The sequence below is a fragment of the Indicator indicator genome, chromosome 3 (genome assembly GCF_027791375.1).
Source record: "Indicator indicator isolate 239-I01 chromosome 3, UM_Iind_1.1, whole genome shotgun sequence".
NCBI lineage: Eukaryota > Metazoa > Chordata > Aves > Piciformes > Indicatoridae > Indicator > Indicator indicator.
The window spans coordinates 4,234,282-4,306,370 of record NC_072012.1 but is presented as its reverse complement, the minus strand read 5'-3'; positions in this window follow the sequence as shown (position 1 = coordinate 4,306,370).

Genomic DNA, 72,089 nt, shown 5'->3' with positions numbered 1-72,089 from the left:
CACAGGATGTTAGGGGGTTTCCAAAGGTGTCATTCTCCTTAAGCAAAATAAGCACTGAAGCTCATCTCAACAAATTGCAATTGCACTCAGCAATTCAAGGCTGATTGTCATGAGATTGAGGTAGTTACCTTTCAGTGGGGAAATAATTTTCTAGTACTCTTATCATAGGATCACACAGGATGTTACGGGTTGAAAGGAACCTTTGAAGATCATCAAGTCCAACCCCCCTGCCAGAGCAGGATCATAGGATCTAGCACAGGTCACACAGGAACACATCCAGATGGGGCTGGAAAGTCTCCAGAGAAGGAGACTCCACAACCTCCCTGGGCAGCCTGTTCCAGTGCTCTGTGCTCCTCCCAGTGAAGAAGTTCCTCCTCATGTTGAGCTGGAACCTGCTGTGCTGTAGTTTATGTCCATTACCCCTTGTCCTATCACAGAGTGCAAGTGAGCAGAGCCTCTCCCCTCCCTCTTGACACTCAGCCCTCAGATATTTATAAACATCTGTTAAATTCCCTCTCAGTCTTCTCTTCTCCAGATTAAAGAGCTCCAGGGCTCTCAGCCACTCCTCAGAGGGCACATGCTCCAGTCCATCCCTCTGGTAGCTCTCTGTTGGACTCTCTCCAGCAGATCCCTGTCCCTTTTGAACCGGGGAGCCCAGAACTGGATGCAATATTCCAGGTGAGGTTTCACCAGGGCAGAGTAGAGGGGGAGGAGAACCTCCCAGAATCTGCTGGACTCACTCCTCCTGATGCACCCCAGGATCCCACTGGCTTTTTTGGCCACAGGGGCACATTGCAGTCCCTTTGGGAACTTGTTATCCACCAGGACTCCCAGGTCCTTCTCCACAGGGCTGCTCTCCAGAGCAGACAGAGGGAGCTTGGGCACATAAAGTGGAGTAGGTGACAGTTTGATCCAAATAAAGGACTTTTTACTCATTTGTTTCCTGGAAGGCCCAAACACGTCCTGGACCAAACCCTGCAAAGGCACTGGGTGGCTGCAGAAAACTGGACTTCCCTTCCTTGTACATGAACCACCAGGTGGTATTTAGTAGCTTCTGAGTCAAACTGTCCTCAGAGGAAAGGAGCCCTTGCACGGTGGGGGTACCATGCAGAAAGATGCCATTGGGTCCCAGGAGTGTCCCTTCCTGCTTCAGCAGGTCCTGTGCCACCGCCATGCCCTCTGCCAGCTGCTCCACAGTAGAAATCTGGAAGTAAAGACAAGACAACTGGCCTTGAATAACAGCCCAAAGAAGAAACAACTCCATTGAGTCCACCAGGTGTTCAGTGTCGAGCTGAATTTCACCCTTTGTCCCCCATTCTTGAGACACAAACAGGCTTTTCTTGCACACCCACGTTTTCTTACACCACTGAGCTACAAATATGCTTATTGTGGGCAGTGGTAAGGAAACAAGCTGCCATTTATAAGCAGATTTCCTCCTATCCTCTTTGCTTGTAACAGCCTAAGGTATTCATGGGCTGAGAGATGTACAGTTGCGTGGTCCTTACACCTTTGTTCTCACAAGGCAGCAGAGTCCACCCCACAGCTGGAAGGACTTGTGCTATGTTGTGCCAGTAGTTGTGCCTCTCCCACTGTCCCCCAGCAACTGAAAGGGCTGAGCACAACAATGGCTTGTCATTCACTTCTCTGTTATTAAGTGTGTTAGACAAGAAGCTCCTCTTCTCTGGTAGAAGGGGGTGGAGAGGCATGATGTCTGTGTTCCGTAACAGAGGGGCTATACACACATGTGCTTGAGATGGGGGAGGGCTGGCTGAAAGAGAAAGAAAATGTAACTGGGGTGTAGGTAGAAGTCTGAATGGGGGGGTGAAAAGCAGAAGTTATTTAACTGATGTTTAAGAAGAGGAGATTATCAAGAGAAGAGAAAAGTCCAATTCAGTTATATAAATATTTCACAGTAGTGTATTTCACAGAATTAACCAGGTTGGAAAAGCCCTTCAAGATCATCAAGTCCAAGCTATCACCCAACACCATCTAATCAACTAAACCATGGCACTAAGTGCCTCATCCAGTCTGTTCTTAAACACTTCCAGGGATGGTGACTCCACCACCTCCCTGGGAAGCACATTCCAATGGCCAATCTCTCTTTCAGGGAAGAATTTCTTCCTCACATCCAGCCTAAACCTCCCCTGGTGCAGCTTGAGACTGTGTCCTCTTGTCCTGTCACTGGTTGCCTGGGAGAAGAGCCCAGCCCCCACCTGGCTACAACCTCCCTTCAGGGAGTTGTAGACAGCAATGAGGTCTGCCCTGAGCCTCCTCTTCTCCAGGCTAAACACCCCCAGCTCCCTCAGCCTCTCCTCACAGGGCTTGTAAATACTTTGTCCTTGTGGAGAAAAAAAGGATACCCTACTTTGCACACAGCTTTTTAGCTTTCAGTTTGTTAGTTTAATCTGTGATTGTATTTTTTAACCTTCCTAGAGAATATAAAATCTGAAATTTGAAGCAAACCACCCCATTCTTTCTGACAGGCAGCAGGCAATACTTTAACCTTGCTTTTGCTGATTTTCCACTGCATGTTTAGCTCTAATGAGGTTCACAGCTCACATTAATATTGTGGTACCAACTGCTCAGGAGCCACAGCAATATTTCTCAAGCTTTCAGGCTGAAAACTGTTCATAATTCAGTGCTACACATCGATTTTTAAACCTGATGACATTTGAGTTGCTGAGAAAATGAATGGGGTTCATTTTGGGTCACGTCCTTAATTCCTACATGTAACTGATGTCTGGCTTCTGTAGCTCCTTCCCTCAACTGAGAACAACCCACAGGGAAACTTAATATTACCTAACTGCTCCTGCAGCCCAGGGAACCAGAGAATAGCACATATATGTCCTTAAAGGAGTTCTTATACAGACATGCTCTGTAAAATCTTGACTTGCATATGATGTACTGGGAAACAAGAGTAGAGAAGTGGAGAAAGTTTCTGGAGGTGTTATGTTTGCTAACTGAATTAAGAAAGCTTGCTTGCTATATCCCCTCACTTCACATGGGCTACAGTCAAGAAACATGGAGGCACAGCTGGGGGGTATCATGGAATCACAGAATTAACCAGGTTGGAAAAGACCTCAGAGATCATCAAGTCCAACCTATCACCCAACACCATCTGATCAACTAAACCATGGCACTAAGTGCCTCATCCAGGCTTGTTTTAAACACTTCCAGGGATGACAACTCCACCACCTCCCTGGGCAGCACATTCCAAGGGACAATCTCCCTTTCTGGGAAGAATTTCTTCCTCACATCCAGCCTAAACCTCCCCGGTGCAGCTTGAGACTGTGTCCTCTTGTTCTGTTGCTGGCTGCCTGGGAGAAGAGACCAACCCCCACCTGGCTACAACCTCCCTTCAGGGAGTTGTAGACAGCAATGAGGTCTCCCCTGAGCCTCCTCTTCTCCAGGCTAAACACCCCCAGCTCCCTCAGCCTCTCCTCACAGGGCTGTGCTCCAGACCCCTCCCCAGCCTTGTTGCCCTTCTCTGGACACCTTCAAGCAGTAGTTTGATCATCCCCCTGTACTCAGCACTGGTAAGGTCACACCTTGAGTACTGTGCTTGGTTCTGGGTCCCTCACTGCAAGAAGGACATTGAGGTGCTGGAACATGTCCAGAGGAGGGCAACAAGGCTGGAGAAGGGCCTGGAGCACATGGCTTATGAGGAGCATCTGAGGGAGCTTGGAGAAGAAGAGGCTGAGGAGAGTTCTTAGTGCTCTCTGCAACTACCTGAAGGAAGGCTGGAGTGAGGAGGGGGCAGCCTCTTCTCCTCAGTGTCAGCAAGAGGACTACAGGAAATGGTTTCAAGCTGCACCAGGGAAGGTTTAGGGTGGATGCTAGGAAATCCTTCTTCACAGAGAGGGCTCTCAAACACTGGAATGGTCTGCCCAGGGCAGCGCTGGAGTCACTGTCCCTGGAGCTGTTTAAGCAGCTATGGACCTGGTGCTTTGGGACATGGTTTAGTACTGACCTTTCAGTGCTGAGTCAAGAGTTGGACTGGATGAGCTTGGAGGTTTCTTCCAAGCAGATGTATTCTGAGATGCTGTGATTCTCATTGCTACCAGGCAGCCCTACATGAAGAAGCAGCAGGAGAAGGGGCTCTCCCTGCTCTCAACCCCTGTGTGCTCCTTGCAGAGGGGAGCTAGGTTTGAACCTGTTACATGGTCACACCACTTTGCTGCTGCTGGTCAGTGATGGTGGATTTCAGTTTGATGCTGCAGAGGGATGCCAAAAAAAAAAAAAAAAAGTTTTCAACTCACAAAAGCCAAAAGCACTTGCAAATAAGAAATGCTACACTTACAGATACAAAGGAAAAAGCAAATTGAGGCTGGCACGTGTTCCACAAACAGGCTGTGTACACAGCTTTAGCTTTGTTTATAAGTGTCTAAACAAATACTTAATGGCACATTTCCTCAGTTCAAGAAGAAGGGTGAGAAATCCAATGTAACTGTGTAAATATGGAGGGAGAGATGGTGTCTGGAGAAGCAAGCCAGTTCTGATACAAGCATTTATACACAGCTTTGAGCAATGACTGATTTCCATGTTATGCAAACCTGATCTTCCACATATTACTCTCTGGTTATGTCTGTGATTAAATTTAATGCCAAAACTTAAATGTATTCCCAAAGCTTCTGGTCAGACAGGTGCTTACATGGCTGTTTATTATTCTTATAACTATACTGCTTGCTTTCAATATGCTGGCTAGAGAGAAAAATATTTCTGGGTGCCTAAAATGTTTTAGAATTCCTATTTCCAATGGTACAGCAATAAAAAAAAAAAAAAAAAGGAATGGATGTGGTAGACTCATGCTAATAATGAACAATACAGCTTTCACCTCTTGAATTGTGTCCCATGGTATGCAAAATTGTTCAAAATGAGACAACACCTGGAAATGGCACTTTGTGCAAAGTGCTTGCCCAGAGCCATTCATGGTGGGAAACTGGTGCTCAGCAATGGGACTTAGCCTTTTTTCTAAGAGTATCAGTGTGATTTTTATTTTGTACTTTATTTGGCTGCATAAAAAAGGCTCCTCTCTGATTTTGGACCTGGGAATGCTGGTGCCACTATTGCCTCTGAGATGGGCTTTGAGTTTCAGGGGTGTCTGAATAAAACAGAGGTGACTTTTCTTCTAGGGATTTGGGGAAACACCAGGACACAGTCTCAAGCTGAGCAGGGGGAAGTTTAGGCTTGATCATAGAAAGAAATTATTCCCAGAAAGAGAGATTGGCCATTGGGATGGGCTGCCCAGGGAGGGGATAGGGTCAATGTCCCTGGGGGTGTTTAAGAAAAGCCTGGATGAGGCACTCAGCACCATGGTCTGGTTGATTAGTTAGGGTTGGGTGATCAGTTGAACTTGATGATCTTGGAGGTCTCTTCCAACATGGTTGGTTCTGTGATTCTTTGAACATGAGCTCCCTGTGCTGATCACCTGCACTCTGTTCAGAAAGCTTTGGTTGTCAGGACAAATAAAGCCCTGTGACATTGGCAAGTCTGCGTTTAGTACTCTGTCAAATCTGCCACACAGAAACAATCATCTAATTTTAGCAGATGGGGCAATGGGTGGAAGTTGAGGCATAGGAAGTTCCATGGAAACAGGAGGAAGAATTATTTCCCTGTGAAGATGACAGAACACTGGAAGAGGCTGCCCAGGGGGGTTGTGGAGTCTCCCTCTCTGGAGATATTCAAGAGCTGCCTGGATGTGTTCCTGTGTGATCTGCTCTAGGTGCTCCTGCTCTGGCAGTGGGGTTGGACTGGATGATCTCTGGAGGTCCTTTCCAGCTCCTAACATTCTGTGATTCTGTGATTCTGTTTCATTTCTTGGAAATTTTACATGCAGGAAAAAGTGAGCAAATGCCTAACTTCTAGCAAAACTAGTGATGCTGCAAAATTAGAAGGTTAAGAAGGCAGAGGAATAATAAATGAGCCTTCCAAATATTTGTTATGATGCAGAATGTAAAAAGGTTTCAAAAATAGCTCAACACATGGAACAAAAAAAGGCAAAACTGTGGCAAATGGCAAGTGTATGAGGAAGTGGTCTGAAGTATTTATAAACAACTAAAAAGCTCCCTCTGCCTGATGAGTTATGTCCTCATTTCTCCTCTAGTCGCGATAGTCATGATTGCCCTCAGCATGTCTGATGTGGCTCTCTGCAAACAAGAAGAGCAAAAGGCACACTTCAGTCTTTCAGCATAAGCAACTAGGATGACCTCTAGCTTTGAAAGCAAACAACAATTAGCATGTGGCTCAGGAAATATTCATCAGGAAAGGCACAATCTCAACCCGCAGCGTGTTTGCATGGTCTAAATGTTCTTCAAAAGAACACGCAGGTGCTGTACATGTAGATACTGTGATACTGTGAACAAGAGGACACAGTCTCAAGCTGTGCCAGGGGAAGTTTAGGCTGGAGGTGAGGAGAAAGTTCTTCCCAGAAAGAGTAATTGGCCCTTGGAATGTGCTGCCCAGGGAGGTGGTAGAGTCTCCATCCCTGGAGGTGTTCACCAAAAGCTTGGCTGTGACACTTGGAGCCATGGTTTAGTTGTCAGGAGGTGTTAGGTGTTAGGCAATAGGTTGGACTTGATGATCTCTGAGGTTTTTTCCAACCTGGTTGATTCTGTGATTCAAAAGGAAGCTTTCTGAGCAGCCAGCAAGCTCTGTGAAGGAGCTGTTTGTGCAGCCAGCCTTTAATCCTGATGCTGTTGAACCAACAGCAGGGTGAGCTCTGTGCACCTCAGCAAGCTTTTGTGCAAAACCCTGCACACAGAGAGCTGCTTCAGGTTCTCTGAGCTTTGAATTGCCTAAGTGTTTGAAGAAAGAGAATATTCCTCTAGTATAAAATTGAAGTAAAATCAGTTGATGTTTTTCTTTATTTTTTTTTTAAGCACCAAAAATGAAACTCAGGGTGCTTCAGGGCTCTGTGCTGCAGCACATCATTAAGGTGTGCTCCCTCCAGCCTCACTGCATTTTTGAATCATTCATTAAAATATGCCTTCTTCATCTGCAGATGTGGAAGAGGATGTATTCTCAACTATCCTTGTGGCAGAGAGAATGCATGAAGCAGTTAGAATATTGGTTGGCACACACAAAACCTGTTCCAGAGGCCATGAGTCAGCCCTATGAGGAGAGGCTGAGGGAGCTGGGGGTGTTTAGCCTGGAGAAGAGGAGGCTCAGGGGAGACCTCATTGCTCTCTACAACTCCCTGAAGGGAGGTTGTAGCCAGGTGGGGGTTGGTCTCTTCTCCCAGGCACCCAATGACAGAAGGAGAGGACACAGTCTCAAGCTGCACCAGGGGAAGTTTAGGCTGGAGGTGAGGAGAAAATTCTTCCCAGAAAGAGTAATTGTCCCTTGGAATGTGCTGCCCAGGGAGGTGGTAGAGTCACCATCCCTGGAGGTGTTCAACAAAAGCTTGGCTGTGGCACTTGGAGCCATGGTTTAGTTGTCAGGAGGTGTTAGGTATGAGGTAACAGATAGGACTTGATGATCTCTGAGGTCTTTTCCAACCTCAGAGGTCTTTTCCAACCTGGTTGGAAGGCTGCCCATTTGATGGAGTTAGCCCCTGAGATTAGAAATGGGTATTTAACATCAGACACTGACTGCCAAGCATGCCAGGGTGATGTGAATGCATCTGAAAACAGAGAATTTTTGTATTTCAGTCTTTCAGACTGGGTTTGAAAATGTTCTTCATTCTCTCATACCTCCTTGTGTCTTATCAAACTCAGTGAGGGGGGTTGCTCTCTCACTCAAGATGCTGCTGGTGTGTGGAGAGCGAGCTGTATCTTAACACGTTATGAAATCCATACCCCTGCAGCAGAGGGACCACTGTCTTCATCAAATATTTATTTCCCTGGCTCTGAAACCATGCTTTCTCCTAGCCTTCCCAGACCTGCCCTGCAGAGCCCCCCCCTCTGTGTTCAATATCTTTAATTCAGGCACTTGCCTTTCACGAATCCATTATTCTCTCTCTCTCTCTCTCATACGCATGCAAACTGACAAGGAAAAAGAAAAGGTTGAAAGAAGCATTGCAAAGGCACTAGAGATGATTTATGTCAGGCTGGGTGTATCACAAGAACTCACTGGAGCAAAAAGTCTCTGTATTGGGAAGAGGTCAGCCTGCTGTTTCCAGTGCAGTCATTAATCCTGGGGACACATTGTGGCTGGTGACACCCATGAAGTGCACTCATCCGTGAACCACCTTCTGCAGCAGAACCAGAAGCAGCTAGGTCCTTAATTCCACCTAAACTGAAGTGGGATTTGGGCACCTAACCCTCTTAAGTCCTTCTGTAAACCTCACTGCAAAATGTCTTTGATGCAAAAGAAAAAGAAACCCAAAAATCTCCCCTGTCAATAGAGCACATCTGTACCAGCACTAAGACTGTGCCTGTTCTGTGAAACTGAACACACCTAAGTAACATCCACTGCCTCCTCCCTCAGACCTTGGTGCTGTATGCCTGCCTCTGTGTGTCTGAGGGAAAGGAAGGCTGAGTGAAAACATGTCTTGAATTTTTTTCTATAGGTGCAAAAAAAAAAAAAAAAAAAAGTGAAGAGATAATTTTTTTTCCCTGTCACTGGCATTTAGAATCATAGAATCGTTAGGGTTGGAAGGGACCTCAAGGACCATCTAGTTCCAACCTCCCTGCTATGATTAGGGACACCATCAGGTTGCCCACAGCCACATCCAGCCTGGCCTTAAAAACCTCCAGGGATGAGGCTTCCACCACCTCCCTGGGCAACCTCTTCCAGTGTCTCACCACCCTCATGGGGAAGAATTTCTTCCTAACATCCAATCTGGATCTCACTTCTAGTTTTGTTCCATTCCCCCCATTCCTATCATTACCTGACACCCTAAAAAGTCCCTCCCTAACTTTCTTGTAGACCCCCTTCAAATACTCCTCAGAGCCTTCTCCTCAGAGCCTTCTCTTCACCTGACTGAACAGCCACAACTCTGTCAGAAACCCACTATAAAAAATAAGAACACAGAATTGAGAGTGTACTAAGTCCAACACAGTAAAGGTATTTGTGCATCCTCTACCTCCTCCTTTCATTATGCTTTTATGCATATATGACACAGAGGCAATATTGCTTTATAATTCTGGAGTAAGCCACTTTGGATATAGGACAACAAGCAAGCAGGGAACTGTTGTCAGAGCTGAGAAAAGATTTCTCTTTCCCCTGGAAGCAGGGCTGCTCAGGAAAACCATCACCAACCTTTTCATGTGTCTCAAAAATCAGTTTTTTTTGTTTTTCAAGCTCCCACCCCTTATTAACCCTCCCTGGAAGAATAAAGAGAGCTTTCTGTCACTTGAAGTCACAGGTTCATTTTGTTCTGTGCCCATCACGAGACACAATGATCGCCTGCAAGGGGCAGAAAATCATCCTGCTAGAACAAAGGAAGGAAAGCAAACATTTCCCTGCATGGCCTCGAAGCCAGCAGCTAAGTGAACCGTGAGCCCTGAATCAGATGAATGAGTACAGCAGTGATGGTGTTCTTAGAGGTGCCTTGATCTACCTTGAGCTACAGCAGTCACCATTAGCAACCACTGTGGTAAAGGCTGTAAATCACCAGTGAGGGAGGAAAATGGTGGTGGTGGTGGTGGTGGGGAAATGCTTGCTGATTTGAAGTAGTTAACAAGTCCAAGTGCCAGGTTCTGCACTTGGGCCACAACAACTCCATGCAGTGCTACAGGCTGGGGACAGAGTGGCTGGAGAGCAGCCAGGCAGGTGCCCATTCTCTATCAGGCACCAGAAGTGGAGCAAGTTAGAATCATAGAATCAGTCAGGGTTGGAAGGGACCACGAGGATCATCCAGTTCCAACCCCCCTGCCATGGGCAGGGACACCTCACACTACAGCAGGCTGGCCAGAGCCTCATCCAGCCTGGCCTTAAACACCTCCAGGGATGGAGCCTCAACCACCTCCCTGGACAACCCATTCCAGTGTTTCACCACCCTCATGATGAAGAACTTCTTCCTCACATCCAGCCTGAATCTCCCCACTTCCAGCTTTGTTCTGTTCCCCCATGTCCTATCATTACTTGATATCCTAAAAAGTCCCAAGCTGAAAAAGAAGTCAGTCTCTGAGGCACATACACAGGATTATTCCAATACATGAGCAGGACTTGACACTTTCCCTTGTTGGAAAAGTAACTTTTGCATACAGAACCCCAGACATTTACCACTTTGTTCACAAGATATACTTCAGCTCTGTTTCTATATGTCACCAGCAGAGTCATTTTCCCCAGCAATATCCTGAATCATATGCTGGGCTGGAATTATTTTTGCCTCTCCCAAGCCTGCATTTGGCTCTGTGTGGTTCCTCCTCATGATGAATGCAAACAACACACATCCCTGCATTGACAAGATCTGCATTGTTGAGAGGGTGGCAAAGAGTATAACTGTACCCCCAAAAATGAGATTAAAAACAAAACAGGGGGATTAGGAAACAGCTGTTGGGGGCGTGGTGATGATGAGGCGGAAAGAGGACACTCCCAAGGCAAATATCCTCCTGCTTCATGGTTCAAACCAAAATAAACCAAACTAAAAATAGAGGGAACTAAAGGGATAGTCACTGGATATGAAGTGTGAGTCAGACTGTACTGAAGAACAGGACAGGTGGTGCAGCACACTGGACAAAAGGCTATTTACCTTGTGTGGAGAGCAGCTCTGAGGGCTCTGATGGGCCCCAGAAGAGCTTCTCACCTACATTCCTGGAAAACATCTCTATGTGTCAACCCAGGGTGCAGTGTGGGCTAGGAGGGGCCGTTTGCATCTCTGCTTTCCTCAGATCACAACAAGGGTGAAGAAACATGACCGACATAAGACTTTTGCATGCTACTCACCCATTCCAATACAGCTCTTTCCTCCTCCCCTCTGCACCTTGACACCTTTGCCTGCCTGCTGCTGGCTTTTCTGTTTTCTGGGGGCTACTGCTGAGCTCCTCCCAGCCACAGGGCAATAGCCAGAACTGGGTTAGCTGGAGAGGCCACCACCAACACCATGCAGTCATGGTCTTGTCCATCCTGGTCCAGACCCTGTAGGGCCCCTCAGGCCAAGAAATCTATACTTTTAGCTACAGATGAGGTGAGGAGATAGATGAACTACTGGGAAAAGTGATGCCTAAGAAGAACCTGTGACCAGGCATGACATAGAGAACAGAGCTCAAAAATGGCAAGCACACCTAAAAATGGATTCAAATAAATTAGAATCAATCCCTGTAAAAGCAAAGGTGAAGCAAAAGAGAAAGAGAAAGGTGTTCCTGCCCATGGCAGGGGGATTGGAACTAGATGATCCTTAAGGTCCTTTCCAACCCTGACAATTCTATGATTCTATGATTTCAATTGCTTATCCCATCAATCAACACCACCTATAGCTGAGCCCCCCCATCTCTTCCCTAGGCAGAAGAAATGAATGACCTTGTCCTCTGCTGTCTTGTGTTCACTGAAGAACTAACCTTAGCAGAGCCTGTATCCCCCAGTCTGAGACAGCAGCCAGTGAATGTCATGGCAGAGCTCTGCAGAGGTATCCTGGCAGGCTGGATAGATGGGGGGAGACCAACAGGATGGCATTCAACAAGTCCAAGTGCCGGGTTCTACACTTTGTCCACAACAACCCCATGCAGTGCTACAGGCTGGGGACAGAGTGGCTGGAGAGCAGCCAGGCAGAGAGGGACCTGGGGGTGCTGGGTGACAGCAGCTGGACATGAGCCAGCAGTGTGCCCAGGTGGCCAAGAGAGCCAATGGCATCCTGGCCTGGATCAGGAATAGTGTGGCCAGCAGGAGCAGGGAAGTCATTCTGCCCTGTGCTCAGCACTGGTTAGACCACACCTTGAGTGCTGTGTCCAGTTCTGGGCTCCTCAGATTAAGAAGGACATTGAGACACTTGAATGTGTCCAGAGAAGGGCAACAAGGCTGGGGAGGGGTCTGGAGCACAGCCCTGTGAGGAGAGGCTGAGGGAGCTGGGGGTGTTTAGCCTGGAGAAGAGGAGGCTCAGGGGAGACCTCATTGCTGTCTACAACCACCTGAAGGGAGGTTGTAGCCAGGTGGGGGTTGGTCTCTTCTCCCAGACACCCAGTGACAGAACAAGAGGACACAGTCTCAAGCTGTGCAGGGGAGGTTTAGGCAGTTTAGGAAGTTTAGGTTCTTCCCAGAAAGATTAATTTGCCCTTGGAATGTGCTGCCCAGGGAGGTGGTGGAGTCAGTATCCCTGGAGGTGTTCAAGAAAAACTTGGATGTAGCACTTGGAGCTATTTGTCATGGTTTAGTTGTCAGGAGGTGTTAGGTATGAGGTAACAGATAGGACTTGATGATCTCTGAGGTCTTTTCCAACCTGGTTGATTCTGTGATTCTAATACAAACAGATTCTGAGGAATCTAATACAAACAAACTTCTGAGGAAAAGTTGTAATTTATATGGAAAGGGAAAAGTCAGAACAAAACTACGTAACAGAGGCTGTTAAAGTGGAACTGGTGACTGTGTAAAGCATCAGACAGGGCTGTCACAAGCTGGGCACTATCCCTCCACCAGAGTGTAAGGAAGCTGGTGCAAACGTTGTGCTGCTCAGGGCATTTCACATCAGTAGTTCTGCTCTGTGAGTGGCCTCTGGGCACTCACCCTAAGGGCTATTGCTGCTGGTGGGGTTGCACTGAAAGGAAGCTGGTTCCACCTCAAACTCTCTGAAAAAAAACCTAATGCAACCTCCTGGCTTCTAGTGTTAATTTCATTATTTGATTTCATTACATGCTTGATGACTTTACTGGCTGAATAATTGGAACCCCCTGATTTATAGATTCTGGCTTAATGATAACCTTAATGTTATCTTTGTGTCGTTCCATTTTCAATTAGCTCAGTAAGACTGCAGTGAAGGAGCCAAATAGTCAGGTTTCTGTGTTTATTTGCCTGTTTGCACTTAGCAAAAAAAAAAAAAAAAAACACCAAAAAAACCAAACAAAAACCAAACAAACAAGAAACCCAAACAAATAAAAAAGGCAGGAAAGAAAAAAGGGTTAGTAGCTATTTAGAATTCCAATCATTGGGAAGGAAACCCACAGGAGATGCTGGCTGTTTTGGGCTTTCCCTCCCTAACTCACTCACAGAGTGCAGAGGATATCATCTCTCCACACAGATAATTCCAGAATCAGAGAACACCAGTTTGGAAGGGACCCCAAGAACCATCTGGTCCAACCTTTCTAGCTGATAATGTAATTTAAATGAAGTATCTCAGCACCCTGTCAAGCCGAGGCATAGCAGCATAGGGGAATCCACTCCCTCTCTTGGGAGATGATTCCAATGTCTAACTGTCCTCACGCTGAACATTTTTCTTCTGGATTCCAACTGGAACCTCCTCAGGAGTAACTTGTGCCCATTACCCCTTGCCTTTTCCATGTGACTCCTTGTTAAAAGGGAGTCTCCATCATCCTGGTTGGCACACTTTAAGTACTGGTATGTGGCAATGAGGTCTGCCCTAAGCCTTTTCTTCTCAAGAGTGAGAGCCACACTGACCACAGGATCAAAGGAAAAACTATTGACAAGCCACTACAACTCCACTTTTCGAAGGGGCACTGATTTTCCTAGGTTAAGAAACAAAACCAAAACCAGGGGAGGTGAAGAAGAAGAATTGTCAGGAGAAAATATTCTCAGGCAAAAAGGGAACAAACCAGTGCACTTTCAGAGGAACACTATTAATTAATTTCAGAGGAATAATATTAAATATATGTACATAAATTATATATATTCATATATATATATAAAATTATATCTATATATAATATAGATATATAAAAATATATGTTACATATAAAATTAATACATATATTTTTAAAAAGGACAACAGTTCTTGAGACTTTTCAGAGATTTTTCTTTACTTCAGGTCTTGAGAAAGGAGGGGAGGATCTGAGCAGAGAAAGGGGGCACAAGGTAAGGGATTGCAGCAGAACTATTTTAAATATGCTGCTGGGTTATGAGGTCCCTGAGCCATGATTGGCACTTGCTCACATCAGGGAGGGCGTTCCATTTACCCTGACAGTGCACAGAAGGCCATATCCTCCAACCTTCTGCCTTTGTGCCATTTATTGCTGGCTGCTTTTGTTTGCTATCATGCCAGTGACAACTGCTTCAGCTTGCTCTGCTGCCATTTGTGCAGGTCTCAGAGGATGCTGGGGCCCTCCTCCAGCTGTTGTCACAGGCACAAAAAATCAGAAAGTGAATGCCTCATATATTCCATGAACTGGGAAGTTCAGGGCACTGCTTTTCATTATTCCACAGAGCCATTGCCTGACTATTCAACCCCTGGCTGACAGCTTAGCTCTCTAGGAAGAGGGATTTTAATGCACTGAATGTCCATAACACAATCAGAACACTGACTCTGGACAAGGTGAGGGAAAAATAATGAAATGCCATAATTAACAAAATATATTGGCCATTAAACTATGATGCCTCCTTCTTTTGACAGAGACACTAACAAGAAATAATGACCTTATTAAAAGCCTTCCTGTTGGTGTAAATCAGAGGCACAGCTTTTATGGTGCTGCCGGTCACAGGTTCTAGCCAGCAAAACCTTTGAGAGATGCTGCCTGCAGTGCTCCACAACCCTGTGAAGCTCTGAGTGGGAGTGTCACACTGAATTAGAGCTGGGAGACATTGCTGAAAGGGCTGCTCCAGCAGTCATCTTTGCTTTAAATCCACAGCCCTCTGAATGTAAGCACCAGGGTACGGCTAAAAGGAGCCCTGTATGTGCACTGCAGCGAGGAGCACTCGTAGAAACTGAATGTAGCTGAAGAAAATAGTACATCAGCTAGAAATAGCCAATAATAAGCTGCATTATCTAGTAGATCTCAGGGCACAGGGTTTGGGTTTCTCTGTCTAAATGTATGGCAGAGTGTTTCCACTCTTAATACTTTCATTATTCATTCTTTCTAAGTGCAGAAGAGGGAATTCACTACTCATTCCCAGCACTATTTGAATTCTAGAGAAGGGCAATGCTAGGCAGTTTGTTGTTCTTAGTGCTAGCTTCTGGTACTTTGGCCTAAAAACTGAAAGCCCCATTAGAGGGTGTAACAAATCTACAGCTACAAATGAATCTTTCAGGTTTGAAAAATATTTCTTTGGATACAGGGGAAAAAAAAAAGTAAAAAAAAAAAAAAAAAGCTTCTGTAACATTAGGAGGAGGTTTAACTAATTGGAACTGCTTAATGCATGCTCAGCAACAGCTGGAGTAACAGAAAGCTGTGTCTGATTAGGAGCAGCAGATGTTATGGATTTCATCTGGACAGATCCGATGGCTGATGGGGAGGTCCTGCTCCACATCTGTGAAATAGTTACCAGATTCCACATGCCAGCTTTCTGGGGTGGGCATTGCAGAGGGTTTAGACACAGAGCACCACATTTTCTCCAGAACTGCTGACAACAGAATATGGAGCTCCAAGGCAGCCTTCAGAGCGGGAGGAAAAAAAAGAGTGTGCAGGAACACTTTATAAATAGCAGTGGCACATACCAACATGTTTAAAACTGGGACTTGTGCTCCAAACAACACCACATGCGATTTTAAAGTCAGAGATCAGGCAATATTAGAATTTGAAACTAGTACAGGATTTTTTATTACAGTAATTACACCACCACAGCTTCTGGCATGGATGACATTAATTATACTCTGTAAAAATGTATCTTACGTGTTCAGGAAAGGCAAAGCTAGGTGGGCACAAGCCCACTGGTTTTATCAAAGCCATATGGATAAATAAGGACAGGATTCAGAGAGCACTTGTGTGTGGGTGAAGTGGGTTACAGGTATCTGAGTGCCCCTGCAGCCTGCAAAAAGCCCTCAACAAGTGTCTGTGCCCAAGACATCACAAGAGCTCCTGGTCTTCCTCCAGGCAAACAATGGGCAGGAGGAGTCGTGGCCAAGTTTCGCACAGCATCCTGGTGGAGAGGGACTCTGGGCAAGGAGCAGGAAGCCTGAGGTCAGGTTCTCCCCCAGGCACTGCTGCACAGCCCTCCAGTGCTGAGGCTGGGTGTATGTCACCTCCAAGCTTCTGCTGTGTTTGGGCTGCCAAGCAGAGGAAATACAGACTGACATGGGTGAGTGCAAGGATGGAAGGAGGAGAAGGAAAGTCTTGCCCCTGCAGCCATGTGCTGCAAAGAGAAATGGGGAGGCCTGGCTCTAATATCTTTTTGCATGCTGTGTGTGTAGGAGGGAAAACTCCCTTCTTTATTTTTCTCCATGAACTGATTAAATGCATTTCCATCGACTATAACCAACAATATCCATCTGACATTCATCCACTACAGCCTGGGTTTGGTTTCCAATAGGTCTTTCCCCAGTGTGCTGCCCTTTACACTTCAGAGGTGGTTTTGCTCCTGCAGGAAGAGGGCTAGGAGGTGAATGAAATGCAGCCAGGGTCAGAGAGCTAACATAAGCCAGGCTTCTGAAATCTGGCCTGAGCAACAAGCAGAACTCCACTCTTCCATTGTTTGCCAGTTCATTGCAATCATGAACATTTATTCCTGCCCTCAGCTGTGTTTCTGTGAGGACCATTGACTCTGGTTTTAGATCCAGGGGTATATCAGTCCTCTATACTCTTTTCACATGGGAAAACTGAGGAAAGCCTCTTTCAAACAATTTTATGATGAAAAAGTAAACAGAATTTGGCAAGCCAGGCCTTGTGCTCCATTTTTGCTGAGTGAAACACATGTAGAAGAAGCAGTTTGGTCATTCCCAAGTTGGCTAGAATCAGATCTTGATTTTTAACACAGTGCATTTCTTGTTTTCCAGATATTCCTCTTCTGTTTCTGCTTTTCCATTCTTGCTAGCTGCACACGAGGAAGGACACTGCACCTGCCAACAACCAGCTTGTTTCAGCAAGAAGGTTGCCTTATACTAGGTTAAATGGCTCAGTGACTTTCAGCCTCAGTCATTGTAAGCATTAAACCACTGAGTAGCACCTTGTAGACATTTCAGATGAGCTGGATTTGGTGTTGCCTACAGTGATCCTCTGTGTTTTTTAGCTTTTCCTACCTCTTTCTTTGCTTTGGCTCCATGACTGACCCTCTGCCATTAGCATCCAGGGCCTTCTACCCTTTTCCTCCTTCACAATAGCAGAAAACCTGGTGTATGGGTGCCAAAAATCCTTTATTCTTACAAGAAGACAAGCCAGGCACTGGTGTGGACAAAAGATCCTTTTATGTGCATCTCATTATCACACTACATGCATAAGAAGCCTTCAGAGGCTTGAAGACACTCAAAGCATCTGAAGCTCTGCAGGCTCCACACCCCTCTTCCTACCTGAGCTGTGCTTTAATACCACTCTGTCCTTCTCCTTCCAGTCTGGAGAAAAAAAAAAAAAAGAGTGAAAAACAACCAACTTGCTTAAAGAAAGATGCTGACACATAAAGGATCCTGGTAAGCAAGCCTCACATGCATGGCTTCATGATTCTCATGAAATAACCCTAATTTTTTTTTTTTGTCTTTTTTTTTTTTTTTTTGTCCCTAGCAATTGAACAAAGCTTCCTTCTCACATTCAAGAGTGATTTTTGTACACTTTAGAAGTATTGCTGCAATCACTTATCTTTCACATATTTCTTAACCTGACTCTTCAGTGCTTTTCTTTGTTTTTTTTTTTCCCTCTGCCCTGTCTCTCTCAGGTCTGGCTGGTGGGCTTGATTCTTCACTCTTTGGTATCCTGCCTTGTAGCACGAGCTCAGGCCTCTTTACATCCACTTTTCTGAAGTGGATTCCAATCACCTTGGAAAAAAAAAAACAACATTAAAAAGAATAAAAAGGAATAACCATCGCGGTTGGGGCACAAGTGAAAAATGGAAGAGAGAAAAGTTTTGTGAGGGGCCTGGCTGTCAAATGCAGTCAAAATGCCATGCTAAATAAAAGCAAAGCACACGAGAATCACCCACAGATATTATAACAGCATATAGAGCCATCTACTTGCTAAAGAAACATAGCACATGCCACAAGTGGCTGGCATGCTTGCACCCGCTAAATATTTTTTGGCACTGGTGTGGCCTGCCAGCTTGAGGCCAGTTTGACAAATGTATTTATGGAGCCACATCTCTGCCTTTGATTCTGTGGATAATTCCTCATGTCCATGCTGTAATTACAGAGAAGCAGAGGAATTTGACAGATTCATGGTTTATTGACACAATGTGAGAAGAGCAAAAAAAAGCTTTCACAGGAGAACAGACACTAGGCACTGATGCTCTACATGGATTAAAAAGAGTCCAACCCCAACACAGAATCACAGAATCATAGAATTAACCAGGTTGGACAAGACCTCAGAGATCATCAAGTCCAAACTATCACCCAACACCATCTAAGCAACTAAACCATGGCACCAAGCACCTCATCCAGTCTTTTCTTAAACACTTCCAAGGACACTGACTCCACCACTTCCCTGGGCAGCACATTCCAAGGGACAATCTCTCTGTCTTGGAGGAATTTCTTCCTCACATCCAGCCTAAACCTCCCCTGGCACAGCTTGAGACTGTGTCCTCTTGCCTGGGAGAAGAGACCAACCCCCACCTGGCTACAACCTCCCTTCAGGGAGTTGTAGACAGCAATGAGGTCTCCCCTGAGCCTCCTCTTCTCCAGGCTAAACACCCCCAGCTCCCTCAGCCTCTCCTCACAGGGCTGTGCTCCAGACCCCTCCCCAGATTTTTTGCCCTTCTCTGCACACATTCAAGTATCTCAATGTCCTTCTTAAACTGAGGAGCCCAGAACTGGACACAGCACTCAAGGTGTGGTCTGTCCAATACTGAGCACAGGGCAGAATGACTTCCCTGCTCCTGCTGGCCACACTATTCCTGATGCAGGCCAGGATGCCATTGGCCTTCTTGGCCACCTGGGCACACTGCTGGCTCCTGTTCAGCTGCTGTCAACCAGTACCCCCAGGTCCCTTTCTGCCTGGTTGCTCTCCAGCCACTCTGTCCCCAGCCTGTAGCACTGCTTGGGGTTGTTGTGGCCAATGTGTAGAACCCGGCACTCAGATATGTTCAATCTCATGCCCTTGGACTCCCCCCATCTATCCAGCCTGGCAAAGTCCCTCTGCAGAGCTCTCCTACCCTCTAAGAGATTGAGTCCTGCTCCCAGCTTGGTGTCATCTGCAAACTCACTGATGATGGACTCAATCCCCTGGTCCAGATCACCAAGTCATCCTCTGCAACAGGTTGTTGCTTTAGCTGAAAATAGCAGGTTACGACTTAGCAGATAGCTGTGTCCACTGTATTGCCAGCCCCCAAGAATTCACTCTGGATCAATCTGAAGGAAAACCTTTTGTCTATCTGAATCCAGGTCTTCTCTGCACTAGAGAGGAGGTGGCTGCATCACTGAGAGCTGGAGAGACACAGGGCATTGAGGATGCAGCAGGATCAGAGCCAGCAGAGTCTGTAAGCTTCTTGTGCAGATTAGCCCAAATTGCTGCTCAACTCAGTTACAGATGACTTCATCTCCAGTTCCGAATGCTAAATACCTCCTCAATTTGTTGCTAGGTCCCAAATCAGCAAAGTTGGTGGAAATGCCAGCCTAAATGCCAGGCTAATAGTAGCAAGGGCACAGAGAAAAGGGGAAATGCAAGCTGAAACAGTTTGGCATTAAGAGACATTAAGAAAAATCAAAAGAAAATCACCCATGCTTGGCAAATTAAGAATATGGAATAGAATCTAACACCTTGTCCTGTGACACAGGATTCCTACATCAGCACAGGCATGCAAAGAGTGAGCTGCATAAATGCAAGTGGATAGCAGGATGGTTGTCTGGAGGCTTTCATGGTATGTATGTTCTGAAGGGGAAGACAACGAAGGTGGTTGAAGTCTCTGCTTTTCACAGCACCATCTCTACTGCAGTCTGCACATAGCTGTGGCCATTCTGTTACACAGCTCACCTTGCTTCTCCCTTCCCCCTTTTTTCCATTCATAAGCACAGCTGAATCTGTCCCTAATGAGGAGACTCAGATCCCTCCTGTTGAGTATGGGATGTTTAATGTTGAGCAACACAATTATTCCGTCAGGCGAATGAAACAGAGATTCACTGATAGCCAAACTCTCCCTGTTGGCTGTCAGTGCACTTGAAAATGTCTGCACTGAGAGGAGAAGATGCACTTTATTTAGACTGAATCCACAGCCTAGAAAGAAACAGTAAGCTTTTCAGATCAGTGCTGTTCTTTAATAGCTTCTTTTTTGCTAGTGTTACAAAAAAAAAGGACTTCTTCCACAAAAGGAAATTTTTCTAAATTAATTCTCCAGCTGGTAGTACTTCTCTGTCCTCATAAAGATGCTGCTTACACTGAGGGAAGAGAGATTAGAACAACCCTCCCTCAGCCCCACCCCTAGAGCTGCTTTTATTTTGCTTGAAGAGATGATGAAATTATCCTGAAGAAGTTGAGCCCTGTGATGAAGAGGGGGCTGCACTGCCTGCCTAGCGCTCTGCCAACAAGCCTCCAAAGCCAGCAGGAGTGCATGGACAGCACTCAGGAGCAGCTGTTTAACCACTTTGAGCTGAAAATGCAGGCTGCAGGCTGGAGTGAATCACTCCTTCTGGCAGCTAGGGAGGGACGTGGGAGTGGGGCAGGACGGGGATCTAAGTTTTGGCAAAGAGTGGAGCAACCAGTACGAAGAGCTGCTCCAGCTGGAAAACTGCAATTTTCTGACAATTATTCCAGGAACTTGGTCATGTGTGGTGGCTCACCATGAAGTGGGTGAGATCAGAGATTCCTAGAATATAGGGTTGAAAAGGCCTCGTTATTAAAAGCTGCCAGGGATTAAAGATCCTTAATCTCTTGAAGTACTCTGTTGCTCTGCTGCCCTTGCAACATCTCTGCTGTATTTCCTCTGCTGGAGTCTCATCTTCTTGCTCCTTGTTCACCTAAGGCAGAATATGGGTGGGGGGAGGAAACCAACCACCACCTTATGGTTGTCTTTTGTATATTTGAAGACTGCAGCCTATGTTTCTGTGGTGGGTTGAAAATTCTCCCCCAACATTAACTTTGCCAGGCCAGCTCAGGTGGAAGCAAATGGAAGCTGTAAAAACTACAATCTACAATGGAATGCAATGAATATGTACAAAATATACAATATTTACAATATTTACAGGGATTTACAACCAATAAACAGCACAAGGACCCCCCTGGACAGAGACCATGGGAGATGCAACAGCTTCTCTCCCCCTGCCTCCCCCCTTACCCCCCTGTACAGAAGGGACAAGAGACAGAAGCAGAGAAGTTCATACCAGCCAAAACAATGCAGCCAAGGGCAAGCAGAAGCCAGCAGAAGCACAAAGTTAGGATCTCCCAGCCTGAAGCAAGAAGAGAGAGAGATTGTTTTGGGAACCAAATCTTATGGTAGATATGGTTTAGCCTGGAGAAGAGGAGGCTCAGGGGAGACCTTCTTGCTCTCTACAGCTACCTGAAAGGAGGTTGTAGCCAGGTGCGGGTTGGTCAGGAGGTGACAGGTATTAGGTAATAGGTTGGACTTGATGATCTCTGAGGTCTTTTCTAACCTGGATGATTCTGTGATTCTGGTTTCAGGTTGGCCCACAAGCAAAGGCAGATGAAGCAAGGACAATGAAAGTATTCCTGAAGGTTTCAGCAGAGATGAAAGGGACATGAATCAGCTCCTAAGCAGCTGCAGTTTACAGAATGGCTTAACAGTGTGACCCCAGGTCACTGGCAGTTTCCCATAACATGCTGAGCTGCAGGCTCTGGTGGTTTTGGAGCTGACTCATGAGTCTTCCCGTCACCCCTACCTTGGGGACATGACTCCCTGAGGAAAGATGGGACAAACACTAAAGTTCTCCGCCCTGGTGGGGCCTCATCTGGAGTACTGTGTCCAGTTCTGGGCCCCTCAGTTCACGAGGGACCTCAGGGAACTGCTTGGAAGAGTCCAGCGCAGAGCCATGAAAAGGATGAAGGCAGTGGAACATCTTCCTTGTGAGGAGAGGCTGAGGGAGCTGAGGGCTCTGTAGCTGGGAGAGGAGGAGCCTGAGAGGTGACCTCATTCATGATGATGAAGACGTGCAGGGGGAGTGCCCAGAGGCTGGAGCCAGGCTCTGCTGGGTGATGCCCAATGCCAGCACAAGGGACAGTGGTGGAAGGTGAGGCATAGGAAGTTCCATGGAAACAGGAGGAAGAATTATTTCCCTGTGAGGGTGAGAGAACACTGGAAGAGGCTGCCCAGGGGGGTTGTGGACTCTCCCTCTCTGGAGCTATTTAAGCCCTGCCTGGATGTGCTCCTGTGTGACCTGCTCTAAGTGATGCTGCTCTGGCAGGGGGGCTTGGACTGGATGATCTCTGGAGGTCCCCTCCAGCCCCTGACATTCTGTGATCCTGTGATCAATCTTGCTGCCATGGTGTGACACTATATCTGAATCCTCCAGCATACTGCACTTGCACTGACCAAAAAACACTTCTGCTCCAGGAGGATGACTTTATCCACACATTTACCAGGGATAGGGCACTCGGCACCCTTCAGGATTTGTCCAACCATAGCACAGGAAGCATTTGCCAGGAGACCCATGCCAAGCTTTGGTGTGCATTTCTGGTGGGAGGACTTCTGGGACCAAAGGGGCACTGGTCTTACCAAAGCAGCTGAGGGTGGCCAGTCTGCAGTCCTGGTGAAGAGCCTGGGCTCTGTCCCAGAGTAGGCAAAATTCTCCAGGGCTGCATAGAATCATAGAATGGTTTTGATTGGAAGGGACCTTCAAAGGCTGAGGGAGCTGGGGGTGTTTAGCCTGGAGAAGAGGAGGCTCAGGGGAGACCTCATTGCTCTCTACAACTCCCTGAAGGGAGGTTGTAGCCAGGTGGGGGTTGGTCTCTTCTCCCAGGCAACCAGCACCAGCACCAGAACAAGAGGACACAGTCTCAAGCTGTGCCAGGGGAGGTCTAGGCTGGATGTTAGCAGAAAGTTCTTCACAGAGAGAGAGATTGGCCATTGGGATGTGCTGCCCAGGGAGGTGGTGGAGTCAGTGTCCCTGGAGATGTTCAAGAGAAGCCTGGATGAGGCACTTAGTGCCATGGTCTGGTTGATTGGATAGGGCTGGGTAATGGGTTGGACTGGATGATCTCTGAGGTCTCTTCCAACCTGGTTGATTCTATGATAGTCCAATCCCCCTGCACTGAGAAGGCACATCCCCAATCAGACCAACCTGACTTGGAACATCCCCAGGGACAGGGCCTCCACCACCCCTCCAGGCAACCTGGGCCAGTGTTCCACCACCCTCAGTATGAAAAATATCTTCTCTATACCTAGTCTGCATCTAGTCCCTTATAATCCAAGCCCATCATCCCCTGTCCCATCACCACACTCCCTGATAAAGAGCATCAGCTCATCTTTCTTGTAGGACCCCTTTAAGACCTCCTTTAAGGCAGGAGGACTTCAGGATAACTGGCCTCCTGAGCTGGTTGATGGGGTCAAGGAGCAGTGTTGTACTCCTGAAATCCATGTGGAATTAGTTCGAGACTTGTTGAGTCACTTGGATATTCACAAGTCCATGGGACCTGATGGGATTCATCCTAGGGTGCTGAAAGAGCTGGCAGATGAGCTGGCCAAGCCTCTCTCCATCATTTTCCACCAGTCCTGGCTCACTGGAGAGGTCCCAGAAGACTGGAAACTGGCCAGTGTGACACCCATCCACAAGAAGGGACGGACAGAAGAACCTGGGAACTCCAGGCCTGTCAGCCTGACCTCAGTGCCAGGGAAAATCATGGAGCAGATTGTCTTGGGGGCAATCACTGCATACCTGAAGGATAGCCAAGGAATCAGGCCCAGCCAACATGGATTTAGGAAAGGCAGGTCCTGCCTCACCAACCTGATCTCCTTCTATCATCAGGTGACAGCCTGGTGGACGTGGGAAAGGCTGTGGATGTAGTCTACCTGGACTTCAGCAAGGCCTTTGACACTGTCCCCCACAGCAAACTCCTGGCCAAGCTGGCAGCCTGTGCCTTGGACAGCAGCACTCTGCACTGGGTTAGGAACTGGCTGGAGGGCAGAGCCCAGAGAGTGGTAGTGAATGGTGCCACATCCAGCTGGCAGCCAGGCACTAGTGGTGTCCCCCAGGGATCAGTGCTGGGCCCCATCCTGTTCAATCTCTTTATTGATGATCTGGATGAGGGGATTGAGTCCATCATCAGTAAATTTGCAGATGACACCAAGCTGGGAGCAAGTGTTGATCTGTTAGAAGGTAGAAGGGCTCTGCAGAGGGACCTTGCCAGGCTGGACAGATGGGCAGAGTCCAACAGGATGGCATTCAACAAGTCCAAGTGCCGGGTGCTGCACTTTGGCCACACCAACCCCATGCAGTGCTACAGGCTGGGGTCAGAGTGGCTGGAGAGCAGGCAGGTGGAAAGGGACCTGGGGGTACTGGTTGACAGCAGCTGAACATGAGCCAGCAGGGTGCCCAGGTGGCCAAGAAGGCCAATGGCATCCTGGCCTGCATCAAGAATAGTGTGGCCAGCAGGAGCAGGGAGGTCATTGTACCCCTGTACACAGCACTGGTTAGGCCACACCTTGAGTCCTGTGTCCAGTTCTGGGCCCCTCAGTTTAGGAAAGATGTTGAATTGCTGGAGCATGTCCAGAGAAGGGCAACGAGGCTGGGGAGAGGCCTTGAGCACAAGCCCTGTGAGGAGAGGCTGAGGGAGCTGGGGGTGTTTAGCCTGGAGAAGAGGAGGCTCAGGGCAGACCTCATTGCTGTCTACAACTACCTGAAGGGAGGTTGTAGCCAGGAGGGGGTTGGTCTCTTCTCCCAGGCAACCAGCACCAGAACAAGAGTACACAGTCTCAAACTGCACCAGGGGAGGTTTAGGCTGGAGGTGAGGAGAAAGTTCTTCCCAGAGAGAGTGGTTGGCCATTGGAATGTGCTGCCCAGGGAGGTGGTGGAGTCACCATCCCTGGAGGTGTTCAAGAGGGGATTGGACGTGGCACTTGGTGCCATGGTTTAGATAGGCATGAGGTGTAGGGTGACAGGTTGGACTCGATGATCCTTGAGGTCTCTTCCAACCTTCTTGATTCTATTCTATTCTATTCTACTAAAAGCTCACAATAAGTTCTCCCTGGAGCCTTGTCTTCTCCAGGCTGAACAACCCCAACTCTCTCAGCCTGTCCAACCCCAACTCTCTCAGCCTGTCCTCACAGCAGAGGAGTTCTAACTGCCATGTAAGTTGATACAGAATTACTGTTATACTCACACTGGCCTTAATGTCATGCAGGTTGAATATCCATGTTCAAAATTTTAGTAACTGAGTGATGCTTGCCTGTCCTGGGCCACTGCTGCAGAGCTTACACCTGCCAGCTCTCCGGGCAGTGGCATGTCACAAGTGTAAAAACACATCTAGTATTCAGTTTTTAAAAGCAACCTAGCCTCACTAGCTATGTGTTGGAAGCCAAAAACTCTTTCTATAAATTCCTGCAAAGGCACAGCTAAGCCAGGGGGATCACCCAACATCCTGATGCCTGCAGCCCTTTCTTCTGTTTCCATCCCTTTCCTTGTTTGCTGTTGCAGTCACTTTTGTGTGGTGGAAAGGGGGAGACTGAAAAGATCATCCTGGGATGCTGAGTTCAGTCTGTCCCAGACGTGGTTCAAAAATGTCCATGCTACAGCTATGACCTCACAGACATGTGGCAAGGCACAAAAACAGGAGTAGAAAAGGGCCAGACTCCAGGGGATTCCCAGAAAAAAAGCAGGACTGAATCATAGAATCAGAGAGGTTAGAAGAGACCTCCAAGGTCATCCAGTCCAACCTATCACCCAGCCCTAGCCAATCAACCAGACCATGGCACCAAGTGCCTCATCCAGGCTTTTCTTGAACATCTCCAGGGACAGTGACCCTACCACCTCCCTGGGAAGCACATTCCAATGGCAAATCTCTCTCTGTGAAGAGCTTCCTCCTAATATCCATCCTAGACCTCCCAACATCCAGCCTATACCTCCCCTGGCACAACTTGAGACTGTGTCCTCTTGTTCTGCTGCTGGTTGCCTGGGAGAAGAGACCAACCCCCACGTGGCTACAACCTCCCTTCAGGTAGGTGCAGACAGCAATGAGGTCTCCCCTGAGCTTCCTCTTCTCCAGACTAAACACCCCCAGCTCCCTCAGCCTCTCCTCACAGGGCTTGAGTAATGCTCCAGCTCCCATGGGACTCATCCAACAATATCTCCCTGTCTTGCCAGCTGACTGAGGAATGCTAACCAAAAAACTATGTAGGAGAATAGTGCCTTTAAAGGTAGTCACTTATTATCTGAGTTCAAGCAGCACACAATTGCTCCAGCCTGAGGGATAAGTGCCCAGCTATTTGCCAATTCCCAGTTTCAGACCTTTTATGTGAAGAACAGTTTGCATCAAGGCAGTGCTACAAAGACTTCCTCCTACTGGGAGGTTGGTGTGGGGAGGAAAGGCTAGCAAAGATTTATTGAGTCATCCTGGCTCCAGGTTGTGGCAAAAGGTTGCTCTGAATCAAAGAGAGGGATAGGGTGAGGAAGGCAATTTTCACATGTGGTGGGTTGAAAATTCCCCCCCAATATTAAATTGCCAGACCAGCTCAATTGGAAGCAAATGAAGTTGTATTTACAAGCAAAACCACAGTCTATAATGGAATGCAATTAATCTGTACAAAATATATAATATTTACAGTATTTACAGGTATTTACAATTGATAAACAGCACAAGAACCCCCCTGGATAAAAACAGGGGGTTAATAATAGCTTTCCCACTCTCTGCTCCCTTTCCTCTACCCACCCCCATACACAAGGGACAAGAGAAAGAGCAGAGAGTTGTTTGTTAGTACTTAGCCACAACAAAGAACACAGCCAAGACCAGCAGAGCCAGGAGAAGCACCAGTCAGAGCAGAGGAAGCAAAAAAAGACAGATTTAGTTTACCTATCTAAGTTTTATGGCAGATAGCTCTCCAATGGGATTGTTTAGAACTTATCATTATTTCCCTTTTTACATCCAAGGGTGATTTATTTACAATCTACTACTTTCTGTTCAAGATCTGTGGAAAACTTTCTAGGCACAGCCTAAAACTACCACATTGCAGGGAAGAAATGATATTTGAGTCCTTAGCTGGTCCTATTTATTTGTTTGTTTGTTTTTCTTTCTTTCTAAATATATCCAATAGAAGCAGAAATTTATCTGGTCCTATTTATTTATTTGTTTGTTTGTTTGTTTTTCTTTCTTTCTAAATATATCCAATAGAAGCAGAAATTTGTCTACTGTCTCAAGGGTCTTTTCCAACCTGGCTAATTCTGTGATTCCCTGCTACTGTCATTATTATTCTGCAGGATAGTGGATTCTCAGGCAGTGCCAGGAGGATTTGGTCAGGCTGAAGACTCTGCCAGTTTTTAAGAGAGTGATTTGGATGCAAGTCTACAGAATGATGATGACACAGAACAGTGATGGATAGTAATTTCCAGCTTCCTTGCTTCTCACTCAGGATTGTATTAATCAGAATAATTACATGAATTTAACAAGTCCAGCTTTGCTGTTGAAGAAAGGGATGCTGTATGCCTTTGGAATAGGTTTTGCAGGATTTCCATGCTTGGCAAGGTAAGGAGTGCCCTATTGAGCTCAACCCAGCACTTAGCAAAGGTCCAATTACAAACCTCCTGCATGATCATCTTACATTTGTAGTCTTCTGTGACATGAAATAATGAAGGAAAATCATTCAAAAAACTGAATAGCTACCATGGTCTTTGCATAAAACCGGGTGGGAAAACCTAAATCTCTTCTCTCACATAGTATGACTTAGGTAAGCTTACAAAGAAATGAAAAGCAATGTATCCAGTGTCCTCAGCAAGTCTTTTCAGGGGGACACCTTTCATTAGCAAGCCTTCTCCCCACACAAACTGCCCTTCTTCTCCCTTACATGCTTCCTGCCTCCTCAACAACTGTTGTTTTCAAGGTTAGGATAATGGAGGGCACATCCCCAAGGAACCAGCAAAGTGAAGTGTTTTTCTTGCCAGGGAAGAGTGAGCTCAGCTCAGCAAGGCTGTTTGCACAGGCAGACCTCCCTAAATACTCATGGTCTGCATTAGGTTTACCTGCAGTCTACAGGTTTGGCTGATCATACAAGTGATTTCCTCTTACTGTAACACACTGCCTTAACAGGACATCTCTGCTGAAGATCTCTTCTGAGAGTGTGCATTGGTGGGGGTTAGACCACACCTTGAGTCCTGTGTCCAGTTCTGGGCCCCTGAGTTTAAGAACGATGTTGAGTCGCTGGAACGTGTCCAGAGAAGGGCAACAAGGCTGGGGAGGGGTCTGGAGCACAGCCCTGTGAGGAGAGGCTGAGGGAGCTGGGGGTGTTTAGCCTGGAGAAGAGGAGGCTCAGGGCAGACCTCATTGCTCTCTACACCTACCTGAAGGGAGGTTGTAGCCAGGTGGGGGTTGGTCTCTTCTCCCAGGCAACAGTGACAGAAGGAGAGGACACAGTCTCAAGCTGTGCCAAGGGGAGGTTTGGGCTGGAGGTGAGGAAAAAATTCTTCCCAGACAGAGATTGGCCATTGGAATGTGCTGCCCAGGGAGGTGGTGGAGTCACCATCCCTGGAAGCGTTTAAGAAAAGCCTGGATGAGGTGCTTGGTGCCATGGGTTAGTTGCTTAGATGGTGTTGGGTGATAGGTTGGACTTGATGACCTCTGAGGGGTTTTCCAACCTGGTTAATTCTGTGATTCCACAAGAAACAACCAGTCACAATGTCAGTGGTGGTCAGCAAAGATGACATTTCCATGCTGCCCCAGTTTTAAAGAGCAGAGGACTATTTTCAAGATGAATCAGCTCATTTCATGCCAAGAACAGCTGGCAGCAGTGCTACTGAAGCATGTATGTTACCACATTGTGTTCAGGCTTTTTTTTTTATGCTGCTGTCTGTGATGGGTTGAAATTTCACACCCCCCGCAACATCAAATTTGCCAGACCAGCTCAGTTGGAAGCAGATGAGAGATGTATTTACAAGCAAAACTACAATCTGCAATGCAATGCAATGAATCTGGACAGAAGATACAATATTTACAGGTATACAATTCATGAACAGCACCCCCCTGGCTAAAGACCAGGGGAAGCTAATAGCTTCTCCCTCTCTTGTCACCTACACAAAAAGGACAAGAGAAAAGAGCAGAGAGAAATTGTGGTAGACTTAGCCAAAACAATTCAGCCAAGGTCAAGCAGAAGCCAGTTAATCTCTCCCAGAGTGAAGAAGTGAAATATATAAATATAAATATGATGCTCAAGGCTGTGCTTAACATCTAGGGAAGGAGATGGCCTTCTAGCAGCTCTCTGATTTTGGGAGGTTTGACTTGTTGTTTGAGTTTTGTTTGTTGGTTTTCTGTTGTAGTTTGTTTGGGGTTTAAAAATTATTATTACTATTATTGTTGTTATTATTGTTGTTTTTGTTATTATTCAAATTATTGTTGCTATTATGATGATTATGATAATGATGATGATGATTATGATTATTTTGATGATGTTTACATTTCTTTCTGCTCCATTCTCTCTAGAAGAGTACTGCAGGGAGATGTGAGAACTAGGCACCAGGTTGCCTTTAAGTCAACCAAACAGGAACAGGAGAATTATCTCTTGCACAATCATAGAATCAGTCAGGGTTGGAAGGGACCACAAGGTCCACTAGGATTATCTAGTTCCAACCCCCCTGCCATGGGCAGGGACACCTCACACTAGCTCAGGCTGGCCAGAGCCAGCCTCATTACTCATTACAATCTCTCATTACTCTAGGGGAACTCAAATGCTGCCTCTGCAGCAGTCCAGGCTAATGCCAACCTGCCAGTGATAGGTGAAATGCAGAGGATCATTCAGCACCACAGTCAGGCTGGTGCAGAAATGCCATCAAGCAGCCTTATGTGAGTTACATTTCATTGATAATGAAATCAGCCTGCTACATTTCCTCTGGGAATGAAGCAGCAAGGAGCAGCAGCAGTCCTTCTCCTGCATAAAATTCTCTGAAATTATGCAAAGGACTGATCACTTGAAATAGGGAAGAAGCTCCATGTCCTTCTCAGCAGGACAAACTCAATTAGACAGGAAAAAAACAAGGAACAGCTGCTTTTATTTTTTTTTTCTTTCAGAGACAGATGACCTGATGGTGTAATTTTCACACTTAGTCAATCAAAGCTTGTGGTGTGATTCATTGACCATGAGAATGAAACCAGACAAGAGACACTGCTAAAAGGTCATTTCCTCCTGTGGATACAAAGGGCTCCAGCAAAATGTTAGAAGAGCACATACCTCCCCTTCAAGAGATGTTTGCCACACCTCCACCTGCAGGCACACAGGATCCCAGGATATCAGGGGTTGGAAGGGACCCAAAGAGATCATCGAGTCCAACCCCCCTGCCAAGCAGGACCATCCAATCTAGCTCAGGTCACAGAGGAACACATCCAGACAGCCTTGAAAGTCTCCAGAGAAGGAGACTCCACAACCTCTCTGGGCAGCCTGTTCCAGTGCTCTGTGACCCTCACAGTAAAGAAGTTCCCCCCTGTGCTGAGGTGGAACCTCCTGTGCTGCAGCTTACATCTATTGCTCCTTGTCCTATCCCAGGGAGCAAGTGAGCAGAGCCTGTCCCCTCCCTCCTGACCCCCAGCCCTCAAATATTTATAAACATTCATTAAATCCCCTCTCAGTCCTCTCTTTTCCAGGACTCAGCCCTCAGTCTCTCCTCACCAGGCAGTGCTCCAGTCCCCTAATCATCTTCACAGCCCTCTGCTGGACCCTCTCCAGCAGATCCCTGACCCTCCTAAACTGGGGAGCCCAAAACTGAATGCAGGACTCAAGATGAGGTCTCACCAGGGCAGAGTAGATGGGGAGAAGAACCTCCCTGGACCTGCTGGACACACTCTTCTTGATGCACCCCAGGATCCCATTGGCCTTCTTGGCCACCAGGGCACATTGCTGTCCCAGGGATAACTTGTTATCTATCAGGACTCTCAGGTCCTTCTCCATGAGGCTGCTCTTCAGCAGATCACCTCCCAACTTGTACTCATGCAGTTTATTATTCCTCCCCAGCTGCACTTGTCCTTGTTGAACCTCATTTGGTTCCTCTGTGCCCAGCTCTCAGTCTCTCCAAGTCTCACTGGATGGCTGCACAGCCTTCATCTGTATCAACCAAGCCTCCCAGTTTGGCGTCATCAGCAAACTTGCTGAGCAGACACTCTGTCCTCTCATCAGTGTCACTGATGAAGGTGTTGAACAGCACCAGTCCCAGCACTGATCTAGTCAAACAAGAGAAGATTAAAAGAAAAAAAAAGAAAGAAAACACTGTGCACTGATGCAGAAACATTACTGTTCTGCCCCATGCCTCTATGGGCTGTGTGGTGCAGGTTTTCTACCCTTGAGCTTTCCTAGGGAGATTGGATCTGATCAATGAAGCCACTGAGAACTTGTGTGTTGATTACAGTGCACAAGCCTGTTGAGAAGGAGGGTGGAGAACAGCTGAACAGAGATGATAGCTACAGCTTATGAGAGCAGGTGTTGGGATTTAGCTTCAACTGTTACCATGTGCCTCATTTATGCTAATATTGCCGAGCCTGGGGACCTATAAATACAATAAAGGAATGAAAGTCTCTCTGGCTGAATCTGCAAATACAAGCCAGAAAGATTTTTCAGTATGTAATGATGCCTCTTGCTTCTTCATTGTAGGCTGCATGGGGAAGACAAGAGCAGCCCCTTCCACTAAGCTTTGGCTTAGGGTCCAGGAAGGAGATTTCATCCCTCCTGAGAAGAAAGCACAAGGAGTTGGTGTTTTTAGGGACCATCTCCAAGGGAGAAGGTGATCCCACTTGTGCCCTCTCACCAGTTAAGATAATGCAGTGACCACCAGACCACCATTTACCACCAGAAGAAATGTCATGAGAAAGGGAAGCTCCTTAGAAACCATGCTGGGGAGAGAGGGTTGGTTTGAGACAAAGACCTGAAGAGCAGAAGGAACCCACCATGCACTGTGCACATATATGTCCTGGAGCTGGGAGCCCATGAGGAGGGATGGAGGAACATTTCACACAGAAATATGGAGCATCACTGTTAGCAGGGGCAATGTGTGAAAGTTGAGGCATAGGAAGTTCCATGGAAACAGGAGGAAGAATTATTTCCCTGTGAGGGTGAGAAAACACTGGAACAGGCTGCCCAGGGGGGTTGTGGAGTCTCCTTCTCTGGAGAATTCAAGACCTGCCCTGGATGTGTTCCTGTGTGATCTGCTCAAGGTGATGCTGCGCTGGCAGGGAGGTTGGACTGGATGAGCTTTGGAGGTCCCTTCCAGCCCCTAAGATTCTGTGATTCTGTGGTTCTTTTTGAGAGGAGTCCCACACTGCACTGTGATTAGATGTTGGCCACATTTCTGGTTATCCAATCAATGCTGAACCCCCCCTGCAACACTGAGTAAAGAGGTGGCTAAATCTGAGCAGAGCTGTTCAGCTCTTGCACTCGCTTGCAGGAAACAGGCTAAAAGATCCTAATCCTCAGCTCTGTTGTTGTCACTTATTTGCATCTTTCTCCAGCCCATGTTGGATCACTGCTCTCAAGGGGCTGTTGAGAAACCTCCCTCTGCAGTCTTCATCTTGTTCCCTGTGAATCCCTTTCATAACTTCCAGCCAGGCATTCAAACATCTCCTGTGTTAATAAACCATCTGCTGGGCTGGAGAGAAGCTGGGACTAGAACTTTTTCTCTGTACAAAACTCACCAGTTTAGGTGATTTTATCAAGTCTTACTGTCCAGAATAGTAAAACTAAACACAGTTGTCCCTCTAAATGCTTCTCAGCATCTTTTATTTTTACTGTTTTTGTGTGTGTGGTGGGGGAAATAATGAAAGGTTGTGTTATTTTTTTTTATTTATTAAAATAATATTTCATTATCATACATGTAGTTACAAATATAAAAGTCATAGCTCAAGCACAAAATTAACTGAAATTCTTTTCCAGCTTTCTGGAGCTGTAGTGGTAATCCCTGCACCTCTTCCTCATTTTTCTCCAAACTGCCTCTGCAATTCCAGGAAACAGTGCATGTAACCAGGACTGTTTCTCCACCCACTGTATCCATAGATTCCCCTTGTTTGATTCATCTGGAATTACCCTTGTTTGACTCTCCTACAAGCCTGTTGACTTTGCCTGAGCAGGGATTTACATAATGTCCTCATGGGAATTTTGGAAGCTGATAACACACTTCTTTAACACTGTTATTTCCCTGGTTTATTTCCACAGCAGAATAAATCTGGATATGCTACTGTGTACTGCAGCACCTGATGGTTTTTTGTTTGTTTGTTTGTTTTTGTTCACTTCTGAATCAGGCCAAAAGCAGATGACAAAAGATTTATCTCCAACAACTGGTACTTGGCTGTGGTTAAACAAAGAACACCCAAATCCCCATCTCCTTCTCTTATCTTCCTCAACAATGAAATAAATAATAATCAGGCTATTTTACAAGATCTTCCCACTCTATACAGTGCCAAGAAGATGTGAGTGTGTGGCAGACGCTGAGGTAGAGCTATGACAGGCTGCAGTCTTAGTACAAGCTTCATAACATCAATGTTCCTCTCTGCTCCCAACTGACCTAACCCTCTCTATTTGCCATAGTGCTTGTTATATCCCATATGAATGACAGACAGAAATTGGGATCATCAGTATCAGAAGAGGACAAAGATGCAGGATGATGGAATGATTTCTGGTTTGGTGAAGGCAGATAATAGAGTATCTGTGGGCCAGACGAAATTGGTGAATGATCTCCAGTCATGACTTACATAACCATGCTGGGTACACTCAGCATGGCTTCTCCAAGGGCAAATCCTGCCTGACAAACCTGGTGGCCTTCTATGAACAGGTCACAACATTAATAGATGAGGGGAGAGCAACTGATGTCATTGACCTGGACTGGAGCAAAGCCTTTGACACTGTCCCACACCACATCCTGGTCTCCCAGCTGGTGACACATGGGTTTGATGGGTGGACCACGAGATGGATAAAGAACTGCCTTGATGGCTGCACCCAAAGAGTGGCTGTCAATGGCTCCATGTCCCAGTGGAGGCCAGGGACAAGCTGAGTCCTTCAGGGATCAGTCCTGGGACCAGTCCTGTTCAACATCTTTGTTGGTGCCATGGACAGTGGCATTGAGGCACCCTCAGCAAGTTTGCTGATGACACCAAGCTGTGTGGTGCAGCAGAGAGGCTGGAGGGAAGGGATCCATCCAGAGGGACCTGGACAGGCTGGAGAGGTGAGCCCATGACAACCTCATGAGGTTCAACAAGACCAAGTGCAAGGTCGTGCAGCTGGGTCAAGGCAATCCCAAGCACAAATACAGGCTGGGTAGGGACTGGCTGGAGAGCAGTCCTGGAGAAAAGGACTTGGGGGTGCTGGTAGATGATGAAGCTCAACAGGAGCCAGCAGTGAGCACTTGCAGCCCAGAAAGCCAAGCAGAGCCTGGGCTGCAGCAAGAGAAGTGTGGCCAGCAGGGCCAGGGAGGGGATTCTCCCCCTCTGCTCCACTCTGCTGAGACCCCACCTGGAGTACTGTGTCCAGTTCTGGAGCTTCTATTACAAGAGGGATATGGACATGCTGGAAGGTGTCCAGAGAAGGGCCACCAGGATGATCAGAGGGCTGGAGCTCCTCTCCTATGAGGACAGACTGAAAGAGTTGGGGCTGTTCAGTCTGGAGAAGAGAAGGCTCTGAGGTGACCTCCTTGTGGCCTTGCAGTATCTGAAGGGGGCTACAGGAAAGCTGGGGAGGGACTTTTTAGGATATCAGGTAGTGATAGGGCTAGGGGGAATGGAATAAAGCTGGAAGGGGGGAGATTCAGGCTGGATGTGAGGAAGAAGTTCTTCACCATGAGAGTGGTGAGAGCCTGGAATGGGTTGTCCAGGGAGGTGGTTGAGGCCCCATCCCTGGAGGTGTCTAAGGCCAGGCTGGATGAGGCTCTGGCCAGCCTGCTGTAGTGTGAGGTGTCCCTGCCCATGGCAGGGGGGTTGGAACTGGCTGATCCTTGAGGTCCCTTCCAACCCGGACGGATTCTATGATTCTATAACCTTAAGTAAAGAAAGTGAAATTCCCAGGGTTTGTTTGCTTGCTTAATTCTTATTTAAATAATTTTTTAAGGGATATCCATTTAAACAAATGCCAGCACAGAGTGGGAAGCACTTCTGTAGGTGCATGAACGTCAGGGAAAGAGCTTACCATTAAACAGCTGTGGTTTTCAGCTCTTGTTATTCCCATCAGGGATAGAAAACTTGAACTCACATCCAGGGTGCCAAGATGCCTCGTGCAAGAATTCAGATGATCCAGTACCACACTAGGTGTTGAGGGGATTTACAACACACCTGAAAGTGCTCAGAAAATTTAGACCAATAAGTGACAGGGTGAGCTCCTTTCCTACATCTCTCTCCATCCTCTCTAAAGTCTGGGTCATCACCAGCCTGTAAACATTGCAGCTTTCCTTCTGTGACCAGTTGTGGTAGTCTTAAACTATGACTTTAAAATGTTTCACAGATCTTGAGCAGAAAGTAGTAAAAACATAAATAAATCACAGCTGGGTGTAAAAAGGAAAATAAAGATCATTCTAAACAATTCCATTGGAGAGAGATCTGCCAGAAGATTTGGTTCCCAAAACAATTTCTCTCTTGCTGCAGGCTGGGAGATCCTAACTGTGTGCTTCTGCTGCCTTCTGCTTGACCTTGGCTGCATCACTTTTATCTTAGCTAAGTAAGGGTGGGTGTGAAGTGGAGGGGACCAGGCTCTTTTGGGTGGTGCACTGTGATAGGACAAGGAACAAGGGGTTCAAACTTGAACACGGAAGATTTCACCTCAACGTGAGGAGAAACTTTACTTTGAGACTTTCCAAACCCACCTGGATGCATTCCTGTGTGGACTATCCTAGATGATCCTGCTCTGGCAGGGGGCTTGGACCTGATGATCTCTTGAGGTCCCTTCCAACCTCTGATATACTGTGAGACTGTGATCCTGTGACTGTTTTGAGTTCAATGCTATTTCTGATATGTTTTTCAGTCCTGTGATACTGTGAAGTCTAATATCTCTGCTTCTCTCTCTTGTCCCTTTTGTCCAGGGGGGGAAGGGGGAGGCAGGGACAGAGAAGCTGTTGCAGCTCCCCTGGTCTTTGGCCAGGGGGGTCCTAGTGCTGTTTGTTAATCTGTAAATCCCTGTAAATATTATAAATATTGTAGATTTTGTACAGATTCACTGCATTCCATTGCAGAGTGTAGTTTTGCTTGTAAATACAACTTTCATTTGCTTCCACCTGAGCTGGTCTGGCAAAGTTAACACTGGGGGGGCAGAATTCTCAACCCACCATACCAGTCCTGTCTGATAACTGACATTTCACCCAGGGGTTCTGGCTTTTTGCTCATGCCTTAAGAAAATTCACTGGTAGGAGGTTGGCATGCATTTTCTTGGGGGGGGGGGGGGGGAAAGGTTTCCAAATTCATGGAGTGCTTCTGTTACACTACTCCTGTGGGAGGCAAGCTCTAGATACCAAAGCACAGCAATTCTGTAGCAACAGTGCTCATCACTAAGATCTGCAGAACATGCACAATTGTAGTTTTTCCTACCTGGCTGCTTGTTGTAGTGCCAGTATCATGATTCATTTAGTTTCCTGTGCAGCCTGCTTTTGGTGGAACCCAGGAGATGTGAAATGCTGTGCTAGGCAGTTAAATCTTTTCTTAATTGATACATTCCCTTAGAGTCATTCTGTGCCACTGGAGCAGATCAAAGAAGATCAGCTTTCACTCTCAGCCCTGCAGCAGAGCCAGAAGCGTCCTAATTCCAAGCAACACAGGAAGATTTCTTAAACACCATCATTTGCATTTTCCTGAGTGCTCAGCTATCAGTACACACTGTTCCCTTGACTCTCTCTTTCCTCCATTCCCTCATGAATCATTCCATTCTTCTTTTGCTTCATCTGCTTTATTCCACCTGTTAATACCCAGGGTTTTTTTTTTTTAATTTAATTTTATTTTATTTTTTTTTATTTTTTTTTAATTTTATTTTTCACACTGTGCGGTTGCTTCTTTTTCTCTCCTTTCTGCAAAGAAAGATATTTTTTTAAATTTGCTCTTCTCATCCTGGATCATCCTTTCATAACCTCTCCCTCCTTTCAGCAAATTTCTCCCCTTTTTACCTCTCTGCTCTTATCACTCTCACCATGAGGGTGGTAAGATACTGGGTCAGGTCAGGGAGGTAGTAGAAGCCTCATCCTGGGAAATCTTTAAGGCCAGGCTGGATGTGTCTGTGGGCAACCTGCTGTAGTGTGAGGGTGCCCCTGCCCATGGCAGGGGGGTTGGAACTGGATGATCCTTGAGTTCCCTTCCAACCCTAACAATTTTATGACTCTGTGGGTCTTAAACACTTGCCTTGCACCAGCTGTTCTCTTGAAAATTGCAAGCTAAATACACAAAGGGCTGGAGGGGTGATCTGACTCACTCAGAGAGACAGACTGCAGTTGTGGAACAAGGGATAGCAATTAATTGCTTGTCTCTCTGTCTGGTACATTAATGGTATGATAGGAGGCAGCAACTGCAACAGATTTATTTTTTCCCCTTGTGAAAAATGAACCAAGAAAATGAAGCAGCATTTGCAATTAACTTTGCAATATGTGCAACAGTCTGGATTTTTAAGTAAGAGAACAGCTTACATTTCCTCTGCTCTGTTCAGCTGGAGGTTTAACTTCAGGCAACCATAAATGTGATCCCCCTAAGGCTGATGACAGACTTTGAGATGGTCTGCAATACACTATCATCCCCTCTTTGATCTGACTTTGCACTAGAGATTTTAGCCTTTGTAATTAATAAGGTCCCAAACCAACTGTATCTCTAAAACCCCAGCAGAAGCATAGCAGCTCCTAAATACCTTCCACCAAGAGGGGAGGGGAGATTCTGTGCCATTCTCCACACACTTGGATCTTTAGCTATGGCTAAAGGTGCTGGACATGTCCAGAAATTGACAGGGTCAGTTAAAAACCATTCCTGTAGACATTGCAGAACTGCCAAAACAAAAAAACCCCAAACAAACAAACAAAAAAAAGAGAGTAGCTACTCTCATGATCTTTGCAGCATGGAAATCTGAGCAGTGACAGGCACTTCCAGTGTATTTTTCTTGTTAATAAGACATTCTTTTTCTGGTGTAATACCCTAAAAATAAAATGCTCTGGACTGACTGTATCCAGCTACAAGACTGTGACTCTTGATCTCTCTGAGTGTGTTTTCAACACACTTCAGAATTCCCCTCTGCCTTTCCTTTCCGCTTAAGACAAGTGGGGGAGAAGCAGACCTGCATGGCTGAACTGTATTTGTGCATTTTCCCAGGCAGCTCCTCAATCCTGGAGCCTGCTCAGAACAGAAGTGTTAGGCACAGGGGGACTTAGTCTGCTGTATGGATGGATTTACTCAGGCATGGAAATGAAATCTGAGCCCAGCAAGCAATACTTGATGACAATGGGGCAGGACTCAGCCTGCAGCTGGAGCTGCAGTTCAACCCTTGCCAGCACTGCACAGCACTGACAGGAAGGATTGATCTTCTTTTTCTTGATTTTTTTTCTTTGGTTGCTTGCTTGCTTTGCTGTTGTTTTTGCAGTTTAACTCTGCTGCACTCTATATTCTAAGAGGCTCACTCCAAGGCTTCACAAAAATGTTACCCTTGCCAGCATTGCACAGCACTGACAGGAAGGAATGATCCTCCTTTTCTTGATTTTTTTCTTTATTTCTCTGGTTGCTTGCTTGCTTTGCTGTTGTTTTTGCAGTTTAACTCTGCTGCACTCTATATTCTATGAGGCTCACTCCAAGGCTTCACAAAAATATTACAGGGAGAAAACAACAACTGAATTTGCATCTAAAATATTTTGCAAAGGAGTGAATTTCTCTGAACTTGTTTTTACTCCCTTCCAAGTGGGAAGAAATCACATCTGTGTATTTTCATTTTGGAATAGAAACACACACTCTGGCCCTTTCCGCTGCTATTTATTTTTAATAATGAAAGCAAACAAGAAAAGGGAAGCATCTGTCAAGCATGCAAACACCTTTTGAACATGCTCCAGACACCTACAAGATCACAGAATTGTTAAGGTTGGAAGGGACCTCAAGGATCAGCCAGTTCCAACCCCACTGCCATGGGCAGGGAGACCTCACACTACAGCAGGTTGCCCAGACCCACATCCAGCGTGGCCTTAAAAACTTCCAGGGATGAGGCTTACACAGGTTTATTTTGACATAGAATCATAGAATTGTTAGGGTTGGAAGGGATCTCAAGGTTCATCTAGTTCCAGCCTCCAGGGATGAGACTTCCACCACCTCCCTGGACAACCTATTCCAGTGTCTCACTACCATTATGGTGAAGAGCTTCTGCCTAACATCTAATCTAAATTTACCCTCCTCTAGCTTAGATCCATTCCCCTTAGTCCTATCACTCCCTGACACCCTAAAACATCCCTCCCCAGCTTTCTTGTAGGGCCCTTTCAGGTACTGGAAGGCCACAGTAAGGTCTCCTCAGAGCTTTCTCCAAACTGGACATGATCAGCTTCTTCTTGCCCTCAAGCCAGAAAGGGAAACACATTCTGGAGAAGGCTATATCTGAACAGCCCATACTGTGCTCCTGTCCTCACACTTCTTGCTCTGGGCAGGGAGAGGAAAATGCAGTATGTGGGTTTAGAATTAGCAAGAAATTGTTGTGGCACAAACATTGTTTCACCTAGACAGATATGTAAAGAGAAATGATCAAAAAGATACAGCACCAAGGAGAGAGAAAACTCAGACCCATCAGTACCAGCCCCTTCCCACTGTCTCTCCCACAGCTAGAGCAGTAACACTAAAACTTGCACAAGTTGCTTCACAGACTTCACAAGCAAATGTGATGTTCACTTCCTAAGGCTAAGCAAGCCAAAAACTTACTGGTTTGTCTGAAGAATTGCCTCTGCTTCTCGTGGTTTGACAGCACATCTCTGCGCATCATTTCATGCTGAATCTAATCTGACAAAACTCTTCTGTATTGATGCCATCTGCATGCCTTTACACTCTTCCTAATGGACCACAGCCAGCTATGGCTCTTACATGCAAGAGTTTCACTAAGAAAGATTGACATGGACGTCATAGATCATGTTAGAATAGAAGGGATCAGTCCTGGGATCAGTCTTGTTCAACATCTTTGTTGGTGACATGGACAGTGTCATTGAGTGCACCCTCAGCAAGTTTGCTGATGACACCAAGCTGTGTGGTGCAGCAGACAGGCTGGAGGGAAGGGATCCATCCAGAGGGATCTGGACAGGCTGGAGAGGTGAGCCCATGACAACCTCATGAGGTTCAACAAGACCAAGTGCAAGGTCCTGCAGCTGGGTCGAGGCAATCCCAAGCACAAATACAGGCTGGGTAGGGACTGGCTGGAGAGCAGCCTTGGAGAAAAGGACTTGGGGGTGCTGGTGGATGAGAAGCTCAACAGGAGCCAGCAGTGAGCACTTGCAGCCCAGAGAGCCAACCAGAGCCTGGGCTGCAGCAAGAGAAGTGTGGCCAGCAGGGCCAGGGAGGGGATTCTCCCCCTCTGCTCCACTCTGCTGAGACCCCACCTGGAGTACTGCATCCAGTTCTGGAGCCCCTGTTACAAGAAGGATCTGGAGGTGCTGGAAGGTGTCCAGAGAAGGGCCATGAGGATGAGCAGAGGGCTGGGAGCACCTCTTCTATGAGGACAGACTGAGAGAGTTGGGGCTGTTCAGTCTGGAGAAGAGAAGGCTCCCAGGAGACCTTCTTGTGGCCTTCCAGTATCTGAAGGGGGCTACAAGAAAGCTGGGGAGGGACTTTTGAGGGTGTCAGGGAGTGATAGGACTGGGGGGAATGGAGCAAAACTAGAGGAGGGTAGATTCATATTGGATGTTAGGAAGAAATTCTTCCCCATGAGGGTGGTGAGACACTGGAAGAGGTTGCTGAGGGAGGTGGTGGAAGCCTCATCCCTGGAGGTTTTTGCAGCCAGGCTGGATGTGGCTGTGAGCAACCTGCTGTAGTGTGAGGTGTCCCTGCCCATGGCAGGGGATTTGGAACTGGCTGATCCTTGAGGTCCCTTCCAACCCTGACAATTCTATGGTTCTGTGAATACAAAACTCCCTGATTAGAATTTCGTATGGGTTCATACTTCCAGGTGAGTCCACATTTAAGGAAGTTCTATATAAGCAAACATTGGCAAAAGACTAGAAGGCAAAGTACAGCAGCATGAATCAGCAGGAGTCATTTTATAGACCACAGCATGGAAAGATCAAGTTGTTCCTAGACTATTGCTTATTTCCATCTGAATGAGTTGCTGTGTGCCCAACTGATAATATCTTGGCACACATCAAAGGCAACGTTGGCTTTATACCATTTTCTGGTAAACACAGAATCAGGAAAAAGGAGCTGTGAAGTCAAAAATTAAGGTCATTTGGTAGCCTGCCTCCTTTCCCTGTCATGTCAGAAGTGACCCTCCCAAAAGACTTCGTGGAAAGCTCCCATTTGTGTTGGAAGTGTTCCTTTCTTGCCAAGTCTCTCAGACTTGTCCAGCAGGGCTAGGGAAGTTCTTCTACCTCTCTACTCTGCCCTGCTGAGACCACAGCTGCAATCCTGTGTCCAGTTTGGGGCTCCCCAGTTCAAGAGAGACAGAGACCTGCTGGAGAGAGTCCAAGGGAGAGCCAGGAGGATGCTTAGGGGACTTGAGCATCTGCCCTGTGAAGAGAGACTGAGAGCCCTGGGGCTGTTTAGTCTGGAGAAGAGAAGGCTGAGAGGGGATCTGATCAATGTCTCTCAAGAGCTGAGGGGTGGGTGTCAAGGGGAGGGGGCCAGGCTCTTTTGGGTGGTGCACAGTGATAAGACAAGGAACAATGGGTACAAACTTGAACATAGAAAGATTTCACCTCAACATGAGGAGAAACTTCTTTCCAGTGAGGGTGACAGAGCCCTGGAAGAGGCTGCCCAGGGGGGTTGTGGAGTCTCCTTCTGTGGAGACTTTCCAAACCCACCTGGATGCATTCCTGTGTGGACTATCCTAAGTGATCCTGCTCTGGCAGGGGGTTGGAGCTGATGATCTCTGGAGGTCCCTTCCAGCCTCTGATGTACTGTGAGAGTGTGACTTGCCAACTTCCTGCAGCTGTCCTGAGCTGTGCTCCCAGGCCCATGTCCTCAGTGTCTGCCCATGCTGTGCACAAGAGCCTTTATGTACGAGGGTGAGCAATGCTGTGTCAGCTCCTTGGATTTCAGCAGTGTCCATTCTGCCTGTGATTCAGAACCACAGTCTACCCACCTACATCACCTATATAACCATGCAACTCTGGTTTTGTTATCCCTGCTGTTCCTCCCATCTTCCTTCCTCTTGCTTGTGTCATTAACTTATTGCACCTCAGCCACAAGAAGCCTACAAATTCTTCAGGAATTTTTATGCTTCAGTATCTTCCTGCCTAATGGGAACCACCAGGCTACAAATAGCCTTTGCAAAACAAACATAGATCTCAACATGTCTTAGGTTTAGGGAGCAAGACAGATGTTTTTCACTCCTGCCCAAAGGAGTAAAAGAAAACAATCTCCACACAGGATTGGAAAGAATATGTAGTTTACATGAAAGTGCTACTCATAGCTAATACAACAGTCCAAAAAACATGCAAAAAATACCAAACAATTCATATTAAGCCTAGCTCTCCAGTCTAGGCTTCTCCAAAAACCTCACTAGACCAGCACCTTCCTGAAAGCTTCCCCCAAGCCTGATTCACACATGACACCCTCCCAACCCCTGATCCCCCCAGATCTCCCTATACCTCCCTACCCAAGCCTGAATGACACAGCTACAAAGCAGCTTGCCAGCACCAGGCCCCACTCCCCTGAAAACCCTGGATAAGGGAGCCCATGCTGGGATGGGAGCAAGGAGAGGAGAAGAGGGGTTGAACAGATTCTGCTCTTCTCTAATAAAGGGGAGACGCAGGCATTCTGGGAATGAAGTAACAACAGATTACACTTTCCAGTCCACCCCTGGACCTGCCTAGCCTCTGGAGGTCTGTACTCTGTGGTTTAAGACATCTCAGTTTCTTAAACCCATAACACAACAGCTGGGACAAACAAGACACATTCATGTATTTCACTCCCTAAAGTCTGTTTGACCTAGAAACCCATATTCACTTCAAGCAATTTCTCTTTCTGCTTTAGGTCAGAGATGAAGCTGTGAGGAAAAGCATTAAAACATCGTGATCATTTCATGATCTGAAAGGTCAGTCAGATTTCTGATCAGTTGACAGCTGGATAAAATCCAAGAATGAAAGAGAACAACTGAAGTAAAAAAAAAAAAAGAAAAAAGATAAAACAAAGAGAAAAAAAATCTCTCTCATTAGAGCTCCCTGAAAGTAGAGCAATTCACTGCTTCCTTGCAACATAGCTCCTCACAGACTGAGAAAACTGCTAGCTGCAGCTTATTTCATATTTCAGGTTTAAATAAGAAATGAACATAGGGAAAAACTTTTTTACTTTGAGGGTGGCAATGCACTGGAACAGGCTGCCCAAGAGGTGGTGGAGTCTCCTTCTCTGGAGATACTCAAAACCCACCTGGTTGTGTTCCTGGGCAACCTAATCGAAACCATCCTGATTTAGCAGAGGGATGGGTGTGCAGTTCCACACTTTTCCCTTCATCAAACCATGTGAGGATTTGGGAGAAATCTCACACACAGGTCGAAATAATTCTGTGCTCAATGGTCAACAGGATGAGGAAGCTCATTATCAAACATACTGGAGCTTGAAGCAATCTGCAGATCTAATTGAACATGGTCTGAAGTCATTAAGAGAAAACAACCCCATTAGAGCCCTTTGTCTAAACTTCATTGTGTGAATGAGGTACCAAAGCCAGCTTGCCTCTGACATGAATTGCTTTTCTTCTTTGCTCAATATTTTTTCCTCTGCTTCGTGTGGCTTACTCAACCAGCTGCAAACCTCCCCAGAGCCACAAACACAGTGATGAGTCAGTTTAACAGAGCCTCCAGCACTTTGTCTGAAAATGCAGCAGGCTTGCTGATGTTACAGCATCAAATCAGTATCTGCTATCTTTCTTTGGCTCTCTTTGGCCCATGTTTCAGGGCCTGATTTTACTCTGACTTGTACTCAGAAATCATTGCTCATTAATGATTTGCAAGAGAATCACAGAATCAGCCAGGTTGGGAAAGACCTCAGAGATCATCAAGCCCAAACTATCACCTAACACCTAACACCTCCTGACAACTCAACCATGGCTCCAAGTGCCACAGCCAAGCTTTTGTTGAACACCTCCAGGGGTGCTGACTCCACCACCTCCCTGGGCAGCACATTCCAAGGGCCAATTCCTCTTTCTGGGAAAACTTTCTCCTCACCTCCAGCCTAAACTTTCCCTGGTGCAGCTTGAGACTGTGTCCTCTTGTTCTGGTGCTGGTTGCCTGGGAGAAGAGACCAACCCCCACCTGGCTACAACCTCCTTGCAGGTAGTTGTAGAGAGCAAGAAGTTCTCCTCTGAGCCTCCTCTTCTCCAGGCTATATAATAATGGCAATGACAGAACAATAATGGAAATGACAGAAAACAACTGCAGTAGGAGGGCAAGGAAGAAAGCCAAATGGAAAATCCCAAACCCATCCTGTGCTGACTGGGCAGCTTTGAGACACTAAGGAGGCTTTCAAGGGCTGTAACTGATGGGCAGCTACTGCTGCCAGGCTGCCAGTGCCAGCTGTCTGTGCCAGCCCCTGAGTGGTCACCTGAGCTGCTTGTCCAGCGATTGCCCAACCATCACAGCTTAGAAAGCAGCACTCTGCAGCCAGTGATACCTCAGCAGCTCATGGGCAGCTCATGTCCAGCAGTCTATACACCAGGACAGCCAGGGTGGAAGTGCTGTCAGTCCCCTAAGCTCCAGTGTTACGGCCCAGACCCTTCTACAGTGGGCTACTCAGAGCAACCTTTGGCTCAGCTGCTCTTACCAGCAGGGCAGGGGAGCAAGCCAAAGGTCCCAGTTTGCCATGGAAATCAGGAGTTAAAGAGAGGACAGAATTTGGCCCAGGAGCTTCTCTGCACATAGATACATGCCTGCTCCAGGCAGAAACAAAACCTGGTAAATTGACTTCTAGAACATTGTCTTGAGCAGCACTGGCCAGGCACTGTAGTAAAGGAGGAGATTCAGGCACATAACTCATGAGTATGTCCAGAGAAGGGCCACAAGGATGAGCAGAGGGCTGGGAGGACCTCTTCTATGAGGACAGACTGAGAGAGTTGGGGTTGTTCAGTCTGGAGAAGAGAAGGCTCCCAGGAGACCTTCTTGTGGCCTTGCAGTATCTGAAGGAGGCTACAAGAAAGCTGGGGAGGGACTTTTTAGGGTGTCAGGGAGTGATAGGACTGGGGGGAATGGAGCAAAACTAGAGGAGGGTAGATTCAGATTGGATGTTAGGAAGAAATTCTTCTGCATGTGGGTGGTGAGAGACTGGAAGAGGTTGCTGAGAGAGGTGGTGGAAGCCTCATCCCTGGAGGCTGGAACTAGATGATCCTTGAGATCCCTTCCAACCCTAACAATTCTATGATTCTGTGTCAAAATAAATCTGTGCTCAAGGGTCAACAGGATGAGGAAACTCACTATCAAGAGAGAAGATGATGGCATTTATAAGATTGTTTGCTACGTGGTTTACATTAACACATGTTCAAGAACCGTGGTCTGCTTTACCATCATCATACTTCAAATAAAATTTTTTCCCCCATGTGCCAGTACAATGTTGTGGTAGTTTTAGGCTGTGCCTAGAAAATTTTCCACAGATCCTGAACAGATAGTAGTAGAATGTAGGTAATTCACCATTGGGTGTAAGAAGGAAAATAATGATAAATTCTAAAGAATCCCATGGGACAGATTACTAACAAAGTGGGTTTGTATAGACTAACTTTTCCTCTTTTTGGCTTCCTCACTCTAGCAGATACTAACTTGTGCTTCTGCTGGCTTTTGCTGGCACCTTGGGTACTGTGTCCAGTTCTGGGCAGGTGCTGGGCACATGAGGATTTGCAGAGGTTTCACTTGAGCAGGAGCAGCCTGGGTCTGCTGTTGCAGACTGCCCATTCCCTTTGGAATGTGTCCTCTCCTAAGATGCTCTCTGATGCTGCCACACTTGGTTTTCTTGTGTTTTTGATTATCAGTAGCATGAGAAACAACTCATAGAAGTCTGTCATTTCTGTAATGGTTGTTGAGAAGAAGCCAACAGCCATTCCTCCTGCAGAGGAATACAAATAATGAGAAAGATGATAGAACTTAATGAAAGAGGATAGAACTTAATGAAAGAGGACGGAACTCAATTATTAATGAGCAGCTTCTGGGCTACTAAATTCAAGAAAGAAGTTGAGATGCTGGAATGTGTCCAGAGAAGGGCAACAAAGCTGGTGAGGGGTCTGGAGCACAGCCTTATGAGGAGAGGCTGAGGGAGCTGGGGGTGTTTAGCCTGAAGAAGAGGAGGCTCAGGGCAGACCTCATTGCTCTCTACAACTCCCTGAAGGGAGGTTGTAGCCAGGTGGGGGTTGGTCTCTTCTCCCAGGCAACCAGCAGCAGAACAAGAGGACACAGTGTCAAACTGTGCAGGGGGAAGTTTAGGTTTGATTTTAGAAAGAAGTTCTTCCCAGAAAGAGAGATTGGCCATTGGAATGGGCTGCCCAGGGAGGGGGTGAGGTCGATGTCCCTGGAGGTAAGGGACTGGGTAAGTCCCTCAGTGCCATGGTCTGGTTGATTAGTTAGGGTTGGGTGATCTGTTGGACTGGATGATCTTGGAGGTCTCTTCCAACCTGGCTGATTGTGTGATTCTGTGATGCACCCACCCAGCACAGCTGCTGCTGCCATCTCACACACTGAACCATGTGTTTAACATTTCGAGGTGGGTTTGCCCTCATCTGCATTACAATTTCGTTCCGCCCCATAAATGCAAAACTATTTTCCTCTTCCTGCACCTTTGGTTTGCTGAATTTACCTAAAGCTGTCAAACATTTATGAGGACTTTATACCATTATTAAATTAATTTCCCCCAGCACCCAGCAGATGACATTTCTACAACAATTTCTACAGTTATTTCCCAAACTCTATTTTCTGCTCTCTTTGGCCTCACTGAAGTGGCACATTTTTCATTCAACTTAACACTGCATAAAGTTGTTAAGGTGACAGTACTGTGCCATCAGAGCTGTTGTAACCATGATGGTAGTGCCTTCACCCTTGGGTCATCTGAAGTAATTAGGAAGTAAAGGGTTGAAAGCTATTGGATGACTTTAGAAAACTTAGAATTGCCTTGCCTCTTATATCACAGGATCACAGGATGTCAGGGGTTGGAAGGGGACCCAAAGAGATGATTGAGTCCAACCCCCCTGCCAGAGCAGGACCATACAATCTAGCTCAGGTCACAGAGGAAAACATCCAGACAGGCCTTGAAAGTCTCCAGAGAAGGAGACTCCACCTGTGATGTCAGGTGCCACACACGTGTGCACTCAGGGGATAGGAAGGGAAGAGCAAAGGCACCACAGCACCTTACACTGCTGTCTAAATGCAGGATGTTAATTGCCCCTACATTAAGCAGCCCTTCTAGTCACTGTCAGTCAGCCACACATTAAAAACAGAAATAATTGAATCTGGGTGCAGCTGCTTGATGAGCTGATGGAGCTGTCATCCACACTGCATGCCCCTGGGGCAAGCCTCCCCATGTGTTTCTGATGTGGGCCTTGGAGCAAGGCACAAGGTCCTGCTGGCTCATCTCTCCTGTCCACGCTGCTGTGGGTTCTATGCCTTAACTATAAGCACCAAAAAAGCTTCAGCAGGGTCTCCCTCTTGGAATGCCACAGTGAATTGGGAGGCAGGGGGGTGGTGTTTATCACAGAATCAACCAGGTTGGAAAAGACCTCAGAGATCACCAAGTTCAACCTATTACCTAAAACCTAACACCTCCTGACAATGAAACCATGGCTCCAAATGCCACATCCAATCTCCAGGGACAGTGACTCCACCACCTCTCTGGGGACCTTGTTCCAGTGCTCTGTGACCCTTACAGTAAAGAAGTTCCCCCTAGTGCTGAGGTGGAACCTCCTGTGCTGCAGCTTGCATCCATTGCTCCTTGTCCTATCACAGGGAGCAAGTGAGCAGAGCCTGTCCCCTCCCTCCTGACCCCCAGCCCTCAAATATTTATAAACATTTATTAAATCCCCTCTTAGTCCTCTCTTTTCCAGACTAAGCAGCCCAAGGTCCCTCAGCCTTTCCTCATGAGGCAGTGCTCCAGTCCCTAATCATCCTCATAGCCCTCTGCTGGACCCTCTCCAGCAGATCCCTGACCCTCCTAAACTGGGGAGCCCAAAACTGAAGGCAGTACTGAAGATGATATGCAGGCAGCAGAGAAAGCTGACCTTCATAGCTCAATTCACCTGGAAAAAAAAAGGGAGAGCTATCAAACCCTGCAATCAACACAGCCAAAAATATTGTGTTCTTTGCTTTGGCTGAGTGTCCTAACAAAATATCTCTCTGCTCCTTTCTCTGGTCCCTTTGCGTCCAGGGGCATAGACACAAGGAGGCAGGGAAAGAGAAGCTATTAGCTCCCCTGGTTTTTGGCCAGGGGGGGTTCTTGTGCTGTTTATAAATTGGAAACACCTGTAAATAATGTAAATATTCTCTATTTTTGTACATATTCATTGCATTTCATTGCAGATTGTAGTTTTGCTTGTAAATACAGCTTCATCTGCTGCCAGCTGGGCTGGTCTGGCAATTAAATGTGGGGTGGGGGGGTGTGGAATTTTCAACTCACCACAACTGAATCTTTTTTTTTTTTAAAATTTTACTTCCAGCAACATGTTTTCATTCTAATGTTTGTCTGCTTTAGTGATTAAAGTTGCCTGTTAACCCTGAGGGCTCTGTTGATCTTTCTGCATGTCACAACCTATCATCAGAGTCAGAGTCACTCTCCTCTGGCAAGAGAAACCTTAAGAAATAGAATCATGGAATTGTTAGGGTTGGAAGGGACCTCAAGGATCAGCCAGTTCCAACCCCCCTGCCATGGGCAGGGACACCTCACACTACAGCAGGTTGCTCACAGCCACATCCAGCCTGGCTGCAAAAACCTCCAGGGATGAGGCTTCCACCACCTCCCTGGGCAACCTCTTCCAGTGTCTCACCACCCTCGTGGTGTAAAACTTCTTCCTAACATCCAATCTGAATCTACCCACTTCTAGTTTTGCTCCATTCCCCCCCCCAAGTCCTATCACAATCTGACATCCTAAAAATAGGAAGTAGAGCACTAACTAAAGCCTGTCTATTTATCACAGAATCATAGAATCAGTCAGGGTTGGAAGGGACCACAAGGATCAGCCAGTTCCAACCCCCCTGCTATGGGCAGGGACACCTCACACTACATCAGGCTGGCCAGAGCCTCATCCAGCCTGGCCTTAAACACCTCCAGGGATGGGGCCTCAACCACCTCCCTGGACAACCCATTCCAGGCTCTCACCACTCTCATGGGGAAGAACTTCTTCCTCACATCCAGCCTGAATCTCCCCACTTCCAGCTTTATTCCATTCCCCCTAGTCCTGTCACTACCTGAGATCCTATTTCCTTCTCTTTATAGCATTTGAAACTTATTCAACGATTCAAAACATTCTAAAGAGATATGAGTCTTATCCCTGACCAATGAGCTGTGGAACTGAGTTATTTTTCAGGCAAAGGTCCAAAGCCACTTTGTTAACTAAAGGAGAAATAATTTTAAATTCATTTCCCAAAGACTCCAAACAAACCTGGAGCAATATAGAGCTACTGCTACCTCTTAATACTCTCTCAACTGGACACATAAATTGTAGACCAAATTTACTAGCAACCTGTATCAAGGTAAACATTTCCCATTGGCTTAAAATGATATGAATTTTTATCATATTAGGAAACTGCCCAGTTCTGGGGTCCTCAATTTAAGAAGGACATTGAGGTACTTGAATGTGTCCAGAGAAGGGCAACAAAGCTGGGGAGGGGTCTGGAGCACAGCCCTGTGAGGAGAGGCTGAGGGAGCTGGGGGTGTTTAGCCTGGAGAAGAGGAGGCTCAGGGGAGACCTCATTGCTGTCTACAACTACCTGAAGGGAGGTTGTAGCCAGGTGGGGGTTGGTCTCTTCTCCCAGGCAACCAGCACCAGAACAAGAGGACACAGTCTCAAGCTGCACCAGGGGAAGTTCAGGCTGGAGGTAAGGAGAAAGTTCTTCCCAGGAAGAGGAATTGTCCCTTGGAATGTGCTGCCCAGGGAGGTGGTGGAGTCACCATCCCTGGAGGTGTTCAACAAAAGCTTGGCTGTGGCACTTGGAGCCATGGTTTAGCTGTCAGGAGGTGTTAGGTATTAGGTGATAGGTTGGACTTGATGATCTCTGAGGTCTTTTCCAACCTGGTTGATTGTGTGAGTCTGTGACTTTTTGCAACCCTGTGGTAAAAGCACAACAAGCACATTGCAACTGAGCATCATCCCCGCCATAAAAATCTACGTAGCATAAGCCTGTAGTTTGGGTTACAATTAACTGCTTTAAATTGTTCAAGTCAACATAACTTAGGATTTTCAGGGTCTAGTCTCAAAATTTACAAGGGTTTCTTACAGAGATTTTTTTAAAAATTAATTTTAATTTAAAAAAATAGTTTTAATTTAAAAATTAATTTTAATTTAAAAATTAATTTTTTAAATTAAATTTAAATTAAAGGCATTCCTGGATTGTTTATTATTTCTTACATTTTGGGATTGGAGTTAGGGGAAACTCCATTTCTGGGTATCTCTTACATGCTAAGATGTCCTGAGCACTTCACTGTGATAAGCAGACAACAGAGCTGAGACTGTAAAGTCTGGAGGGCAGGAACTGTGTGTGTGCTGTATGGTAAGTAAATGAGTTTAGGCAGGACCTCATAATTCATCACTTTAGGTAGGGCTGATGGCACACTTCTATTATTCTATTATCCAGACTTAAAAGATTTAAACCCCAGTCCTTAGCAGTATGTAACAGGAAGGGTAGGGATCTTTTATTCTGGAAGAGAAGGAGGTTGTACTACCTCCAGCTGAAATTCAGTGGAAAATTGCAGCCAAATGGTTCAGCCACTTCCATTAGGATCCCCACGCTCTGCTCTTGCCTGCCTGTGTGAGCATTTCCAGAAATGGTTTATTTGAACAGCTGCAGCATCTCCCTGCTGTGCCTCAGGAACTTGAAATGTGACTGCCAATAGAGGGGAGAGGCAATAGCCTTGGGGTTTCAGGCCTAAAGCTGTGAAAATGTGTTCAAGTTTAGCCACTTTAGGAACCCTGAAGGTGGTTTAAGTGTGAGGGAAAAATATCAATATGCTATGCTGGTGTTCAGCACCCTTACACCTGTGCCAGCACAATCATCCAATTCCCCCTCCACAAAATGGGGCAATTGCTGTGTTACCTCTGAGGGCTACTGCTGACCTTTCTGGAAGGAAGCTAGAAGACTGCATGGAGGCATGCCCTCAGGTCTGGGAGAGGAGGGACTGCTGAGGTACACAGCCACATGAGTGCAAAGGAAAGACAGACAGAAAGATAGAAAGAAAGACATAAAGACAGACAGAAAGAAAGATGGAAGGAAAGAAAGAAAGAGAGAAAGAAAAAGAAAGATAGAAAGAAAGAAAGAAAGAAAGAAAGAAAGAAAGAAAGAAAGAAAGAAAGAGAAAGAAAGAAGAAAGAAAGAAAGAAAGAAAAAGAAAGAGAAAGAAAGAAAGGGAAAGAAAGAAGAGAAAGAAAGAAAAAGAAAGAAAGAAAGAAAAAGAAAGAAAGAAAGAAAGAAAAGAAAGAAAGGAAAGAAAGAAAGAAAGAAAAGAAAGAAAAGAAAGAAAGAAAAGAAAGAAAGAAAAAAGAAAGAAAGAAAGAAAGAAAGAAAGAAAGAAAGAAGAAAGAAAGAAAGAAAGAAGAAAGAAAGAAAGAAAGAAAGAAAGAAAGAAAGAAAGAAAGAAAGAAAGAAAGAAAGAAAGAAAGAAGGAAAGAAAGAAAGGAAAGAAAGAAAAGAAAGAAAGAAAGAAAGAAAGAAAGAAAGAAAGAAGAAAGAAAGAAAGAAAAGAAAGAAAGAAAGAAAGAAAAGAAAGAAAGAAAGAAAGAAAGAAGAAAGAAAGAAAGAAAGAAAAGAAAGAAAGAAAGAAAGAAAGAAAGAAAGAAAGAAAGAAAGAAAGAAAGAAGAAAGAAAGAAAGAAAGAAGAAAGAAAGAAAGAAAGAAAGAAAGAAAGAAAGAAAGAAGAAAGAAAGAAAGAAAGAAAGAAAGAAAGAAAGAAAGAAAGAAAGAAAGAAAGAAAGAAAGAAAGAAAGAAAGAAAGAAAGAAAGAAAGAAAGAAAGAAAAAGAAAGAAAGAAAATCAAACAAACAGAAGGAAGAAAGATAAAATAATACCCTGCCTATTGGCTTGCATCTGCTTGGCCAGAGAGCAGAAAGGCCAGGAAAGGAGGCACCTTGCCAAGTGATCCAGAGTTGGCAGCAGTAGAACATCCACAGTTACCTGACATGAGTGGCAGCACAATAAAACAATATGTGCCCTGTGAAGATGCGCACCCAGGCAAGGAGGTGCATCCAGCCATGGAAACCTGCTCTAGAGCTCCTGCAAAGGCAGGGCCTGTTGAGTCATACAAAGTCAAATACATCATCCCTTATGTCCATTCTCTGGGAAGGAGTGTCCTGGGAGCCTTGTGGACAGGTGCTGTCACCTTCTGCCCCATGTAAGAGTCACCTCTTGTGTAAATCACCAGCGGTGATGCATCTTTGCCTCTTTGCCCCTTCACCTGGGGCTGCCTTTGGGATGCAGGAAGTCAGGAGCTGCTGCCATGGAGAGCTGCAGTGCTGTGTTTTTGTGACCTCAATGAGTCATAGATCTGCACTGCTGCTTTGCACAATCAAAGACTTGGGTTTCATGTTGACAGATTTTCACAGAGACCAGACACAGCAGTCACAGCTTGGGAACGGCTGTCCTTCAAGGACCCAGTGACACACCTGTGGTGACTGACATCAGAGCTGTCTCTTCCTGGAAGAAAAAAAGAGGAGACTGGAAGGGACCTCGTGTCCCACGGGACAAACATTCCCCAAAGTCTCTCTTCTGCTCTCCTCCAATCTGAGAAGTGTTAAAATACTGAGGGTCATTCTAGGTGTGGCATTCAGTGGTTTCTCCAGGGCTGCTGCCAGATTATCACAGTATCACAGTATATCAGAGGTTGGAAGGGACCTCAAGAGATCATCAGGTCCAACCCCCCTGCCAGAGCAGGAGCACTTAGGGTAGTCCCCACAGGAATGCATCCAGGTGGGTGTTGAAAGTCTCCAGAGAAGGAGACTCCACAACCTCCCTGGGCAGCCTGTTCCAGTGCTCTGACACCCTCACTGTAAAGAAGTTTCTTCTTGTGTTTAAGTTTCTCCTATGTTCCAGCTTGTACCTATTGTTCCTTGTCTTACCTCTGTGCACCACTCAAAAGAGCCTGGCCCCCTCCTCTTGACACCCACCCCTCAGCTCTTGAGAGACATTGATCAGATCCCCTCTCAGCCTTCTCTTCTCCACACTAAACAGCCCCAGGGCTCTCAGTCTCTCTTCACAGGGGAGATGCTCAAGTGCCCTAAGCATCCTCCTGGCTCTCCGTTGGATTCTCTCCAGCAGGTCTCTGTCTTTCTTGAATGGGAAAGGAAGAGCAGGCAAAAGGTAGGCCCAATAATGGGGGCAAATATTATGGGGGGCAAATACAGTAGCTGATGGTGGATTAACATGGAGAAGACCTGAAACAGATACACAAATTTTCTTAGCATACAAGCCTGTGGATTTCACTTAAACTCATTTTCTTTTAGCCACAATTTTGCAGCCAGAAAAAACAGTTCACTCAAAGTACTGGAGAACATTCAAAACTTGTGAGGTTGGTGAGGAGTGTGTCCAGTTCTGGGCTTCTCGATTTAAGAAGGACATTGAGGTACTTGAATGTGTCCAGAGAAGGGCAACGAAGCTGGGAAGATGTCTGGAGCACAGCCCTGTGAGGAGAGGCTGAGGGAGCTGGGGGTGTTTAGCCTGGAGAAGAGGAGGCTCAGGGGAGACCTCATTGCTGTCTACAACTCCCTGAAGGGAGGTTGTAGCCAGGTGGGGGTTGGTCTCTTCTCCCAGGCAACCAGCAGCAGAACAAGAGGACACAGTCTCATGCTGCACCAGGGGAAGTTTAGGCTTGAGGTGAGGAGAAAGTTCTTCCCAGAAAGAGTAATTGTCCCTTGGAATGTGCTGCCCAGGGAGGTGGTGGAGTCACCATCCCTGGAGGTGTTCAACAAAAGCTTGGCTGTGGCACTTGGAGCCATGGTTTAGTTGTCAGGAGGTGTTAGGTATTAGGTGATAGGTTGGACTTGATGATCTCTGAGGTCTTTTCCAACCCGGTTGATTCTGTGGCTAGCACTGGTGCCACCACAAGCATAAAATGGATCTTTCAGTTCCATGCTTAAAAATTGTTGCTTCCCTTTCTCTCCTGTGAGACATCTTCGTTGCTTCTTCCTCTCCTGTTGAAGCTCACTGCCTCATAGCATGCCTATGCTGTTCTTGAGGCTCTTTTATCCTGTGCATGCACAGCTCTCTGTGTGTACAGCTACATATGCTATTTATACATCTGTATACAGCACACAGCTACATGCACTCATATCTATAGATAGAGGAGGCAAGGACAGGGTTGCCTTCTACAGAGCTGACAATGTTGATGGTGATTCCTGTGCTGCCTTGTCTGTTTGAACTTCTTATATGTCCTTCACAAAAGCTGACATACCATCAAAACTGCTTTCTTTAGCTGGCTCAAATGCCAGACATGTTCTAGCACTTACAGTTTTTAATAAGCAGCTTTACTTCCTTTTTATGACTTTCCCAAAGCCTCAGCTCTGGAGATCAGGGTTTACAGGAGAAACTTTGTTTTCTCCCTTTTTTTAACCTTCCCTTCCCCTTCCCCTTCCCATTTCCCCTTTCCTCTTTCCCCTTCTCATTCCCTTTCTCCTTCCCTTTCCCCTTTCCCCTTCCCCTTCCCCCTTTCCCCTTCCCCCTTTCCCCTTCTCATTCTCATTCCCTTTCCGCTTCCCATTCCCTTTCCCCTTGTCTTTCCCTTTCCCCTTTCCCCTTGCCTTTCCCTTTCCCCTTTCCCCTTCCCCCTTCCCCTTCCCTTCCTTTCCCCTTCCCATTCCCCTTCCCTTTCTCCTTCTCTTTCCCCTTCCCATTCCCCTTTCCTTTCTCCTTCCCTTTCCCCTTCCCATTCTCCTTCCCCCTTCCTCTTGCCCTTCTCTGTAAGCTTCAAGCCTTTTGTCTACAAACCTGTGGACTATATCCAAGCTGTCAGAGACCAGAAAGGAATTAAAGTTCTTGTTATCCTATTTTCAAGATCTTATGAGCTTGAATCACTCAATTCATAATTTTTCAGTACTTCAGACAAGCAAAAAACAGAAGTGTGTTATTGTAGTGGCAGTTCTCTGTTTAGAGAACCTTGTTTACTATCTACCAATTCAAATTTCTTCTGCATCCTTCATTAGTGATAACAATAAACGCCCATCATGCTGCCTGTTTGGCTAGGCTGGTTTAACTCCTTCTTTTGGGCCATTACTTTTACTGCTAACAACTGGTCTGTCCTTGCATATTGTTTATCTGTTGTATTACCACTGGTGTGGGCAGAGACCAGTAGTTTCTAAAGGTGTTAATTAATCCAGAGCCTCTCTGTGATGGTTTAAAGCTGTCTTTTTAATTTTTTTTCTCAAAGTTCAAGCAGAGAAGGGTACAGAATGTAAATAAGTCACTATTGGGTGTAAGAAAGCAAAATAACGATTGTTCTAAACACTTCCATTGGAGAGATAGAAATGTTTAAGAACCTTTACTCAAAGCAAAGTTGGGCCAGTGGGAGTCTGGGTTTGCAACTTGCTGGGCTGCCTGGCTGCTTTTTCTTCTTTTCTGGCTGCAGATAACACATTGACCTTGGCAAGCTAAGTCTAACAGCCTCTCTGCTTCTTAACTCTCTGCCTTCTGCCAGGGGGGTCTGGGGAGGAGGCCCCTTGGGAGATCCCCTCTTTGGGGGAAGCAAAGGGAGCTTGGTTGTGCTTTTTCTGTTGGCTGTACATATTTGTAAATGTTGTGAATTGTGTCTATTTGTACATATTCATTGCATTTCATCATAGATTGCAGATTTGCTTGTGAATACAGCTCTCATTTGCTTTCCAGACTGAGCTAGCCTGGTTATTGTCAGTGTGGGGGGACTTCAGCTCTCACACCGCTACACTCTCTGTCACTGTTTATTTCCCCTTGGATGTTTTGCCTTGCCTATTTCCCCCTCTGCCAAATTCTTGTGCATGTTTTGTGGACAGTGCAGGCCCTTTTCCATGGGCATCAGGCTTTTCTGTTTAAAAAATGAAGTGCCCATTCTTCAAAAAGCAGTCACATGTAAGAGCAAGGCTTATTCTGGTTGATAAGCTATCTACTGTTGCTGTGATCAGCCCAGCTAATTTACTGCCTCTTCTTTACAGTCTGAAACAGAACAAGATCTTCCCAGCAGCCTTTAAAAAGCACTCCTTATTGCTCTTAAATTCCTGCTTAAATAACATTAAGCCATCTCTGAAGCAATTTCAGATGGAGAACGTTCCTGAGGACAGTTAAGAGTCAGCAATGCCTTTTCCATTTTATGGGGTGACATCAATGACACATGACAAGTGAAGGCACCATCAAGCTTTATAATTTATTCAGATGAGCTTGCTTGGCACCTGTTTAAATTGAACACCAGGGTTTGCAGAGTGAAGGCTAAGCCTTCCCACAAGCCTTCGTAGGGATTTTACAGGGAGAAAGAGAGTTACAGAATTCTAGAAGAAAAGATGGGCTAGTGCTGTGCTGGTGGAGTGCTGGGTTTGTGGAGTGCTGTGCTGGTGGAGTGCTGGGCTTGTGGAGTGCTGTGCTTGTGGAGTGGCGGGCTTGTGGAGTGCTGGGCTTGTGGAGTCTCCTTCTCTAGAGACGTTCAAAACCCACCTGGATGCATTCCTGTGTGAAGTACCCTAGGTGATCCTGCTTTGGCAGGTGGGTTGGACCTGGTGATCTCTTGAGGTCCCTTCCAACCTCTGTGATACTGTGATACTGTGATAATTGCAGGCAATCAGCACCAGAACAAGAGGTCACAGTCTCAAGCTGTGCCAGGGGAGGTTTAGGCTGGAGGTGAGGAGAAAGTTCTTCATGGAGAGAGTTGTTAGACATTGGAATGTGCTGCCCGGGGAGGTGGTGGAGTCACCATCCCTGGAGGTGTTCAGGAGGGGATTGGATGTGACACTTGGTGCCATGGTTTAGTAGTCATGAGGTCTTGGGTGACAGGTTGGACTTTGATGATCCTTGAGGTCTTTTCCAACCTTGTTGATTTTGTGATTCTGTGATTGTGAGCAGTCTTTCCTTTGCACTCATATGACTGTGTACCTCAGCAGCCCCTCCTCTCCCAAATCTGAGGGCATGCCTCCATGCAGCTCTTCTAGTCTCCTTGCAGAAAGGTCAGCAGTAGCTCTCAGATGTAACACAGCAATTGCCCCATTTAGCTGAGAGTTTGTGGAGGGGGAATTGGATGATTGTGTTGGCAGAAGTATAAGGGTGCTGAACATCAGCATAGCATATTGATATTTTTCCCTCACACACACTTAAATCACCTACAGGGTTCATAATGTGACTAAACTTGAACCATAATCCAGCCTGAATGCTCTCCAAACAGAGTAACCAACTAACTGTGCCAGTTTCTGGTGCACACTGCACATGACCAGTGGGTCTTGGTCCACCACACAGTAAACAGTGAGCTATTTAAGGTCAAAGCCACACTGAGCTCATCTGTTCACAGACAAGCTGGCTCTCCTCTCAGATTAAGAGGCCTTTAATGACAGCACCCTAATTACCTCTAGCTTGTTAGTGTGCAGACAAAGTGTTAGTTCAGTGACTGGACAGATGGCCTTTTCCAGGTCCAGCTGTGCCAGTGGAAGGGGTTGCCATTCCCAGCCTGGCCCAGGTGGTCACTGCTGCCCTCCTACCCAAGGTCACCACTGCTTTGGTATTACCAGGTGCAAGGGCTCCAAACCCAATTCAATCAAAAGAAGCCAGGGTCACAGAAAGCAGCTTCAACTGTGCCCTTGAAGAATATTTCAAACCAGCAAGAGAAGCAAGAAAATCTAATTTAAAATAAAATGCAATCAGTTGTTGCCTGTGCAGACCAGATAGCAACCCAGAGTAAAATCTCACATGCCTGCCAATTGCTGAACTCCTGCCCTAGGTAGAAGGTCCTTGCCTGAAGAATAGGGAACTTAAAGACAGGAAAGAAACCCCTCAAATTCAATCTTAAGAGTCTTTTTTGTGTCTCAGTCTTCATGCTTACTTAAAATATACAAGTGACTCACTTTTGTAACCAGTTGATTGAAGGGGGTCCATTTGTACTAAAGTGCTTCCTGGTTTCAAAAGCATTAGAAGGTAAAATGTTAATCAAAGAATTAACCAGGTTGGAAAAGACCTCTGAGATCATCAAGTCCAACCCACCACCCAACATCATCTAGTCAGCTAACCCATGGCACTAACTAAACCATGGCACTGGATGAGGCATCCAGTCCTTTCTTAAACACTTCCAGGGACGATGACTCCACCACCTCCCTGGACAGCACATGCCAATGGCCAGTCTCTCTGTCTGGGAAGAATTTCTTCCTAACATCCAGCCTAAACTTCCCCTGGTGCAGCTTGAGACTGTGTCCTCTCCTTCTGCTGCTGGTTGCCTGGGAGAAGAGACCAACCCCCACCTGGCTACAACCTCCCTTCAGGTAGGTGTAGAGAGCAATGAGGTCTCCCCTGAGCCTCCTCTTCTCCAGGCTAAACACCCCCAGCTCCCTCAGCCTCTCCTCACAGGGCTGTGCTCCAGACCCCTCCCCAGCCTTGTTGCCTTCTCTGGACACGTTCCAGCATTTCAATGTCCATCTTAAATTGAGGGGCCCAGAACTGGACACAGCACTCAAGGTGTGGTCTAACCAGTGCTGGGCACAGGGCAGAATGACTTCCCTGCTCCTGCTGGCCACACTATTCCTGATGCAGGCCAGGATGCCATTGGCCTTCTTGGCTATCTGGGCACACTGCTGGCTCATGTTCAGTCTACCGTCAACCAGCACCCCCAGGTCCCTTTCTGGCTGGCTGCTCTCTGCCGCTCTGTTCCCCTAGCAGTTCATCACTGCTAGAACACTGTATCTTCTTATAGATTCATAGATTCACAGTTTCATAGAATGGTTTGGACTGGAAGTGACCTTGAAGATCATCCAGTTTCAACTCCTCTGCCATGGGCAGGGGCACCTTCCACTAGCCCAGGTTGCTCAAGGCCTCATCTAACTTGGTCTTGAACACCTCCAAGGAGGGGGCATCCATGACCTTCCTGGGCAACCTGTTCCAGTGTCTGACCACCTTTACTGTAAAGAGTTTCCTTCTAATATCCAGTCTAAATTTCCCTCCATTCCCTCACTACATTTATCCATATGTGTCTTTGTTCAAACTGCATTTACATGCAAAGAGTTTTCATTGAGGAAGCTTCTGATCTCTGTTGCTCCAGTGAAGCCAAGAAATTTCTCCCTGCTGGGTTTTCTCCCTGCAAATCTGCTCCAGATTTATCCCTCAGGAGCCAAGATTCAACAATAGTTGCCAGATACATGAAACTTTCACATGTGTAGCAAGAAGAGTTATGGAATAAGGGTAAGTGTTTATTTGTAGAAATAGAAGCAAGCAGTCTAAGTAAATAAAGCAACTGATAATTGTTTAGACAGTGGATAGACCTTTTAGAACATCTCTCTTCAGCATTTTGTTTCCAGGCTAGTTCCATCACTGAGACATCTAATTATCAATTAGGCAACAGGTCCATGACCTCTGCTGAACATCAGTTTTGGAATCCCTAACCAGATATTACAGAGCATCCCATAGCTGTGCTTAGACAATTTATGTACTTGCAAAACTTCTGCTGGCCAGCAGATCCAGAGAGGTGATTCTGCCACTTTATTCTGCTCTGATGAGACCTCACCTGGAGTACTGTGTACAGGTCTGGAGCCCTCAGTACAGGAAGGATATAGACATAATGGACTGGATCCAAAGGAGGGCTAGGAAAATGATCAGGGGGTTGAGGCAGCTCTGCTACTAGAACAGGCTAAGGGAGCTGGGGGTGTTCAGCCTGGAGAGGAGAAGACAATGGGAAGACCTAATAGCAGTCTGCCAGTACCTGAAGGGAGCTACATGAAGCATGGAGAGAGACTGTTTGCAAAGGCCTGCAGGGACAGGATGAGAGGCAATGGCTTCATATTAGAGAAGAGCAGATTGAGATTGGGTGTTATGAGCAAGTTCTTTAGCATGAGGGTGGTGGAGCACTGGAACAGGCTGCCCAAGGAGGCAGTTGAGGCTCCTTCCCTAGAGATATTCAAGGTGAGGCTCCACAGGGCTCTGGGCAACCTGATCTAGCTGGGGATGTCCTGCTGACTGCAGGAGGGGGTTGGACTAGATGACCTTTAGAGGTCCCTTCCAACCCAAACCATTCTATGATTCTATCATTCTGTGATTCTGTGGTTCTGTGATTCTATAATTCTGTGATTCTATTTTTCTATGATTTTATGATTCTGTGATTCTATGATTCTTTGATTCTATGATTCTGTGATTCTATGATTCTGTGATTCTGTGATTCTATGATTCTTTGATTCTATGATTCTATGATTCTGTGATTCTATGATTCAGTGATTCTATTTTTCTATGATTTTATGATTCTGTGATCCTGTGATTCTGTGATTCTATTTTTCTATGATTTTATGATTCCGTGATTCTATGATTCTTTGATTCTATGATTCTGTGATTCTATGATTCTATGATTCTGTGATTCTATGATTCTTTGATTCTATGATTCTATGATTCTGTGATTCTGTGATTCTATGATTCTTTGATTCTATGATTCTATGATTCTGTGATTCTGTGATTCAGTGATTCTATTTTTCTATGATTTTATGATTCTATGATTCTACGATTCTGTGATTCTGTAATTCTGTGATTCTATGATTCTAATTTTCTATGATTTTATGATTCTATGATTCTGTGATTCTATGACTATGATTCTGTGATTCTATGATTCTTTGATTCTATGATTCTGTGATTCTATGATTCTTTGATTCTGTGATTCTATGATTCTTTGATTCTATGATTCTATGATTCTGTGATTCTATGATTCTATGACTCTGTGATTCTATGATTCTGTGATTCCATGCTGTGTAGGACTGTAATCATTTAATGTTCTTGAGCAGAGAGCCTCTTGCTAGAGGAGACCCATAAGGACCACAAGTCATTGTTAAACATTTTTTATTTTTCTAAGGGGAAAAAAAAAGAACCTTGACTTTGTGAGCTGGTATCTTCCTAGAAATAGGAGTGCCTAGACCCAAAGTAAACCCACTGCCTTCATCTGGTTTTACCTTAATGTGCCTGGTGATGCCAAATGCAAAATCTATCACAATTCAGGGGAAGACAGGTCAGATGAAGTCAGATAATTTAGAAGAATGCAAGGCCCACAATAACTGAGACATGTCCATTGCATCTTCACTTTTCTCTGATTCTTATAACTTCTGCCCACAATGCTGGCTAAAGATTGCTGGACAATTAAAAAAAAAAAAAAAAAAAAGAAAAACCAGCAAATATTTCTCTTCAGCAAAGAAAACTGATCCTGAGTAGAGCTGTTTAGATTATTCTGGAAAGGTGGAAAAGGAGAAAAAGGTATCCTCTAACCATCTGGTTGGAGTTGCCAGCACACACACAGGGGATGAAGGCCAGTGATAGGAGTTTTTGTGAAAATAAAGTAAATTCTGAGAAAATAATCAGCATGTTCTTCTGCCTCTGCTTGGCTAGGTTTACATCCTGTGTCACTGCTAATTCTGCTTACTCCAGAAAGGTGCACATTCAGAAGGGAAGCAAATGCTGGCTGGGGAGGTCCCAATATTTGTATAGTGCTGTGTGGCTCCTTATTTCCATTATGTTTGGTTTTTAGCTGGGGAACTAAACAGACTACAGAGCTAAAAACCAGTACAAATTCCTTTGCCTAAGCTCAGGGAAAGGAACTAGATGAGAAAGACCTCTCTATACTCTTTGTATTCAGCCTGTGGTTCAAAATTTGTGCTCCTGGAATCACCTGAGGTCTGAAGAGGTTTCTTTATTTTATTCCTTTTAGTTTTCTAATTGATTTATTAGAAAAACCATGGAAAAATATCAATAACCCCTTATAAAAAACTATATACTTTCAGCTAAAAGCTTCTGGGAGATAAAAAGATGTTATATTTTCCACAGTTTTAAGACAGTGCTAGCAGGGAGTTGGACTGTGGGAAAAAAAAAAACAACTAAATTAGAAGGGTACCTTTCCCCTCACCTGTTCAATTTAATTGCTTTGTTTTTAAGTTAGTGGACTCAGAGCAATATTTTTCCAGATGAATCAGTCTGCCAACACTGAGCAGTTAACACCCCAGAACGTTTCTCTTTTGGCCTCATGACTAAAGCAATGACATCCTTATGCTAAAGCTTGCCTGTCATTCAAGGGTGCATAGAAGTGCACCTGACTGCATTCTGCTGTGGAGAGTAACAAAAGCAGGCAAAGGGGTGACACCTGTGTCACTGCCAAAGGGGCTGAATCACGGAGGGATGGATGGCAGAGGTGTGTTTGTTGTGCTTTTCTGGAGGGGTGAAAAGGATAAAGGAAGATTCTTCAGCTGTATCAGTCACAGAATCACAGATGCACAGAATCAATCAGGTTGGAAAAGACCTCAGAGATCATCGAGTCCAACCTATCACCTAATCCCTAACACCTCCTGACAACTAAACCATGGCTCCAAGTGCCACAGCCAAGCTTTTGTTGAACACCTCCAGGGATGCTGACTCCACCACCTCCCTGGGCAGCACATATTCTATGATTCTATTCCAAGGGCCAATTACTCTTTCTGGGAAGAATTTCTTCCTCACCTCCAGCCTGAACTTCCCCTGGCACAGCTTGAGACTGTGTCCTCTTGTTCTGGTGCTGGTTGCCTGGGAGAAGAGACCAACCCCCACCTGGCTACAACCTCCCTTCAGGTAGTTGTAGACAGCAATAAGGTCTGCCCTGAGCCTCCCTCTGGACATGTTCAAGTATCTCAGTGCCCTTCTTAAATTGAGGAGCCCAGAACTGGATACAGCACTCAAGGTGTGGTCTAACCAGCACTGAGCACAGTGCAGAATGACTTCCCTGCTCCTGCTGGCCACACTATTCCTGATGCAGGCCAGGATGCCATTGGCTCTCTTGGTCACCTGGGCACACTGCTGGCTCATGTTCAGCTGCTGTCAACCAGCACCCCCAGGTCCCTTTCATCCTGGCTGCTCTCCAGTCACTCCAATCCCATACTTCTGTTAAGCAACTTCAATAACTTCTGGTTATTGAAACCTGTGAGGAACAAATGCAGGATCCAAACAGCCCTTACCAGCCTGTGTGGGATCAGCAGAGTTGTAAACCAAAACACACGCAAGGAAACTGCTGCGAGAAGCTGAGGTCAGCATCAGAGCTCCATCATTACCAAGCAATGATGCACCTACAGAGTAGTATGAGGAAATGACTAAAACTAGATTGATTTGTTCACTACAATTAAAAGAGAGTCCAGTGGAGAGCTACCAGGATGATGAAGGGACTGGAGCACTGCCCTATGAGGAGAGGCTGAGAGCCCTGGGGCTGTTCAGTCTGGAGAAGAGAAGACTGAGAGGGGATCTAATAAATGTTTCTAAATATCTGAGGGCTGAGTGTAAAGAGGGAGGGGACAGGCTCTGCTCACTTGCACCCTGGGATAGGACAAGGGGTAATGGATAGAAACTCCAGCACAGGAGGCTCCACCTCAACATGAGGAGGAACTTCTTCACTGTGAGGGTCACAGAGCACTGGAAGAGGCTGCCCAGAGAGGTTGTGGAGTCTCCTTCTCTGGAGACTTTCAAGCCCCATCTGGATGTGTTCCTGTGTGACCTGTGCTGGATTCTATGGTCCTGCTCTGTCAGGGGGGTTGGACTTCATGATCTTCCCAGGTCTCTTCCAATCTCTAACATCCTGTGATCCTGTGATTACATAGGAGGTGGAGAAATGTTATTATTTCCCAGTAAAGGAAATATGACCTTAATGTCATTTAATGTGTTGGTAGCAGCTCAGCTGTCCATCCTTGCAATACATAAAGGCCATGCACATGTCTCTGCTGCCCAGGTGAAAAACCCCATATTCTAAGTGACCCTAAGTGATGACCCTAAGTGATCCTGCTCTGGCAGGGGGGTTGGACCCAATGATCTCTTGAGGTCTCTTCCAACCTCTGCTATGGTGTGATACTGTGATAAATGTATGCTAAAATAACCATTTCCAGCCTCTTTATGGCTAGGGCCAACCAATTCCCAACAGTTATGCAATATGTGCAAACCAATATTTCACTAGCCCTGTTAATTCTGCAGTACACACAGCACAAAACACAGGAGATTAGACTTTTAACACACATACAATTTCTAATAACTGGCAAATAATAATCTTTGGCTTTCAAAGATTTGGCAGGGAGCCATTTAAGAATTATAGGCTGAGCTGCGAAGCAAAAATGTGTTTTGAAATCCCATCTTGATTCGTTAAGCTATCATTATTCCTATTCAATTATGGCACAAATGTGCAGCTTTCCTCATGCAAAATACCATTTCAAAGTCTTCCCACAGGATTAGATGCAGTGTGCCTCTCTCTAGTCAAGCCCAGTCCTTCAAGATAGCAACATACCCTAAAATCCTCCTGAAACCTACTGGCAAGGCAAAAGGGAAAGGGTGAGACATCCAAGAGCAGCACAAAGGCTGAGACAGCCTTCCTTCTAATGAACAGTGGAAATAATTAACAGTCAAAACTGCAATGTCTACTGAGTTGTTGAGTGGGTGAAGACAAGGCAGCACAACACAGACTCATCCCTTTACAGAAATAAGAAAGGGAAACATTTAGTTTCCAAAGAGTAATCCCAGACCAAAAATGCTGAGGAGGAGAGGAGGTGGGATGAGAGAAACGAGAAGCAGCCCTCTGTTTCAGCAACACTGCCTCGCTGAACTTCTCTCCTTCCCCCATGTGGTTTCTATTTTCTTGTATTAAACCATGCTTCCCCTCCCAACATTATTTTTATTCATGTGGTTGCCAGTTTGAGGTCAGCAAGTACTAAGAATGGACTGAAAAGAATTTCCAGGATGTTTTTTAAGACTATTAATAACTTTAGCAGCTATTCAGGCAAACTGTGCTCTGTGTTCATCATACTCCAGGGTGTAAGTTAAAGGAGGCTGATTCAAGAGCATCCTTATGTTGCAGATTGTGCAGATGGCCCCAGGTACAGTATGGGGCTTCAGAAAAAAAAAAAAGGATGTCACTTCCAGTGAGACACTGGAAAAGAAGAAATCAATCATGTGAATGTTTTTCAAGGGCAATGAAATTCCAGAGACAGGTGTCACAGGAGATTCTTAAGTGTTGCTACTTACAGTACTGTACTTCCTAATTTCAAGGCACCCCCACTTCATGGCAGACATCCTCAAAGCCCTAAGATCTGAAGTGTTCCACAACAAGGTGCAGCAAGACTGAAGTACCTGTAAGTGAGATCTGCAGAAGACAGCCAAGCCAGGCAGGTTGCCAGAGGCTGCAGGAAGAGGTAGCACTTCTGGAAATCACAGAATCAATCAGGTTGGAAAAGACCTCAGAGGTCATCAAGTCCAACCTAATACCTAACCCCTAACACCTCCTGACACCTAAACCATGGCTCCAAGTGCCACAGCCAAGCTTTTGTTGAACACCTCCAGCGATGGTGACTCCACCACCTCCCTGGGCAGCACATTCCACTGGCCAATTACTCTTTCTGGGAAGAACAAGATGTGATTAAACTCCATCAGTGGTGTGCAGTGAAAGTGATGCAGGAGAACTCAGCAAGGACCTGAAGGAGAAAGAAAACATCAAGCCCACAATGCAGAGCACCACTCAAAGTAAAAGAGGTTTGACCAGCAATGCTCAGGACAACACATCTCAAAATCACACAAAACCCTTGTGAAGGGCAGACTGCCAACCAGATGCTGACCTGTGCTTCAAACAGGATAGAATACTTTGGAGTCATAGGTCTCAGTGCACAGCTTTAACCAATATCCATGGGCAAAGTAGGAAAACACAGCCAGTCTCATTCCTGGCTGTTGTCTGAGTGAGGCCTGACATGGCAGATAGGCTCTGAGGACGTCTTAAAAAAAAAAAAAAGGCAGAAAAGAAATCAGTCTTGGAACATGAGGCCATAAAGAAGATGATCTGAGAACACAGAGGCTTGGGCATGAGGCAGCTTGAAGATGCCAGGTGTGGCTGCTCACACACAAACAGATGTGTCCCTTCATGTGTAATCCCCTCTGCTTCCAAGGGGATGAAACATCTGACCTTGAAATGCCTGAAAAAAAAGGGCCCAAAGTCTATTTTCAAGCTGATTTTTATAAATCAGAAAGATGGTGTTTATAGAAGAAGAGACCAAAGCTTGCAAAGAAGGCAAAGAGGCACTGTGCCTGATGGGCATGAATCACGTTGGAAGGGGAATATTAGGAAGGTAAGTGCTGAATTCAAACAGTTCTTCACAAAGTGAGTTATCTGGGACTCCTACAGGCAGCAGCTTTTGTTCATTGAGGGCCTTGCAGCATCCTAAGACATCATGCAAATTATTTGCCTTTTTCTTCCCCCCAGAACCTTTGCCTGGTGTTTTCCTTGTTGGTTTTTCTAAGTTGTCAGACAGTTTTTATATTAATCTGTGGAGAATTTACCTGCCTTAAATCAATGTATGGAAGCCAGAGTAAGAGGAGCTAAACCAATCTATGGAAGTAGAATAACAGGAACTAAATGGATGTATGGAAACCTGGAAGTTTGAGGGACAGGATGACCACACATCACAATGTGCCTCTAATTTGTGAATTGAAGGAAGGGAAGACATGAATCTTGGACTTTGCATTTAGAAGCTTGAGGACTGCTTACCATGCAGGAAGGAAGTTGTCACACTGCAATGTCATGCTTAGATGAAGGTAAAGCTGCTGAAGGTAAAGGGCTACTCTGCCCTGCTGAGACCACTCCTGCAATCCTGTGTCCAGTTTGGGGCTCCTTAGTTCAAGAGAGACAGAGACCTGCTGGAGAGAATCCAAGGGAGAGCCAGGAGGATGCTTAGGGGACTTGAGCATCTCCCCTGTGAAGAGAGACTGAGAGCCCTGGGGCTGTTTAGTCTGGAGAAGAGAAGGCTGAGAGGGATCTGATCAATGTCTCTCAAGAGCTGAGGGGTGGGTGTCAAGTGGAGGGGGCCAGGCTCTTTTGGGTGGTGCACAGTGATAAGCCAAGGAACAACAGGTACAAGCTTGAACACTGGAGATTTCAGCTCAACATGAGGAGAAACTTCTTTCCAGTGAGGATGTCAGAGCCCTGGAACAGGCTGTCCAGAGAGGTTGTGGAGTCTCCTTCTCTGGAGACTTTCCAAACCCACCTGGATGCATTCCTGTGCAGCCTACCCTAAGTGATCCTGCTCTGGCAGGGGGATTGGACCTGATGATCTCTGGAGGTCCCTTCCAACCTCTGATGTACTGTGATACTGTGATACTCTGAAAACAATAAAAGCTCTGAGATAAAACAATAAAAGGAGGCCTGGAGGGACTCTGCACACAAATTTTGCTCACCTCTGAGAAATTCATCTGTTATTGCAGAGCTGGATATAGGTGTCAGCTTGGACACAGGCATGACAAACTGTTCTGATAGCTGTAGAGAGGCAACAGCCTTTACCCCTGCTACACCTACCCCTCAGCAACGCTCCCCTTGGAGGCACCCCTGGGCAGTGCCTCTCTTCAGGCTGGATCTTTCCAAAAGCTCAGCCCCTGCAGCTGCCACTTGCTGTCAGGAGGCAGAGTAGTGATGATGGTCTTTCTTTGGGACTCCTGGGGGGCAGGAAAGGCTAAAGTGCAGAGCCTCTCTCCAGCAGCCCTTTACACAGGCTCCCCACATGAGTGCAGACTGCATGTAGCATACAGGGAGTATGGGTTGCAACCACTCCATCCTCCCCTCCAGTAAATCACTTCTGATTACCACAAATTACTTTTGTGGGAGGTCATAAAGAAGGGAGTAAACTTTGGTCAAGGGCATAGAATTATTAAGGTTGGAAAAGACCTCTAAGATCATCAACTCCAACCATCAACGCAATACCACCATGGCCTTTTCACCATGTCCTGAAGTGTCATGTCTACACATTTTTTGAACTCCTCCAGGGATGGTGACTCCACCACCTCCTGGGGCAGCATATTCCAACACCTGACCACTCTGTCAGTAAAGAAATTTTTCATGAGAGTTGGTCACTAGACCCTTTCCCAACTTTGTTACCCTCCTTCTGGACAGCAACCCAATGTCCTTCTTGCAGTGAGAGAACCAAACCTGAACACAGTATTTGAGGTTAGCCTCACCAGTACCAAGTCAAGTGCAATGATCACTGCCCTGCCTCTGTTGGCCACACTATTACTGCTGCAGGCCAGGATGCTGCTGGCCTTCTTGGCCACTTGGGCACACTGCTGGCTCATATTCAACCAGCTGTCAGTCAACACCCCCAGGTCCTTTTTCTGCCAAGCAGCTCTCCAGCCACTCTTCCCCAAGCCTGTAGCATGGCATGGGGTTGGTGTGGCACAAGTGCAGCCTCTGGCACTTTGCCTTGCTAAACCTCATGAAACCTCATTGATCCAGCTCCTTCAGATCCCTCTGCAAAAGCCTTCCTACTTTGGAGCAGGTGGACATTCTCAACCAATTTGGTGTCATCTGCATCACATTTTCAGGTCAAAACCATGCACTTATATCCTGGTGGATTCAAATAGGATTCAAAAGGACCTGGACCTACAGTTCAGGATGCTTTTTTTTTCCCGTGGCCATTTTCCAGGGTAGAAATTAGATACTGTAGATGGTGGCTTCCCTGAAGTCATGCTTTAATCTTGCCCATACAGAGGCTGGAGTCAAGATGCCTAACATTAGAGCCAGAGTGGTGCTTCATTTCTGGCATCCCATGATGGCTAATCACTTCTGAGGCTCATGGACTCAGCTAGGTACCTTTTATTGAGGTGTTCTTATTTACAGCAGTAGTTCATTTTATTTTAGGCAGGTGATTGCTCATTCTGTTTCACTGACTTCCCATTCCCAGATTTTGGAAGACCACAATGGCTTTTTATGCTAATTGGGCTCCACTTCCTCAGATTCTCACAGAAACGTTTAGCACAAAGCACAGACTGCTCTTTCCTCAGCCATCTGGCAGAGAAGCTGAAACCAACAATTTCCCAAGTCAAAAAGCAGACATCTGAAAAGAATGCTAACGTGGTCTAACCCCTTTCTGCAAACTGAACAAGCCAATGAGCAGGTTGGAATGGGGAGAAGGGGCTGTTTGAAGGACACCCTGTTCATTTTGCCCTTCAGCCTTCCCAAGCGATCAGATGAAAGTGGCAAGATGAGCAACTCAAATCCACTCTTGCCTAGAAAGGAGATATTGTCTGCAGCCCAGCACCTGCTACCCCAAATCCTGGGTGAAGGAACTGGATTTTTCCTAAAAAAAAAAAAGGTGACAAGTGAAAATAAACAAGAACAGCTAAATGCCTACATGCATATGCACACTTCTGTGCCTAGGATGGGGATCATTGTTTGTTTTCACCACGTTACATCCTATTTGCCTTAGGTAACAAAGCCTTTTCCAGCTAAAATGATTTGTAATTCTCACAGCCCACACCTTTAGCAGTCAGGGCTGGAGAAGCCTGTCTGACTGCAGGAACAGACTCAAATTTCCTGGAAGACAGAGGGCTTAGACAAGGCTGGCAAGAAGGAAATGATAAGACAAATTACTGACTTGTGAAATTACAGTTTCCTCCATATGGCCCAGCTAGCAGAAGAAACAGAGGACCTGATTCCAGCTTCCTGGAGCCCCCAGCTATCCCAAGGCACAGCAACAATGGAAGGGGGAAACCACCTCTGTATTTAACACCAGCAATGCTGCAAGAGGTAAAAACCCCTGCACTCTACATTCAAGACAGATAACTCAAAAGGATGCAAATAAATGCAAGTGGTAGGCCTGAGCTGTACAAGTATTTCTGCTTTTCAAATTTACCTGAATAATACAATACAGTACCCCAAGGTCCTGCAGCTGGGTTGGGACAATCCCAAGCACCAATATAGGCTGGGCAGGGACTGGCTGGAGAGCAGCCCTGAAGGAAAGGACTTGGGGTGCTGGGGAATGAGAAGCTCAACAGGAGCCAGCAGTGAGCACTTGCAGCCCAGAGAGCCAAGCAGAGCCTGGGCTGCAGCAAGAGAAGTGTGGCCAGGAGGACAAGGGAGGTGATTCTCCCCCTCTACTCCACAGAAAACAGTCCAAACCAGCAGGTATTTTAGAGCAGGAAGAAACCCAATCTGTTCCACAAGCATGACTGCATGCTGGTCCCACAGGTTCTGTATGTGGCCATCCAAAAGGCTCCTGAACAAACAACTACAAGCAGTAGCTTCTGCATTTCCAACTGCTGGCAAGAGTAGGCAATAGAATCATAGAACCATAGAATTGTTAGGGTTGGAAGGGACCTCAAGGATCATCAGTTCCAATTCCCATGACATGGGCAGGGACACCTCACACTACATCAGGTTGCTCACAGCCACATCCAGCCTGGTCTTCAAAACCTTCAGGGAGGAGGCTTCCACCACCTCCCTCAGCAACCTGTGCCAGTGTCTCACCACCCTCATGGGGAAAAATTTCTTCCTAACATCCAATTTGAATCTACCCATTTCTAGTTTTGCTCCATTCCCCCCAGTCCTATCACTCCCTGACACCCTCAAAAGTCCCTCCCCAGCTTTCTTGTAGCCCCCTTCAGATACTGCAAGGCCACAAGAAGGTCACCTCAGAGGTTTCTCTTCTCCAGACTGAACAGCCACAACTCTCTCAGTCTGTCCAATCTCCGAAGTAAATCAGAAGGGTTAAATTCCTACTGACAATGGTGGGCATTTCAGTGTGCTGAGGACCTACTGGTACCCCTCCATTACCATTGTACCCCCTCTTTGGTAACAATAAGAGAGCTATCAAAAGGAGCCAGTGCCTTCTTTGTCAACATGACTTTGCTGATAGAAGGGTTTTCAAAGCTTAAAAAACTCTGGGCCAAACTGATCTCAGAGGAGGCTATCAGCCCTGTCCAGCTGGCGAGGAGAGATTACCCTCAGCTTTCAAAAGCTGCAGTGTGTCTTTTCCAGCCCTGTGAGCCAAGCAGATGGATGCCTGGGTGGACAGTGCTGGGGTAGCCATAGTAACCATCATCCTGTGAAGCTCCTGCTCACATCTCTCTTTCTGGCACAGCTGGGGAGAAAAGCCAAGGGCTCGCCGGCGGGGCGCAGATATCCGGTCAGAGCCTCGCCTGTCAGCTCCAGCTGGGGTTTCCAGTCCTCTCTGGCAGTTTTCTAACCTCACCTTGCTTGTTCCTACTTTATGGATTGTGAGTAAAATTCAGAGACAGGGGAAGATCCATCGAGTGAGTGGCTTCCCAGCTGCAGCAGCCCATGCTGTGGGTGGATACTTCCTGGTAGCTGTCTCCCCTTCGCAGAAGGAAGCCACTCAGCCTTCCCTGAGCCAGGCAAACACCTCCATCTCTCTTGAACCCACCTAGAGTACAGCATGGCATGTGAAGGGAGTTCCCAATGTATGTGCAGCTTGTCAAGCAGCATTCATTGAGAAGCACCAGGGCTGCAAGCAGCTTTGTGCTGTACCTGTCCCCACGGGAGCTGGCTGGAGAATGTTTTCATGCAGACACTGTCCTGGCCCTTTGGAGGGGATAACATCTCCAGGTGCTGCAGACTGAAAGGCAGCTGCAAGGCTTGCATGAATCATAGAATTGGAAGAGACCTCAAGGATCAGCCAGTTCCAATCTCCCTGCTATGGGCAGGGACACCTCACACTACAGCAGGTTGCTCACAGCCACATCCAGCCTGGCTGCAAAAACCTCCAGGGATGAGGCTTCCACCACCTCCCTGGACAACCTCTTCCAGTGTCTCACCACCATCATGGGGGAGAATTTCTTCCTGACATCCAATGTGAATCTGCCTATGAGTGTTGATGAAGATCAACACTCCCACCCA